Source organism: Ictidomys tridecemlineatus, chromosome 3 (genome assembly GCF_052094955.1).
Source record: "Ictidomys tridecemlineatus isolate mIctTri1 chromosome 3, mIctTri1.hap1, whole genome shotgun sequence".
Lineage (NCBI taxonomy): Eukaryota > Metazoa > Chordata > Mammalia > Rodentia > Sciuridae > Ictidomys > Ictidomys tridecemlineatus.
The window spans coordinates 129691966-129764054 of NC_135479.1; the positions used below are offsets into that span (position 1 = coordinate 129691966).

Consider the following 72089-nt stretch of genomic DNA (forward strand, 5'->3'; position numbering starts at 1 on the left):
GATAGAAATAGCCTCATGTCAGTTCAGCTCAAATTCTGCTGCCAAAAAAGTTATAAAAATCTTTAGGTTTGCAGAGTTTTTGCATGGTGGAATTGAGGGTAGGGATTGTGGACCTACTTCATGAGGCTTGTAGGAAGAGTAAATGAATAAAACATGCTTGTAATTTTATAAAGTTCTCTGAAAAATGTTTGATGCACAGTAAGATGATTTAAGTCTTAGTTAGGATGGGTGTTTAGAACCTTTTGAGGATCCCCTGGTCCCTGGTGGAGTCCTGCCTCCTTGGAAGACCCTACATGCTACCCCTTCTGCTGAGAGCCAGTTTCATCCCTTTCTTTCAGATCCTCAGTTGTGCTCTCTGACTCGTTATGCTCTGGCTTCCACAGAACCTTTCCCCCCGATTGGACCATTGCCCACCATGCTCTATTTCCTTGTTGAATTCCAGAAAGCTCTCCCTGCTCCAGGCCTGGCTTCTCAGAGTATGGTCACTATAATCCTCCCTGGGCCACACTGCAAGTGCTGGTTGATTTGCTTGGTTTTCCATGGGCCTCTCAGCTCTGTGTGAAGGAACCCTGAGATCTTTCTCCCCCTGGTATCTGGCTTACAGTATGTTCCCAGTTTGTATTTACTGGGGAAATCAATAAAGTACGTGCACTGATATTTATTGAGTATCTACACATCCCAGGTATAGTGCTAAGCCTGGTGCACGATCATTCCACACAGCATGGTGAGCTCCTGACCCCTCAGCAGCGCCTACCTGTCAGTCTCCCGTAGCTGCTGTTGGGTCACCTCCTTGCCTCTTGAAGATTTTGGCTCATGTCTCACTGTTTTCCCTACCAGCTCAGGCCCTTTCCATGTCCTGGGCCAGCCCCAGCCCCATGTTGGCTTCCCCAGTCCCCTCCTGTCCAGCTGTTGGCTCACTTCCATCTCCCTAGACACTAAACTCCAAATCCTGCTGTGACCCTATACCCTTGTTCTTCCCTCATGAAGACCCTTACCACTCTCCATGAAATGTCATTCTTCTATCCGTTGGTGCCCTCCAGCACCCACCCGCCACTCTCTGCAAAGCTCTTCATGCTGATTTTGTTTGCATTAAAAAAAAATTTAGTTGTAGATGGACACAATACCTTTACTTTATTTATTTTTATGCGATACTGAGGATCGAACCCAGGGCCTCATACATGCTAGGCAAGCGCTCTACCTCAAGCCACAACTCCAGCCCTGCATTGTTTTTTTTTTAAAGACTCTGCCATGCTTGTAAAAATCTAGTCATTTCATTTTAAAATCTAGATTTATGTCTTCCCTTGGGAGGGAAATATCAGATCTGAACTGAAGGTCTGCATTCCTGCCAGACATCAGGTGGCCTGAGTCTCCAGTTAGCCTAATTCCAACCACTGCCTGCTTTTCTCATCTCTGGTACTTGATGGCCTGAAGGCATCTGAGTACGTGACCTCTGTCTTGGGCTGAAAACTTTTCAAGGCAGGCAAAAATTGCTTCCATTGGTCACCTCAGAATTTTCTTAGTCATAAAATAGTATGGATAACGATGGCTATAGTTTATTAAGGGTTTACTATGCACTGGGCACTTTATGTAGAGCGTGGCTCTCCATCACTCTCAGGGATTCATATTATAATTCCTTTTTATTTTTAGATGAGAAAACCAGGGCTTGCAAAGGGTAAGTAATTTACTTACTGACACATAGCTGGCAAATAGCAAGACTTTGTGGGAGCATGTGCAAAGATTGCTCAAAGTACCAGAGAATTTGGATCTTTGTGCATATATTCCAGACAGGAAGGAGCACAGCTCCTGGGAGGGCGCTTGACATTTTTGACCAGCCATACCCACCTTTCACAGATAACCAAATCCTTCTTATGGTATAATAGACATGCTGGAAGAATTTTGAAGAGCCACATCTGGTATATAAAACTCTCTAATGATCTGAGTAGAATTGGGAATGGGGGTGAGTGGTTATAGGACCAGAATGATGCTCTAAGGAGGCTAAGAAGCAAAAAGAAAGAGACACAGCTCCAGAGGGAAAGGCAGAGGGGTGGGCAGAGACGCTGGGTTGAGAGACAGGAGAATAGTGGCCTGGGTCATCTGCATTTGCTTCCTGGGGCAGGAGGGTCAGGGCCTTCTGATCTTCCTAAGGCAGTGACATCTCTTGTGCAGGAATTTTAGGGGGGCATCTGGGGATGTCTCAGACTCTGAGATAGAGGGGCTATTAGTTGTGGCTTTGGGGACAGACATTCCTGCTGCCAATGTCTCCTTTTTCTTGGGTTCCTACCTGGCTTCCCCGGGGGCTTGTACCTCCCTCCCTTCTACCTCTGAAACAAACACTCCCCATATCCAGGTGGCTGCTTCAGCTTCTCTTGGGTGTGACACAAGGAGGCCCATCTGCCTGAGGCTTGATTCTGGGCATCTGGGACTCATCTTTTGTCTCCGTCTCTCTTGGTGACAGGTGGGATGGAGACTCAAGGTCTTTCTAGACTGGATGGCACCCAGGCAGCCAGACAGAGGAGCAGTCTGCCTTCCCGGACTTCTGTGAAAGCCTTTTTCATAGGTAGAAGGTGAGCCGTGTCCTCTGACACCTTCTCTCTCACAATTCTGGCCAGCATAGGATGATGTTTTAGAGGCTTAAGAGAAGAAAAACAGGATCTGATAGCGTAAATACTATTTGGGTTTAGCAATCAGTGTAGGAGGGAAATGCGTCAACACGCCTAGAAGTGTCTCCTTTGGAAATACTACCATGGGACAGTACTCTTCCTTGCTACATTTTCTATCAAGTTCCAGGTTTTCTACAAGAAGGAACAGGGTTACTTTTCTAAGACAAACATATTTATTCTTTTTGCAAAGTATTCTGAGTTAGGGGTGTAGCTTAGCGGTAGAGTGCTTGTCTAGCATGCATGAGGTCCTGGGTTTGATCCCCAGCACTAAAAAAAAAAAAAGTTATATCTGAAAACTTGCAATTGATAATAAAATGTGAATGTGTAGTTAAAAGTTTACTGTGCTACTTTCTGGAATGTCACCTGAGCCTTCAAATATGAAATAACACACTCCCCAGAGTCTCCCTGTCCTTCTTGCCCTCTTTATTCTTCTTCACGATATTGTTCACAACCTGTTATAATTTGTGCTTATTGAATTGTCCCTTGTCTTTTCTTTGTCGACCATTAGCATGTCACTGGCATGGGAACAAGGGCTCTGCCTTGTTTATTCCCAGCCTGGAGCAGGCCTGGCAGTGAGAAGGCCCAAGCTCAATGTATGTTTTTTGACTGAATGAATTTTCTGTTTGTTAGCAATTTCAGTTTTACTCGTAACACATTTCTGAGCTATTCATGCAATGAACTGTTATTGCTTATATGATCAGAAAAAAAAAACAGAAACGACATAATGGAGAGATATCTCAGTTGTAGCAATTGTGAATGAACTTCTTTTATAATGTAGCGAGCATTCTTTTAAGTCTCAAAAATACACAAGAAACTGCTGGCAGGTCACTGTTGAGCTGGGTGAGAGGACAGATGTGTAGGAGAAAGATTCCTCGTACAGAGCCACTATTCGTCTGCAGTCCTCAAAGGTAAACAGGATGGACCTGTGTAAATCTGCATCCCCAGAAGGCAGGCTGGGGAGCCCATGTGCTCTCTGTCTCTCCCTCTTGCCTGACTGTCCATCTTTTGGTTTTGGGTCAGGAGGTAGGAGATATGTTTGCCAACAGGCTTCCTGAAAGCCTCTCTGATTTAGACTTCCAAACCCTCGTGAGGGTGGGCATCAGAGGGAGGGTACCAGGCTTGGCCCTTGCTCCTTGGGAGGACAAGCTGGAGCTGGTCTGGATTCAGTTACTGAGGCATCTTGTTCTCCACCCTTTGGAGCCTGCTCCTCCAGGTGAGTCCACTAAGCCTTTGCTTGCTCCCTGTTCCTTCCCTCCTCCCTTTATCTAGGTTAACCAACATCCACAAAGTGTGTTTTCTATGCCTGGGAATACTACCTCTTTAAGTGACACTCAGGGTTATCTTCAAACCTTGGTTTATGTTGTCTGCCATCCTGGCAAACATCTTGATCCTTTGTGAAGCTTTCTGATCTCTGATAACAGCGTTTCCGATCACAGACTCTCTCAGATTGTAACAACTTCGCTGAGTGGGGGGTTTACTTAGTGACCCTTTCTCTGTGCCTACCATCAGCACCTCCTTTCTTTCTGCCTCTCCAGACTTCCAAACATTGTGTTGTTTCTTCTCACACAAGCAAGCTCACGTCAGTAGAAGCAGTGACCTCCCAACTGCACCAAGGGACACATATTTCTATATACAGATGCTCCTCAACTTGTAATTGGGGTTATGCCTCAATAAAACTATCATAAATTGAAAATGTCTTAAGTCAAAAATGCATTTAAGCTGGGCATGGTGGTGCATGCCTGTTATCCCAGCTGCTAGGGAGGCTGAGGCAGGAGGATTGCGAGTTCCAAGCCAGCCTCAGCAAAAGCGAGGTGCTAAGCAACTCAGTGAGACCCTGTCTTTAAATAAAATACAAAATAGGGCTGGGGATGTGGCTCAGTGGTCAAGTGTCCCTGAGTTCAATCCCCAGTACCAAAAAAAAAAATGCATTTAATATGCTTAACCTGCTGAACCTCATAGCTTAGAAACATTATTATCCACTGTAGAGCATTGGTTATTTTCTCCCTGTGATTGTGTGGCTGACTGAAGCTGTGGCTTGCTGCTACTACTCATGAGAGAGTATGGCATTGCATGTCACCAGCCCAGGAAAAGATCCAAATTCAGAATTCCAAGTATGGTTTCTTTTTTTTTTTTTTTAAATAGATGTGTGTGTGTGTCCGTGTCTGTGTGTGTGTCCATGTCTGTGTGTGTATATATGTATATTTAGCTATTGATGGACCTTTATCTTATTCATTTATTTATATGCGGTGCGGAGAATTGAACCCAGTGCCTCACACATGTGAGGCAAGTGCTCTACCACTGAGCCACAACCCCAGCCCGCCAAGTATGGTTTCTACTGACTCTGTCTGACTGTCACACCATCATAAAGTTGAAGAACCCTCTGTTGAAGCATTGTAAGTTGAGAACTGTCCACAGTTTTCTTTAGCTCTATTTCCTTTCATCTCCTTTGTGTGTTAGTTATGTCCTCCTCTTCATTTTTGATGATTTCCAAAGGCCTTCTGGAAATTTCTGTGATCTCTGGGAACTGGCAAACTTCAAGTTCCCACAACTTGGGTACCACTAAGATTTACATCCACATTTCATAGTCTGCTCCCACTGACTCTGGGATGGCCTCTTTTTGGTTTTCCCTCAGAATCATTCACACATAATGTTTATTTGAGAAGTGGACTTTATTGAAAAGATTGGATGTTTTCACATTGCAGCTGGGCAGTCAATTTTAGTACGAAGTTATTAGACATCTCTGCTTCTAAGTAGGCTGGAAACTCTCCCTGTTCCCTGTTCCCAGGCTCAGGCCTCTGCTAGGTGTTTTGTTTCCCTCCCTTTCCCTAGACAAGGTGAAGCCACCTCTTCTCACCTCTCCCAGGACAGAAGTAGATAAAGTCACTTTCATATTTTAAGCAGTTTACCTTGAAAAAAACCCAAAAAGTTGCAAAAAAATGAAGGCATTGGAAAACCTCACAATAATAAGAGAGCAAATGTGGGCCATCCTTGCAGACGCTCCCTCTCACAGGACCACAGGACACTCATGCCAGCCTTAGCACAACCGCCTGCAGCCTTTCCTACCCAAAAGACCTAGCCTTGTGTCTGCTCTCAGTCTTCTTTGCTTTAAATGGATCTTGGATGTGCAGAAGTTGAACAATGATGACCCTCATTTGTGACATACTCTCATCGTTGGTCCTTGATTGTTCTATTTACCTATTTGTAGAGTCATGTGTCTGCCTCTGGTCCATGGCATTATCAATTAACTGTGGGGAGCCACTCTGAATGACCCATGCCTTCCAGTCCTGAAGCAAGAGGCTCTGACCAATCACTACATTTCAAGGTGACTTGGACATTGTCCCAGCTCCAGAAGTAGAAGGCGTGTCTTCAGATGTAGGTGTCACCCCTGAGATTGAACTCCACTCACCTAGTCTTTTGTAATCCTGCTCCTTTGCCCTGTTTGGGATGGAATGTTCCATGGAAACTCCCTTTGCGTGTCACCTTCTCTTGCTCTGCCTTTGGGTGTGGCCTTCCTAGATGTCAGTCAATCAGCAGACTCAACCCTCTGAAACCTGACCCCTTGCCTCATTTAAATGGCTTTCCCCCAATAAGAGGGTGCAGCACATTCTCTCTCTCTCTCTCTCTCTCTCTCTCTCTCTCTCTCTCTCTCTCTCTTTCTCTCTCTCTCTTTCCACTGATCTCTAAGAACAGAGGAGCCAGCACAGGACCCAAAGAAAAAGGTATCTCTGTCTCTCGTGTGATTATTTCATGCAGCCAGGTTCACCTGCCCAGTTCACCTGGAGTGACCTTGAGTGTTAAGTCGTGGAACGCTACACTCATCTACCTCTGGGTTCCCACCATATTTCATTCCATGGCCTCCCTTCCTCCCCGCTCCTGACAGGTTCATCTTTCTTCATTTTATTTTTGAAATAAGAAATAGCATTACCTCAAATTCTGGGAGTAGCCAGTTTACTTTTCAAAAGAAACAATATGGAAGGGAAACTTTTCCTACCTGATACCAGAATGGAATAATGCTGCAACAACTTGCCTATCTAACCCAATTCAGGGTCATCTCTTCCCACTTATTTCAGTGTCCTCTTCCAGAATGCTAAAGTGACCAGGTGAGAGGGCTTGGATTCCCCTCAGAGAGGCCTGGAAACCAGAAAAATGGAAAGGCTGATAGGGCGACGGCATGGAAAGCCATCCTCAGAGCTGGTAGGTTTACTTGGGGATGAGGAATATAGCTCCAGAGATGCACAGCCACACTGCTGATCCCAGGGCTCTGTAGTGTCACTCTTCTAGTGCCCATTCTCACAAAGCTCATTACAAGGTCAGGACAGTATAGCTGTGAACAGAAGGATAGACTTTAAATTAGATAGGTATTTCTGTCCTGTGCATGGCCTCTGCCCTGAGCTTCTTGAGCTTTTTGTGGCTGGGACTCTCAGGGAACAGTTGGTACCTGGCCCTTGAGAATTTTATTCAGAAGGACTAGTGACAGTTCCAGAGGCTACAGAGGCCATAGGCAGCAGCCTGAACAGCAGCCTCTAAGCCCAGGTCCAGCAGAAGAAGATGGTGAGGAAGGCCAGGTCCACAGGGTGTCTACCCCTCAGGGCTGTCCAGAGAGTGGCATATATAATACCAAGGTCACCTGCAACATCCAGTAGCCAAACATGAACACTATCCAGACCTTGAACACATAGAGTGGGGCTAGTCAGGGACACAGACCTCGATGGTAAACACCAGAGCCAATGGGAAGACAGGGAGCAACAGCAGCCTGTGCACACAGGTCTCCAAGGCCTTCTGTGTTCCATGGGGGCCACCGTTTGGAGCAGCATCACAAATGAGGCCAAGGCTGTGACCACTCACTCCTGTTTCATGCTCTTCTGGGTCAGCCATGTCTAGCTCCTGAGCTCTACCAGGTCACCAAGTAAGAAAAGCCCCAACATGAAGGCATGCTGCCTTAAATTGTGGTTCAAGAAAGGCCACCAACAGTCTTCCAAGTTTATAAGGGAAAAATGGTTGAACCCAGGTAGGAAGAAGAACTCCACAAAGATGGAGACAAGAAGTCCCAGCCTTCACCATTTCTTCCCCATGTACCTGTTACCAACGCTCCTGGCCTCACTTATCCCTTGAGGAAAAGTGGGAGGAAGAGGAGCTGTTTGACCCCAACGGAGGGTTCAGGACACCATCACTTTATAGTAAAGTAGTAAGTGAACAGCCTGGGAAGCAGATGTCCAGGAGAGTGGCATGCTGTCACCAACTGTCTGCTCAGAAGTAGAATGGGAATTGTGAGTGATTGTTGCCACAAGGGGCATGTCACCTCTGAACTCTCAGAACAGTCCCAGTTCACCTGTCTCTGTTGCCAAATTTGGGTCAGACACAGGGATCATGTGGGCCCAGGTCTGTTTTCAGGTGGCTGACAAGGCAGAGCTCCAGGTGAGGGTGATACTTCTGATACTAGTTTGCTCCCTTCCTCAGTTTTGAGCTCTTATTCCTCCATTGAGTTCACACACTAAAAGAAAGCATGAAATACTTGTCCCAAAGGAAGTTCTCAGTAGATAGAATTCTCTTCATATACAGACTAAACAATTTAGTAAGCTTCTTATCTATTTTATTCCTAGGGACACTAGGATCAACTAGCCAATGCCATAGTTCTGCATGAATCACACTATTCTGATAATTGTCTTGATTGCTGTCCAATATTGTAGCCAGACCCATCTTAACATTGGCAGTTGAGTGCCACACACTTGGCTCCTGTCACTCTGAGATTCAATGGCTTCCATTACACTTATGTTTCTCAATTCAGTGAGTGCAGCAAGGTCCAGTCTACAGAGAAGAGCAATTGCAAAGTTCTTTACAGCTCCCCTCACAAATATCTCACAGTGTTGGTGAAATGTATGTCTTATGGACTCTACAAGTTGGGATAAGTCTTTAATGATAAATCCCCTCTACATTTCAATCTCCTTGAGCCTTTTAAATCCCATCTTCTCCATTAAACCAAGTCCTATCCAGCATTTCCAGTTAGCTCACTGTGGGCCACCTTTGATCCATGAGTCAGCCGACCAAACTGTTGGAGCCTTCTCTAACTCCCTATGTCACAACATTAAAGGCAGAATCATCTTAGTGTGCCCATATAAATATATTTGCTCTGATCCAACTTTAGGTATCTTTCACTATTATCTATATCCTTTTTTTTATTGGCAGGGGGGGCTGGGGATTGAACCCAGGGCCTTGTGCATGTGAGGCAAGCACTCTACCGACTGAACTATATTCCCCAGCCCTTATTTCACATTCTCAGTATCCATTCTCATATGTGTTCCCCAGTGTAAAATTTAAAAACTCAAGTAGTTCTTTTGGGCTATAGCACATTTCCTCTTGGGGTAACTTTGTACCTCATCTTTACCCCAGTCTAGTTGTAGATCTAGAAGTAGAGAGGGATCCTAGGGGTGGATCCTGAGGAGAATCAGCATGGCAACTGTCTCAGGAGGGCCATTGTAGTATCCTTAGGCAATGCAGGGTTTATCTCCTTAAATGGAGATAAGCGGGCCATTTCCATTGCCAGAGAAGACTCATTAAATTTAGGGAATCTATGTCCACAGCCTCATCAGTTCTCTCACACTTTATCATCTCAACTTACATCATCAACTTCTTTTCCAATCAATGCTTTAATTTTAAAGTAGATTCCCTGTGAGGTTAGGAGTTCAACTAGTGTTGTAACTCAGCTAGTTATGGGATGAAATTCTCTGTTTAGTTTTTGGCCTGGAACTACAAGAGATAAAGGTCTCCTTCAGGGCATATGAAAAAGCTCTTAGGTATGTATGCAGCTCTAGAGCTAGGTATTTGAATCCTTGAGCTCATTCTTTTCTTTCATCCCCCTTCTCAGAGACATCAGGAGCAAATAGCTAATCTCATATTCATTAGTTTTGCGAAAGTGTTTAAAAGTAGCACATACATAGTTTCACAACCCCTTGCTTCTTGGAAATGGTTGGTTAGGAGTCTATAGAGGAGATATTTTGCCTATTTCCGTTGTCATATCATGCCATGTACTACTACTGTTCTCTTGAATATTGATTGGAAATAGAGTCATCAATGTCTTTAAATATATAATCAGGTTAGAGATCTAGTTCCTCAAACTCCAGAACCCATACAGGAAATTTTTTTAAAATTCTGGTCCTTTAGAATCATCCTCAGTATGAAAATCTTTGTTAGTCAGAGTTCTTCAGAGGAAAAGAATTAACAGGAGGCAAATTAAATATACCGAGAAGTCTCATTATCTGCCACCTGCAAGCTGGGGACTCAGGAAAGCTGGTGGTTTCAGTCTAAGAACAGAAAAGAACAGAAAGAGGGCTGGAGTTGTAGCTCAGAGGTAAAGCACTTGCCTAGCATGTGTGAAGCACTGGATTTGATTCTCAGTACAACATGTAAATAAATAAAGTTTCACTGACAACGAAAAATAAAATAAAATAAAGTAAATTAAAAAAATATATATATATATAACAGAAAAATGATGTTGTAAGTTCCATATGAGGGCAAAAGAAGACAACATCCAGCTCAAATAGTCAAGCTGAGAGAAAATTCTTTCTTCACTTTTTTGTTTTAATTGGGTCCTGGGCAGAGTGGATGGTGCCCACCCATGTCAGGAAGAGCAATCTGCTTTACTCACTCCACCAACTCAAATGCCAGTATCATCCTCAAGCACCCTCACAGATATGCCCAGAGATCATTTTTAACATCTATCTGGGCACACCATGACCATATAAATGAATCATCTCAAGTCTCATTAGCCTTCATGTTAAATAGATCCTTTTGTAGAAGAGATGTCGGATGACTCCAGATATATCTGAGCATATCTCCTACCTTTCAGAAACTATTTTATTTTATAGATACAGAAGATTCAACATTCTGTAGTTGGATTCATACTATATATGCAATTTTTTATTCTTCTTCCTCCTGAACTCATTTAATTTCTCAAAATTCATGACCTATCAAATATAGTTTTCATTTAAATTGCAAATAGCTTTTCATTAAAATTACAAAATATATAATTTTCTATTCTAAATAGAAAAACCTATTTTTATGAGCATGATTGCAAGAGTCACATACATCCAGAGTACTCAATTACCTTTAGTGCCAACTTTCTCAATTCCAGCTTAATTGTTCATGATTTGCATCAAGCTGAAATTAATGTAGCTATATCACACTTTCCATCTGACAATAAAAGTACTTAAAACCTTTCTGGGCCTTTAATTAAATTTATCAGCACACATACATGTTGCTGCAATTCTAATCATCCTAAAAAAAAAAGCACAAATAATTATACCACTTACTATGTTCCAACATCCTGCTCTCAGCATTTAGCATATATGTGAACTCATTGAATTCTTCACAACAATTCACATGAACCCTTTTCCAGAAAAGGAAGCAGAAGGCAGTAACCAGCCCAAGGTCATTCATTAGTCAATGGAGACCTCACCTAGGCTGTCTCTGCTATCCTAGGCAAAGTTTTCGTCTGTGAATTTCTGCATCTTTCCCCATCTGTAAGAATATAGCCACAAATGTGGTGACTGTGTTTCAATCATAGTCTGCTCTCTTTTTTTCTCTGCTGAAAAATTCCTGAACCTATTTTAGAAGTGAACTTGCACTGTGCCTGAACACCTGGTGTCTTCTGGTGCAAGGATGTCCTGGAGCCTGGCAAACCCCCAGAGGTTGTGAATTCAATTTCGGTAGACTCCTTGGGGTGACACTCAGGCACATCTTTTGGGATTCTTGCCCCATAAAATGTCACACAGTCCAGGTTGGGCACAGTGGGGGTCAGCGTGTAGGCAGCTGGGAGGATTTATCAGACCTGCACGGTAAGGGTAATAAGGCTTGTTCTGCCTGTTTGGTGTGCAGTTGTTGTAACTAATAATGAGAGAGAGAGACAATAAACTGGCTTGGAACCCAGCAGAGGAAATAGAGTCTTTTGAGATCCTGGAGAGCTTCATCTCCCAAAGCAGCCTAGTTTAGATGCCAATACTCATGAGATCTGCATGGGTCTGGGGGCACTTTTGTGTAGACAGCAATGGTAAGGAGGTGCTATGGTTTGGATATATGTTCCCCAAAGGCCCTGTTGTTAAGGGCTTGGTCCCCAGGATGTTGCTATTGGGACATGGATATCTTAGTGTTGTAGGGACAAAAGAAAAAATTGGGTAACATTCCAGAAGGCACTAAAAGAAAACAATTTTCTTAAAAGAAAACAATTTTCTTAACAATTTATATTATAGTGAAGAGAATTATTAAATATAATGAAAACTAAAGGTGAGAGTAAACAAACAGATCTGTTAACCTCCTTTTTGTTTACATATTAAAACAATTCTTCACAGTTATTTACCCAATTTAAATTAAACCATTTAAATCACGTGAATAAAAAAAAAATATTTGGATCCATCTTTTCATGAGCGCTCATCATATATGATATATAGAAATATGTACATTGGACATACGTACATTCAAACATATAACACAAAACACAAGTGTGCACACATAATATAATACATACAACACATAACACAATAGTAAAGGCCTTATAACTTTTTACAGGTAAAATCTCTATTGCAATGTTTAAAAACTCTATAGTCAAAAAAAAAAAAAAAAATAGAACTGATCAGCAAAACATTAACCTAGGTCTGTATGAGCTCAAAAAAATAAAATAGAACTTCATGATATGGGAAAGGGCAATAATAAAATAGATATTGAAAAAAGCATCCTGGTTCTGTCGCAGATGTAAGGATAGCCAAATTGGAGTTTTGGATATCAGCTATTATGGATTTGAGCTAAATCATCTTCTTTTTGGTCTGTAGAAATCGCTTTAGTTAATCTCTCTGGAATCCAAATCGGCTGCTGTTCTCTCTGTGGAAACACAAAAACAGACCCCCGACTCCAGACAATTACTGGGTCAGGACCTTTCCATTGTCCTGTTAGAATATCTTTCCAAAGTACCTTAGGCTTATGTACATTTTTTGGACACATATGCCTTTCTGCAGCACTAAGTCCTAATGAATCCAAATTTAAAAAGTTTAGAGTAAAAAGGGTTATTTTAAGTTTATCTTTGGGGAATATATACCCCTTCCCAATTCCATCTTTTTGCTTTAATAAGTACATTTTAATAGTTTGATGAGCTCTTTCAACTATGCTTTGACCCTGTGGATTGTATGGGATTCCTGTTATATGAGTAATGCCAAATGATGAGCAAAATTGTTTAAAAGAAGTAGACGTATAACCAGGGGCATTATCTGTTTTTAACTGTTTTGGAATGCCCACAGTGGCAAAATTTTGTAAGCAATGAGCTATAACATCTTTAGTTTTTTCGCCGGCATGAAGGGAGCCCATCAAAAATCCAGAAGAAGTATCAATTGTAACATGCAAATATTTTAATTTTCCAAATTCTGGCAAGTGTGTGACGTCCATTTGCCAAATATGGTTAGGCATCAATCCTCTAGGATTGACTCCAAGATTAACTTGTGGTAAAAAGGTCACACAATTTTGACATTGTTTTATTATTTGTCTAGCTTGTTCCTTAGTTATTTTAAAACGCTTTTGTAAAGTATTAGCATTGACATGGAATCTTTCATGAAAATTTATAGCTTCTTCTAGTACAGAGAAAATATGTATGTCACGTGTAGTTTTATCTGCTAAATCATTGCCTAAACTAAGGGCTCCAGGCAATCCTGTATGTGCCCTGATATGTCCTATAAAGAATGGATCTTTTCTGTCCCAGATTAAACTTTGTATAGTGGAAAACAAAGAGAAAACAGTAGAAGAAGGGGAAATTCTACCAGCATCTTCAAGGGATACTATAGCATTAACTATATACTGGCTATCAGAAAATAAATTAAATACAGAATCTTTAAACATCACAAAAGTTTGTAATACTGCATTAAGCTCTACCTTTTGAGCTGATTGTTTGGGTACTAAAAATGTAAAAGTTTGATCAGGTGTAACTATTGCTGCTGTACCATTATTTGACCCATCAGTGAATATATTTGGAGCATTCATGATAGGTGTTTTTCTTGTCATTTTTGGAAAAATTACAGGATGCAATGACCAAAAAGACAATAAAGGATTAGATGGTAAGTGGTTATCAAATGAAACATTAGATTTGCACATTATTATTGCCCAAGTATTTAACTCATTAGCTAATTCATCAATTTGATTCATAGTATATGGAGTAATAATTTTATGGGGAGAAATTCCAAACACTGCCTTTGCTGTTTTTATTCCTTTGAGTATTAATTGTCCTACAGCCTCAGGATATCTAGTAAGAATAGTGTTAGGAGAATAAGATAAATGTATCCATAATAATGGACCTTCTTGCCAAAATACTCCTGTAGGAATATTTTTTGTTGGTAATACAATAAATAATAAAGGCAAACTTATATCAATTCTATCCAAATGCATATTTTCCATATATGTTTCAATGATTTTTAATGCCTTTCTTGCTTCAGGCGTTAACATTCGGGGTGAATTTGGATCTGATGGACCTTTTAGGATATCAAATAAAGGTCCCAATTCTCCTGTTGGAATACCTAGATAAGGCCTTATCCAATTTATGTCTCCTAATAACTTTTGAAAGTCATTAAGTGATTTGAGTTGATCTACTCGTATTTGAATTTTTGGTGGACGGACCATGGTTGAGGATAATAGAACTCCTAAATAATTAATTGGAAAATTTAATTGTACTTTATCTATTGCTATCTCTAGATTATAATTTTTTAATAAGTTTGTAAGTGTGGCATAACATTCTAGCAATGTGTTTTTAGCTTTGTGTGCCAATAACACATCATCCATATAGTGAAATATTTGTAGTTCAGGATTTTGATTTCTAAGTGGCTGGATTACTTTGTTAACATAAATTTGACACATAGTTGGGCTGTTAGCCATCCCTTGAGGGAGTACTTTCCATTCATATCTCTGATCAGGACCTTCATGATTTAGTGCAGGGATAGTAAATGCAAAACGTGGACTATCCTCAGGATGAATTGGAATTGAAAAAAAACAATCTTTAATATCTATAACTAAAACATACCAAGTTTTTGGCAAAGCAGACAATTGAGGAATCCCCGATTGAGCAGGTCCCATAATGACCATTTCATTGTTAATGGCTCTTAAATCTTGCAGTAATCTCCATTTACCAGATTTCTTTTTGATGACAAAAATGGGAGTATTATGGGGAGATACAGAAGGTTGTATATGTCCTTCCGCTAATTGTTGTTTGACCAGATCATGGGCTACTTGTGTCTTTTCTTTAGTCAAGGGCCACTGAGGAACCCATACTGGTCTTTCTGATTTCCATGTAATTTTTATTGTCTCAGTGGCCCTTTGTGAAAATCCAACCCATGTCTGTCTGTTCTTTGATCTATTTGTATTGGTGCTGCTATACATTGTTCTTGTCTTTCTAATCTTTTTCCTTTCCTAAAACCTTGTCTAGCCATAATAGTGGGTGCATTTTGATTGATATTATTTGTTAATGTCAAACCTAATTGATCTAAGACATCTCGTCCCCATAAATTTACGGGAAGATGATCCAATACATATGGCTGTATAGTTCCTTCACATCCTTCAGGATCCTTCCAATCTAATAGCATTGCACTTCTATCGGGATTAGTCGCCACTCCTAGGCCTCGAAGCGATTGAGTGGCTTGTTGTAATGGCCAATGTTTTGGCCATTCTTGACGAGAGATGATGCTAAGATCTGCACCTGTATCCAGTAGCCCATTAAATTCATGTCCTTGAATATTTAGTTTTAGCATGGGGCGAGAATCTAAATTTAAAGAAAGCATAGCCCAATCTACACCTGTGGAGCCTAATCCCTTGGAACCTCTTTCTACAACATGACTGGAAAATTTATCATGTAGGCTTGGTATTATTAGTAACTGTGCTATTCTATCTCCTGGTGAAATTACTGATATACCCTTTGGAGAACTGGCTATAATTTTTATTTCACCTTCATAATTGGAATCAATTACCCCAGGACATATCAAAAGTCCTTTTAGAGTAGAAGAGCTGCGTCCCAATAATAAGCCTACTGTTCCTTTGGGAAGAGGTCCTTTTACCCCTGTGGGAATGATTTGAACTCCCATCTCTGGAGTTAGTACTGATTTGGTGGAGGCGCAGATGTCCAACCCTGCGCTCCCTCTGGTTTGTCTGATGAGGGATCTGATGTGCTGGGCACTACCCTGATGGGGTTGCTGGGGTTGCTGGGTTCCTCCAGTGCTCCGTATATTTGTGGTTTGGGGCCCCGGAGCATTGGGGCCCCCTGTCCATTTTTTGGCAACGGAGCCCGATGCCTTTGTCCACGATATTGTGGATAAACACCTTGTCCTTGTTCGTTTTTTGATAATGGAGTAACCTCTATGGTGGTTTGAGGACGGTATTCATTAGCCCAATATAATGGAGTACCCTCTATGGTGGTTTGAGAACGGCATTCATTAGCCCAATGTCTCCCTCTACGGCATCGTGGGCAAATACCCGGTATTCTACTTGTTTGATACCTAGTTTTGTTAAACCCTCCTCCTATGGGGCAATTCCTTTTAAAATGTCCTGTTTGTTGACAATTGTAGCATGTTCTTGGCCTGGCATCTAAAGCCTGTTTTACTGCAGCTGCCACAATTTGCCCTTGTTCATTAATGTCTCTGGCATCTAAAACCTGTTTTACTGCAGCTGCCACAATTTGCCCTTGTTCATTAATGTCTCTGGCATCTAAAGCCTGTTTTACTGCAGCTGCCACAATTTGCCCTTGTTCATTAATGTCTCTGGCATCTAAAGCTTGTTTTACTGCAGCTGCCACAATTTGCCCTTGTTCATTAATGTCTCTACATAATTTAATATATGTGTTTAAATCTTCATGTTTCCATGGTCTAATGATATCTCTACACCAACGATTCGCTTGGTCATAAGCCAGTTGTTTTATAAATGGCATTGCTTGTTCTGTATTCCCAAAAACTCTGGTAGCTGTTTGAATAAGCCTATCTACAAATTCAGCGTAAGGTTCATTAGCTCCTTGTATTATCTTAGATAATTGACCTTGTAAACCTCCAGGTTCTTGTAAAGACTTCCATGCCCTAACTGCATCTACAGCAATTTGTAAATATACACCAGGATCATATGCAAGTTGTTGCTGCCGATCCTCATAAGGTCCCTTTCCTAACAACATATCTAGATTTCTCTGAGGATAACCAGCTGCTGCATTTCGACTAGCCGTCTCCTTGCAAAATTCCTCATTGGCAACCTTCCATAACAGGTATTGTCCTCCATTTAGCACAGCTTTACACAAACTAGCCCAATCTGCTGGCGTCATGCTTAAGTTGGTAATGGATTCGACCAAGCTTACAGTGAAGGGTGCTTGAGGACCATAGGTTGCTACAGCCTCTTTTAGCTCCTTCACTGATTTGAAATTTAAACCCTGGTAAGTTCGCTGCCCTCCTACCTCAAATACAGGGCATACTTGAGATCCTGTCTCAGGATCCAAACTATCAACTGCGGGGGTTGGGAGTCTCTTAGCATATGGAGGTGGTGCTGTTGATTGGACACTTATGCCCTCTGGTGATAGAGTGCTGTTAGTAGCAGTCTCCTGTAGAGGTGGCGCTGTTGGTTGAACACTTATGCCCTCTGGTGATAGAATGCTATTAGTAGCAGTCTCCTGTAGAGGCGGTGCTGTTGGTTGGACACTTACGCTCTCTAACAAAAGGGTCTTATTAGCAGTCACCTGTTTTAACTTTTCCCCTGATAGATTTTTCTGCTCTAAACTTCCTTCCTCTGTCTCACTATCTCGAAAGACCTTCTCTTTTACTTGAATCTTTTCCTCTTTCTGACTAGCTCGAGCTTTTACTTGAATCTTTTCCTCTGTCTGACTAACTTGAGAGACTTCCTCTTCTACTTGAATCAATATGTCTTCTTCTTCCTCTACCTCTGTCTGAACTGAAGGCTTTGGACTAAGCAAACTAGATACCAACGTCCACAATGACAATGTGCCAACTGGCAGAGTCCCTGGGTTGTTCTTTTCTATTCTTTTTAAATCTTCACCATAATGGTTCCATTGTGATATATCTAACAACTCCTCCTTAAAAAGCCATGGGCTATATTCTTGTATTACATCAACGTATGCCCTGACTGCTCTTGGTTTTACTGGGAAGCTTCCTTCCTCTAACAATTTACTTAACACTCTTTCGGTTTGTTTTTTACTAATTGCTGATCCCGTATTTCTACTATAATACAACCCAGCAAGATGACGCCAAACAAAACCGAGACAGAATCCAATAAAAAGGGAACCACACAAAATCATTATAACAGCCTTTCTATCCTCCTGACATATGCATCCGTCCTTTCTCCCTATCTGTTCCTCAAACGCAAATAGTTTTTCCCCAGATGTGAGTGGTTTTTCTTCCCTCTCACTCATCTCCAGGGACAGGCAAGTTAAAACAAAAATGAAGCAAAACAAAAGAGGAATCTTAGAATGGCCACCCATCCTCTCGCCCTGCCCTCAGGGGCGAGCAGTTTACTTACCCTCAGTCGCTCCCCGTGCGAGCCACCAAATGCCGAAGTCTGGCTTGGCACAAATCAGGAGCCACTTGTCAAAAAGAAACTAACTTTATTTTTAGAACTACAAACGCCAAACAAAACAGCTCCAGGGAAAAACCCTCAGAGCCCAACTGCCACCACCGGCTTCCACAAGCCTCTCTCCCCCACACCAGCCTCTTCCTCCCACAATCCTCCTCCTCTTGAGGCCGATTGGCTGGGTTGCGTGGGCAGAGCCAAAGAAGTCACCCAATGAGCAGCTCCGTGGAGGAGCCAATCAGCTAGATGTTGCTGGGGCAGCTGTGAGCCAATCATCAGCTGGCAGTCTGAAGGGCAGGGAAACAGCCCAATGAACATCACCGCAGAGGAGCCAATCAGCTAGATGTTGCTGGGGCAGTCTGAAGCTTGCTGGCAGCTGGAAGTTTGCTGGGGCCCCTTTGGCTGTGGCTCTCAACAGTAAGGAGGTGCTATGGTTTGGATATATGTTCCCCAAAGGCCCTGTTGTTAAGGGCTTGGTCCCCAGGATGTTGCTATTGGGACATGGATATCTTAGTGTTGTAGGGACAGATGAAACAAGGCACCCAAGATAGCAGGAAATGGTTTTATTTGGCTACAGCCAGGTTCAGAGGGCACAGTTTTTGCTGTAATCAATCAGTCTCCTGAACCCTGAGTTCAGGTAATTTCAGATTTTTAGACCCAGCATGTAAGGTGAGAGGCTCAGAAGTTCACAGTCTGTAGAAGTTCACATAAAAGCAGTTTTTTTCTTTCACTATTCTGGGCAACACCTGAGAAGGGGAGAGCGTCTTCTCCCCTTTCTTTCCTCCTCCTGCCATCTGTTATCATGGAGCCCAATTGGCAACTTCTCTTATCTTAGGAATGTAGACATCCTCTGTGAAGCCCAGCTCAAGGCCAGAGGCTTTATTTACACATTTCTACAAACTACTATGCTGGATACATGTTTGTGAAAAACTAGTAACTGGGGTGCCTAGCACCTGGAGTGCTGATTTCTTCCCGGCCAGTGGCCAAGTAAAACAGGGCAACACGAAAATAGAAAGTTTATCTACATTGATCTCTTTTGCAGAGACTCTTTTGCTGACAGTCCTAAAATCAACCATGGTGAATATTTCTGTGGAGAAAGGGGGTGTCACTATATTAGGAGATAGGGCCTTATGGGAGGTCCTTAGGTCATTGCCCTTGAAGAGGACTATTAGGCTCCAATCTCTTCCTCTTTCCTTCTTGGTTTGTGATGCAAGTTGTTTTTTTTCTGCCATACATTCCTGGTATGATGTGCCTCCTTTGCCAGAGGCCCAAAGTAATGGGTCAACCAGTCTTAAACTAGAACTTACAGAACTTGTGAGCCAAAATAAATCCTTTCTCTTTATAGGTTAATGATCTCAGGATTTTGTTATGGTAATGTGAAGCTGACTAATGCAGGGTGCCACTGATTGTCAGATCCTCCTGCACTGAGATGCAAGCACCTGGTACACAGAGTCTTCCTGCTCTGTGTCCTTGGCCCCTGTCCCAGTCACTGGGTCTTGGCTTCACTTTCTTGCTCCTTCTCTATACAATCTCTTATCTCTACTATAAGCAAGGCCTTCCTGGGACAGACATTGTCTTTGGGTTCTTGACAGCTAGTAAAGTAGATCCACAAACACAAAAAAGCCCCACAATACAGAGCAGGGGTGATAGGGACAGCAAACAAGGCCCATAGAGATCAAAGAGGGATAGACTCCCAGCTGAAGGAGTTAGGGGAGATCTCAAGTGATATTTGGACTGGGCTTTCAAGGTTTAGATATTGCAAGTGGGGGACCTGGGGTGGGAAATCACAAGAGAAGAATGTACAAGAGGAATGGTGGGTGGAGGGGGAAGCCAAACAGACAAGTTGGAGCAGTTTGGTGAGGACCCCAAAGCTCAGAGGTGAGAGATGGCCTGGGCAGGGGTTATAACACTTGAGCAGTTCCCAGGATGATGTCTGGCTTTCTTTGTTGACAATTCTATTTCTGTGTCTTCTTCTAGGCATGAGCATCAGGAGGACAGGAGTGTAAAGATTGTCTAATGGTATAAGGGACCTAGGGTGGAAAGAGAAGACCCACAATCAAAGTGAAGACGAGATTGGTGGGAGAAGGCATATATGTCTTGTCTTTTGGGATCAGGACAATAGCTAATCTGATGCTCAGAAACCAGGGCACTACCCAGGCTTCTCTCTTCCTTCAGCCCTCATAGTCAATAGATCACTGTGTCCAGCCAGTTATACCTCCTGCAGAGCTATTTGGAGTTTAACCCACCTTGGTTCTTTCCTGAGCCATGGCAGCATCTTCCTGATACCCCCCACCTCTCTGCCTCCCGGTTTTCCTTCCCACACAGCTGTCAGAGAAGTCTTTCTTGTATTTATTTGTGATTATAATATTTCTATGTTGAACATTCTTCAATTGAACATTGCTGCAGGCTGCAATCGGAATTTCTGTGACAAGGTAGACAAGGCTAATATTCCCCTACTCACCAATGTTTATGTTTCAGTTCAACTGGATTCTTTGTATTTTTCTAGAATATACTCATTGCCTAGGTATTTAAACGTTCTCTGCCTGCAAACTCTCCTCCCACCTTTTCTTCCTGGTAAACTTCTATCCAACACCACTTTATTATCCAGGGAAGTAACTTTTATAGTTCAGTTATACTTCGCACAGGTTTGTCATCATCTATATGGAAGGGCATTTAATAGGGAGAGAACTCATTGTCCAGCTATAGACACATGGTGAGTTGTCCATTCAGCTGAGGTCACATCCTTTTTAGGGAGGCCTCTCCCACACCTGAACAAGGCAGTGTTATAAGGGCCTTTCCATTTCTTCCAGTGGCTGGACTTCTCAATGGGCAGCCTTTGCTCTGTACAGTCTCTGCTTTGCCCAAAGACAAGGTCTGTCCCAGGAAGTGGCTTGCTCAGAATGGGGTAAGAGATTGTACAGGGAAGGAGCAAGAAAGCAAAACTGAAATGCAGGAATTGAGACAGGGGCCAAGGATACGGTGTAGGAATACCAGGTGCTTGCATCTCACTGCAGGAGGATCTGACAGTCACAGGCACCCTGTATTAGTCAGCTTCACATTGCTATAACAAAATGCCCGAGATAATTAACCTAGGACCCTGGAGAGCCTCACTCCAAAGAAAAGCTCAGTTTAGATACTAACAATTATGAGGTAGATACTAATACTAGCAATTATCTTCAGGTAGATAAAGCCCCTAACTTTAGCCGAACTTCTCTGACCCGAGAGCCTGCCGAGGGCCTACTCTACATCCGAGAGCTCACTCTCACGTGGAAAGATAATGCAGAGGTCTTTCCCCACAAGACAACACCTTCTGCACTGGCTGCTAGACTTCACAATCCACATCCTTGCATATTTTTACTGGGGATATGCTGGTCCAGTGAAAAAAGAAAAATACTATACCCCAAAGAGGCTATAAGATCTAGTCAACATATACCCCAATAAAGACTCTGGGCCATCCTCTGCCTTCACTCTTCTTTTGCTCCCTGATCAATCCTGGTCCTTCCCCATGTGCCCTGAGTGGTGTGCTAGGCAGTCCGTTTCAGAGGGATCTGTGAGCACAGCCTTTTTCTTCATGACAATCATTTCCACTCCTGTGGAATCATAGCAAGCCTCTGCAACAATCATAACCATACCTGATTAAAACAAATCCCAGGTCCATTTGTATGACAGATGCTGTGCTGGATGAGATTGCCTGTGAATCAGGCATTCCATAACCTCTGGGTAGCAGTGCTGGCTGAGGCCTTCGGGCTAAGAAAGCCAAACCCATACCTAGAAGAGCTGTCTATTCTGTGAGCATGCACTGCTGAACTTTTGGGACAGAGGGGCCCAATGTAATGAACTGATCGCTGTTTGGCCTCATCAGAGAATAGTGCCAGTGCAGGCAAAGATTTGGACTCTGTGCACACAGATTGGGCCTCAGGGCCGCAATAGCTAAAATGTCCTTGGTGAGTGTGAATCCATATAGAGCCTCGGTCTCTGTCACCATGGCCACTTTGTTCATCCGCCCATTGTGCTGGCACAAGGGTAGCCACTGATGAAGGCTGGCTGACCTTAACTGGCTGAGTTGTTATGTCCCTGTGGGGCCTCTTCCACTCGGGATGCGCTCTTGCACTCCTGGTACTGAGTGCTGCAGCTGGGTACTCCAGCCAGGAGCTGTGAGACAGAGTGGGTGTGACGTTGTTTCATGGAGGAGTGACACCTGCAAATGGAAAAGGGGAAAGCAGGATTGATCAGGGGAAGGATCAGATGGCAATGTATATATAACAACATCTCTGCTGGTCAAATGGGGTGGCCACAGAGCAGAGACTGGACTTATACCTCCATCTTGTTGGTTACTGACTGAGACTTCTTCAAGAATGGAGTGACCTTCACTGCAAAATTGGGTGGGTCATGGTGAAGAAAAAAAGGTGGAGACTGTCTCCTGACCACATTCCTCACAGCAAGTTTTTTCTTTGAAAGGATCAGCAGTACATCTTCCTTTTTGTGAGGGGCTCAGATGCCTCAAGAATGAGAACTTGGGTCACTTAAATGGACAACCTCTGAGTCCAGCAGATGATAGCTGCTGGGTAGTTTAGGGCTTTTCTTTTCTTTCTTTCTTTCTTTTTTTTTTTTTTTTTTGGTACCAGGGATTGAACCCAGGGGTGCTTAACCACTGAGCCATATACCCAACCCTTTTTTATTTTTATTTTTATTTTTATTTTTTGAGACAAGGTCTTGCTAAATTGCAGAGGCTTGCTATCCTCCTTACCGAACCAAGGAAGTTGCTGGAATTATAGGCATGCGCTACCATACCTGGCACAAGGGTAGTATAGAATGAAAACATAGAACAGGTAGATGGTGAGTCCCAGTGGTGGCTCCAAGACCCACTGGAGTGAATGAGGTCTACACTTCATGGGCCTTAATTTCTGTCTTCTAGAGAAGCCCCCAGAGACATGGGGAAGCTGCTCCTCAAATGTGTGTAAAGGGTGAGACTGTGGTAGACACAGAGCTGCAGCCCTCAGTTCTTCAAGAAATGACTGCTGCCCTGTCTCAGGGAGTGTGGTGAGTGACAGTCTAGGCATCGAGGTGGTTGTTCGAGGTTGGCATCAGCATTGGAGCTGGGGTGTATTCTTGCAGGGTGGCTCCAGCCAGTGCCTGGGCATGACAATGGTATGTGTAAGGCCTGGCTGTTTCTCTTAACCAGGGACATCTCTAGCAGGAAACTTTGGATATCTGTGTTCCAGAAATGGAGTGAGCAGAAGCTTTGCCACCTCCGCCTTGTGGTCTCACAACTCCCTGCTCCCAACCATCTTCCTCCCCTATTCTGTCTGCCCCTGCTCCTTGGAGAACTCTACCAGCACAGTCTGCAAGGCATACTGCCCCTGATCTCTGAGGACACCTGTCTTGACAGCAGGTGACTCATACCTGTTTGTGATTGGCCAGGTGAACCCACTAAATACCTAGTTCAGCCTGCAGGCCCCTGGGTAGGAGAGAGTTAAACAGGAGAAACCCAGGCACCGGCAGCCAGTTGATGTTTGTGAGTTTGTGATTCTCAGGCACAACTTCAGGACTCTGCAGTGGGGACCCTGCAGTGTGCACTCTCCCTGGGCCCAGCTCTTTCCTCACCAGATCTTCCTCCACTTTCCCCAGGGCTTAATGAAGAAGAGAGACTTCTAGATTAAGTTTCAAGGACTTCGAGGGATCACGGAGCCCAGCACCAACAAATGGAGCTACATTCAGGAGAGCAGATGGAGCTCAGGGGAGATGACAGCAGTTTCATACACTGCTGGGGAAGAAGCGGCCTCCCTGGTTCTGGAGGGGGCTTCAGTTGCTGAAACTGCTACAGAGGGAATGGGGAGGGGCCATTTTATCATAGACCTTTGTGGCCACAGAGAGGGGATTCAGGGGAGGGGAGAGAGCAAGAAATAAAACAGCCTCCCCAGCAAAGCACAGAGTCACAATTTCCCAATGAAAGGAACTAGGGTCGCTATGAATAACCTGCACTCCAGCTGTCCATTGTATTGTTTTGACATTTATTCGATTGGGGGAATCAGGTGAAACTGCCATATTTGTAGGCTAAAAAACCCTGATCATCTTGGTTTTCTGTTGCTATTACAGAATACTGGAGACTGGGAAACTTATAAAGGAAAGAAGTTTACTTATTAGGTTCATGGTTCTGGAGGTTGGGAAGTCCAAGATTGGGGAGCACAACTGGAGAGGGCCTTGTACAGCTTTATAATGTAGCAGAAGTGGGACGGGAAGAGAAGGCACATGCAGAGAGAAAAGAGGGACTGAACTCCTACCATAGCCACCTTATTCCCATGAGAAAGGTGTTAACCCTTGAATGAGGGCTCCACTCCTGTGACCAGACACCTCCCAATAGGCCTTACCCCCCCTAAACTGCTACAATGAGAACTTTAGGTTTCAACACATGAACTTTTAGGGTACACACTCAAACAATTGCCCTAAACATAAAGTTGAATTTAAGTTAGGGATACACACACACACACACACACACACACACACACACACACACATTCCCCCCCCCCCCACACAACTTATGTTCTCTATTTCTTGAGGTCCCTTAGCTACAGTTCCTGGAGCACCCCCTGCAGGCCAGCCACCAAACTGAAAATTTACTGAGCACCATTTAATTCTATTCTCCCAGCATCACAGTGTATGTACCATCATCATCATCTCTATTTTACAAATGAGGAAAGAGAGGCCTAGGGACACACAGCTAATGAGTGACAGAGGCGGGATGTCAACTTAAATTTGTTTGACTCCTGAATCCCTGTTCCTGATCCTTGCACACACTGCTCTCCTAAAGTGTTCTGCGTGGCATTCAGTGGGGTTGGAATAGGGATGGGAACTGGATGCTTGAGTTAGAGAACCATTCAGCAAGCTCTGAACTGAGGGGCCCCGGTGTGACTTAAAGGTCAGACATAGGTTTTGTGGGATTGTAGGACCCTCATCAGAAAAAGTAAATACCTAAGAAGTATTTTTGCACATTTTGCAATATATATCTTCATCTGAACATTTTGCCAAGGCCTCTCCTTCACCTAGAAGGGGTATGTGCAGGTGAGGGGTTCTGAGGCTTAATCTTCGTTATCAAAGTTCTGACGCCCAAAGGATCCAAGTTCTAATGGGGTGTGTGTGTGTGTGTGTGTGTGGGTGTGGGTGTGGGTGTGTGTGTGCGTGCGCACATGCGCAAAACCTTACCTCCTTGTCCATATGCTGGGCCGAGGCCACCACAGCTTCCTCTTGTAGCCATCGAGGGAGGCACTGTCCTGGAACTGTCCACAGAGAAGGCTCACCCTCTGAGTCCCCTTCAGTGACACTAGGGCCACTCCCTGTGGTGTTCCTCCTGGGCAGCTCTGGTCTGAGGAGAGAGGGTTGATGGCTGGTGAGGCTTCATCTGCATCCTGTGGCTTCCCCTTTCAAAGAGGAACTCACAGGAAAAGGAGGACACAGTATCTGGAGGATGTAATTCTACTGGTATTAAAGAGCAAACTTTTGTTCCCTTGGGAGCCACTGGTCCTAAAGAATCTTCAGAAGTGAAAACTAGCTATATGTTAAAACTAGAAACATATACAATCTAATTCAAGCTTAAAATCTTCAACTCAGATTTAAGACTAGAGAATTAAACTACTTGTAGGTTCTCCCGGGCTCTGTGCTGTAAGTTTGGAGGGGGAAGCCACCCGCTCTTGGAAAGCCATAGCCCACAGTCTCCCTTGTCACAGGTGTGAGCTCCTGGAATCCAGGTCTGGTCTTTGTCCATCTGATACCCTGTGGCCTATCACACTGAGGTTCTCACTTAGCGTTTCTAGAATGATTGAATAAATGATTAAGAAGGGTCCGAAAATGGGGGAGAAAGAAATGATGGGACAGAGAAGGAGAGACAGAGACTGACTATAGTTTATTTAAAAGAACTTCTAGTGTCTATTCCTCACAAGACTTTGGAACTCATGAAGAGAGGCCAGTATTGAGGTGAATAAATTGGTGCTCCTGGTTTCAGTAAATGACACTCTTGTGAAAAAGAAAGATGTGCAATTATCTGTAATATTGGGTAATGCACAAGGGCCTTCCTGGAGCAGGCCCAGCTTCCCAGTGCCCATGCATCCCTCTGAGGAGAAACACTGCTGCAGGGTCTCCTATCCTCTAACTGGCCCTGGAAAAGATATTGAGACCCCTGCTTGACTCTTGTTCCTTTGCAGGTAACATGTTTTTGTGTTAATTTATTTCTCTAGAATCTTTAACCATTTCTGTGTCCTCAGCATGTTGAATTTGGGTTATAATGAAGCAGATATACCTTGGTGGAATTATTTTCCATTTATTGTTCTGGGTTCTTGGATGAAGTCTAATGTTCTTCAGCTGTAGGAAATGTTTTGTTCTATATTTTGAAAATAAAATCTCCCCCATGGTTTCTGTTCCCATTTCTAGTACTACAGCTAGTCAGATTAGAGTCCTGGATGGGTCCTCAATAGCTTTTACCTTTCCTCTCACATTTTTTGTTTTGTTGCTTTTTAAGCCTCTTTTTAAATCTACCAACATTTCTATTGAAATTATTTTTCAGGATGATATTTTTAATTTCCAAGAGCTTTATTGTAATTACTAAATTTTCTTGTTTTAGAGCATTCTGCTCTCTTTTTATGTTTGTAATTCCTTCTCAAATTGCTCTGAAGATACTATATGTAAATTTTTAAGTTTTCTATTATTCTCTGAGTTCTTGTTGTTTTTTTCCCCCCTAAGGTCAGTTTTCCTGTTCATACATCCTTTTCCAAAGCATCATTAATTAATATTTTGCTATATTTGCTTTCTCCCCCCCAAATCCCTTTCCAGTTTTTTTAATCATTTGAAAGTAACTATAGATCATGATATTTTACTTCTAAATATAGTCAGCCCTGTTTTCCTAAGTTCTATATCTGCACATTCAACTACCCACAGATAGAAAAAATTAGAAAAATACTGAATATGTATTAAACATGTACAGATTTTTTTGATCATTATTTCCTAAGCAATATAGTACAATAACATACCATTGTCTATGTATTAGGTATCCTAAGTATTGAATCCAGGATTCAATCAAGATTCACTAATTAATTACAGATATTGGGTTTCTTTACTATCTTTGAACCTAGAACAGTACCCACCTCACTTCTGCTGGCACACCCCTTACTGATACTTTGGTGGTTTTCAGTGTGGCCTCTTTGAAGAGCTCAGGCCAATTATATGTAAAAAGTTCTCCACTCTTTATTACAAACCCAGGCAAAGACATTTCAAAGAAAGAAAACTTCAAATCAATATCTCTAATGAACATAGATGCAAAAATTCTCAATAAAATTCTGACAAATTGAATAAAAAATATATAAAAAAGAGAGCACCATGATCAACTGGGATTCATCCTACTTATGCAGGGTTGGTTCAACATACAGAAATAAATAAATGTAATTCATCATGTCAATAGACTCAAAGATAAGAATCATATAACCATCTCAATAGATGCATAAAAAGCATTTGACAAAATACAGCACCCCTTTATGTTCAAAACACCAGAAAAATTAGGGAGAACAGGAACATATCTCAAAACTGTAAAGGGTATCTACACTAAGCTCCAGGCCAACCTCATTCTAAATGGAGAAAAATTGAAGGCATTCATTCCCTCTAAAAACTAGAACAAGACAGGGATGCCCTCTTTCACCACTTTTATTTAACATAGTTCTTGAAACACTGGCCAGAGCAATCAGACAGCTGAAATAAATTAAAAGGATACACATAGGAAAAGAAGAATTCAAATTGGCACTATTTGCTGATGATATGATACTATACCTAGAACCCCAAAAAGTTTCACCAGAAAACTTCTAGAACTAGTAAATGAATTCAGGATATAAAATCAACACCCGTAATTCAAAAGCATTTCTGTATATCAATGACAAATCCTCTGAAAGGGAAATGAGAAAACTACTCCATTTACAATATCCTAAAAAAAAAACAACAACAACTTGGAAATCAACTTAACAAAAGAGGTGAAAGATCTATACAATAAAAACTACAGAACCCTAAAGAAAGAAATCCAAGAAGACCTTAGAAGATGGAAAGATCTACCTTGCTCTTGGATAGGCAGAATTAATATTACCAAAATGACCATACTACCAAAAGCACTATATAGATTTAATACAATTCAAATCAAAATCTCAATGGCATTCCTCATAGAAATAGAAAAAAGCAATCATGAAATTCATCTGGAAAAATAAGAGACCCAGAATAGCTAAAGTAATCCTTAGCAGGAAAAGTGGAGCAGGTGGCATCACAATACCAGACCTTAAACTATACTACAGAGCAATAGTAACAAAAACAGCATGGTATTGGCACCAAAATAGACTGGTAGACAGAATAGAGGACAGAATAGAGGACACAGAGACTAACCCACAAAATTACAATTGTCTTATATTAGACAAAGGCGCCAAAAACACACATTGGAGAAAAGATAGTCTCTTCAACAAATGTTGCTGGGAAAACTGGAAATTCATATGCAACAAAATGAAATTAGACCCATATCTCTCACCATGAACAAAACTCAACTCAAAGTGGATCAAGACCTAGGAATTAAACCAGAGACCCTGTCTCTTAATAGAAGAAAAAGTAGGCCCTAATTTTCATCAAGTTGGATTAGACCCCAACTTCTTTAATAAGACTCCTATAGCACAAGAATTAAAACCAAGAATCAACAAATGTGATGGAATAAAACTAAAAAGTTTCTTCTCAGCAAAAGAAACAATCATGAGGTGGAATAGAGAGCCTACACCTTGGGAGCAAATTTTTTTTTTAATTTTTTTTTTAGTTGTGGATGAACACAATATCTTTATTTTTATTTATTATTTTTTAATGTGGTGCTGAGGGTTGAACCCAGGGCCTCATGCGTGGGAGGCAAGCGCTCTACCACTGAGCTACAACCCAGCCCCAAGGGAGCAAATTTTTACCCCTCACACATTAGATAGAGTACTAATTTCTAGAGTATATAAAGAACTTGAGAAGCTAAACAAAAAACCAAATAGCCCATCAATAAATGGGCCAAGGACCTGAACAGACACTTCTCAGAAGAGGATATACAATCAATCAACAAATATATGAAAAAATGTTCATCATCTCTAGCAATTAGAGAAATGAAAATCAAATGTACTCTGAGATTTCATCTCACTTGAGTCAGAATGGCAGCTATTATGAAGACAAACAACAATAAGTGTTGGCGAGGATGTGGGGAAAAAGGTACACTTGTACTTTGCTGGTGGGATTGCAAATTGGTGCAGCCAATATGGAAAGCAGTATGGAGATTTCTTGGAAAACTGGGAATAGAACCATCATTTGACCCAGCTATCACTCTCCTTAGTCTATACCCAAAGGACTTAAAAATAGCATACTACAGGGACACAGCCACATCAATGTTTATAGCAGCAATTCACAGTAGCTAAACTGGAAACAACTTAGATGCCTTTCAGTAGATGAATGGATAAAAAAAAATGTGGCATATATACACAATGGAATATTACTCAACAATAAAAGAGAATAAAATCAAGGCATTTGCAGGTGAATTGATGGAGTTGGAGAAGATAATGCTCATTGAAGTTAGCCAATCCCCAAAAAACAAATGCTGAATGTTTTCTCTGATATAAGGAGACTGATTCATAGTGGAGTAGGGAGGGGGAGCATGGGAGGAATAGATGAACTCTAGAAATGGCAGAGGGGTGGGAGGGGTAGGGAGGGGAAGGGGGTTAGAAATGATGGTGGAATGAGATGGACATCATTATCCAAAGTACATGTATGAAGACACAAATTGGTGTGAATATACTTTATATTCAACTAGAGATATGAAAAATTGTGCTCTGTATGTTTAACATGAATTGTAATGCATTCCACTGCCATTTATTTAAAAAACTCAATAAAAATAAAATTTAAAAGAAAAGGAAAAGTTCTCCACTCTGGATTTATCTGACTGTGTGAAACAGCTTCAACATTTTTTTCAAGAACACTCCCTAGGTAATCTTGTGTATCTAGGATCCCATCCCAATCCGCAGCAGATATCTCTTCATGATTAGATTCAGCTTGTCACTCTCAGCAGTAATATTTTATGAGTAATGCTGGGTCCTCTTCAGGGCATCACATTCAGAGACAGGTTGTCTCCACTCCCTTCCCTAGGAATGTTGATTCTGACTGCCAGTCAAGTTGTTGCTTTGTCTATTCATTTTTTGCCTTGCAACTAAGACATCACCTTTGGGAGATATTTTTAAAACTATGTGAATATTATGGCTCCTTGTGAAGCTTTCTACCATAGACTTATCACCCATTTTCTTCAATCAGACCTTACCATTGCTGGTTGTAAAATGGTGATTTTTCAAATTTAACCACTCTCTCCATATTTATCAGCGCTATCTGGTTCTTCACGATGTTCTAAGTTCAACTTGAACTTTTCATGCCCTGCTCATTTAACCAGCCATTTCTCCAGGGACCTCTGGTTTTTTTTAGTAGTTTCCTGTATTTTGGGAGAGTACTTTCACAGGATAATAGATGACAGTTGTAGGTTGGCAGTCTCCCCTCCCTTCCTTTGGTTCTTTTGAAGAAGTTTTTCCATTGTTTTCTGGTTTGTGGTATTTATGATGAGAAGTTAGTGTCTTGTCATTGTTTCCTTTAAAATATTTTTATTCAGTGTTTCACATATGTCTGTTTTTAATATTTTTCTCTTTATCTGTGGTTTTGAGCATTTGAACTTTGTTGATCTGTGGGGTGATTTTTTTTTGTTATATTTGAAAATCCTTTAGCCATTATTTCTTCAAATACATTTTTTCCTGCCACCGTATCTCACTGTTCCTGCCGGGACTGTCAATTACCCTTGTGTCAGACTGACCAATATTGCTGTGCAACTTCCTTAGGCTCTGTTCATTTTTGCAATCCTTTTTTTTTTTTCTTCCTGTGATTTGCTTTGGATAGCTCTCTTGTCTTGCCTTGACACTGATTTTCTTCTTCCCTTGCAGTGTCCAAATTTTCCTTAAATTCTTTCCTTAAAAATTTTGACTTTAGTGTTGTCTTTTCCAATTCAAGAATTCTCATTTGGTCCTTTTTAAAAATAATTTCCATTTATCTATTCAGTGTCCCCATTCATTCATTCAATATGCTCAGCTTTTCTCTGTAAGTCCTTAAGTGTATTTATAATGGTTGTTTAAAGTCCTGTATCTGTTAATTCTAACATCTTTGGGTTATTTTTCCTCAACTTAGCATCATGTCAGGGTTTGTTTTTCTTAACTATGCCCTCGCCCCATGACTTACATATTGCTACTATTTCACTTGTTTAATGATTTTTGCTTGTATGTGGTACATTGTAGACGCTGTTTTGGGCAATTTGTTTTCCTTTAAAAGTTATTTAGGTTTGTTTTTTTAGCCAGAATCAATTTACTTTGAATCCGCTTGATTTGTTTCCTAGAAGATAGGATTGTTTTATGCATTGGTGATCTACATTATTCCTTATTTTAATTAGGAATAATCTTTGGAAAGAATAGCTCTATTCCTAAAATGAGGCCCTTCTGAGATCTCAGCTTAATTCCACATTGTTTGGCCACCCTGGCTATTTGGAACTGGTACTGTGAGAATTCCGCAATCTCTGCAGCTCACAGCTCCCCAGTACTATTCTCTATATTCTCTATCATGCTTTGTAGCTTCATCTGTTTATTTATTTTTTGGTACTAGGATTTGAACTCAGAGTCACACATCCTCAGTTCTTTTTATTTTAAGAAAGGATCTCCCTAGGTTGCCCAGGCTAGCCTCAAACTTGTGATCCTCCTGTCTTGGCCTCCTGAGTGGTGGGATCCCTGGTGTGCACCACATCAGACTTCATCTCTCCATTCTCAACTGAGAATTCAGTCAAAGACTTAAGTGGACTGCTTTGTAGATTTCTGGAACTCTTTCTCTGTGTAACTCTCTTTGTTAGTTCTCTGCCCCACAGATTTCAGCTCTCTCAGCAACCCTAAAAATCTGGTCTCTGCTTTCTCCATTCAGTGAGTCTGTTGTGCTCTGCTTGAGCTCCATCTCTCTGTACCGTGGTCTAGAAAGTGACCAGATGATAATGGCACTCACATAGGGTTCTCTTCTCAGGGATCATAGTTCTTGTACTAGCTCTTGTCCAATATCTGAAAAAAGTTTTTTTTATATATTTTGTCTAGGTTTATACTATTTATAGCAGCAGGGCTAGTCTAGTACTAACTACTCTGTTATGTACAGAACTAGTGGAAAAACTCAAAGACAAATACACTTTTTCATTAAGTTAATACATTTTTGAATTTTCTATTTCTTCCACTGGCTTTGGTGAATAGTCTCAGGAAGTTGTCCGATATATTCAAGCTGCAAACTATTTTGATGTAAAGCTGTTTATAATATCCTCTTTATCTCTTAAAGTTTATGGGATCTGTAGTGAATTCTCTTTCTCTTTTTTATTGCTGAAATTGGTATTTTGTGTATATGTGTCTTTTTCTTGATCAGTGTTACTAGGAATTTATTAATTTTTTTTTGTTGAACACATGGCTTTGTTGATTTTTTTCTTTTACTATTTCATTGATTTTTGCTTTTATTTTTATTTTCCATCTTCTCTCATTTAGCTGTTCTTTTACTAGTGTTTGAGTTGGAAACTTCAATTACTGGTTTTCAGCCCTTATTCTTTCCTAATATATGCAACCTAGGCTTTACATTAACCTCTAAATGTTTTAATTGTGTTATATTTGTTCTGATATGTTATATCTTCATTCTCATTCAGATAAAATATTTTATAATTTTTGATATATTTCTTCTTTGACTCATGGGTTATTTAGAAGTATATTGTTTGATTTCCAGGAAACTGAAAATATTCTAGTTATCTTTTTGCTATTGATATTTTTAGCTTATTTCCACTATAGTTAGAAAACATACTCTGAATTATTTAAATCTTTTGAAATTTGTACAATAAATAACCATAGTGTGTAACTATTGATCGTATCCTGTATTCAAAGAGAGTGCTAATAAAGTAAATTTGGGCACAAATGAATACTTTAAATATTAACTGTATCTCAGAAGATATTATTGATGTTAAGCATTTAGGGTGTGCTAATAATCTGTGAATACATAGGACAACTTTATACTTAAAAGTATACAGGCATCCCTCTGTATCCACAGGGCATCGAGCCATAACCGATCATCTTTTTTTTTTTTTTAAAACTGGTCATCTTTTTAATCTTTTATATTTGACCATCTGTGTCCTTATATTTAATGTGTCTCACAAGCAGAATTTTTTTTTTCATTCTGGGGATTGAATTAAGGAGCACTTGATCACTGAGCCACATCCCCAGCCCTATTTTGTATTTTACTTATTTATTTATTTAAAATAATTTTTCAGTTGTCAATGAACCTTTATTTTGTTTATTTATATGTGGTGCTAAGAATCGAACACAGTGTCTCACACATGCTAGGTAAGCGCTCTACCACTGAGCCACAACCCCAACGCTTATATTTTATTTAGAGATAGGGTCTCACTGAGTTGCTTAGCATCTTGCTTTTGCTGAGGCTAAGCTTTGAACTCGGGATCCTCCTGCCTTAACCTACGGAGCCGTTGGGATTACAGTTGTGCACCACCTTGCTTGGCCACAAACATCATTTTTGAAGCTAATTTGACAATATTAGTCTTTGATTTGCAATATTTAGTCCATTTACATTTAATGTTATTCCAGGTGGGGTTGAATTTATAACTACCCCCTAACCTTTTGTATTTTGTGCAATTCATCTGTTGTATATTCTATTTTTCTTTATTCCTTTATTTCTTTTAGAGTAATAAAATATTTTTGTAATTCCATATTCCTTCTATTAATTAGACAGTTGTGCTTTCTTTCACTATTCTTTTGGTTTTGTGCTAGAGAATATCACTTAAGTTGATGATTTAATTGACTTTGTATGTGATTTAAAATTTTTGAAAAAAAATTTATTTATTTTTTTTTTGGTTTTAGAGATTGAACAGCAGGGGTGCTTAACAACTGAGCCACATCCCCAGCCCTTTTATTTTCTGTTTGATACAGAGTCTTGCTAAGTTGCTTAGGACCTTGCTAAGTTGCTGAGGCTGGCTTTGAACTCAAAATCCTTCTGTGTCAGCCTCCCAAACTGTTGGGATTACAGGCATGTGCTACCACTCCTGACAAATTTTGGGATTTTTAAAAAACCTTTATAATAGTCCTACTAAGATATATATCTCAGAGGTATCCATGCTGGTCAATTTTTCTATGTGCATAAGTTCATTCAACATCTGGATTTAGGCCTATTTTATTTCCAGAAAGTTTTGTCAGATTAAATTTTTGTGTTTAAACACTTTTTTTAACCAGCTTTATAATTATATAATTTATATAGTAAACTTCACCAATCTTGTGTACATTTTGGTGAGTTTTGATAAGTAATGTACAATTGTATGATCATCAATACAATTGTTATTGGGTTATAGTTTTAAATATTAGCTTTGTTCCATTATTTGGTTTTACTTTTTAAACAACTCTAATTATATATAGTGGTTTTTGTGGTGGGGGAGGGTTGCCTATTTTTTTTAATAGCTATGGCCTTTTTCTCTGGCATTTCTACCTTTTTGCTTTTGTATTCTTGGATATGTCCCTTATTATACTTTTAGCTAAAGTTGAATTTATTCACCTTTAGGCATTTTGTAATTTAGCCTTTATTTCTAATATGGCTTAAATTATTTTTCTTTTACTTCTTTCCAGAGTTTGATTAACTCACTGCACATAAGGTTTTTGTTTTTTTGTGCATTTCATCCTGATGTTTTGAATTTTGTGTACTTTTGTATCTTCAAAGGTCTGTTTAGTAATATTTAATTCATGTTAGATACTGTGTCAAAATTTTCTTTGTTTTAGAGGAAAGTAAATTCATCAGTTGAAGATACTGCACTCTTAGTTTCTATTTTCTTTTATAGTGACTTTGTATAAGCTCTCCCTGTTATTTTTGTTTATTTTAAAGCCTATTTAATTTTCCTGGGCCCTCAATAACAGGTGCTTCTTTGTCGGAGGGAGTGTGTTTTGGAGTGGCTCACTGTGATTCTTAGTATGAGAATGTGCCATTCTCCTCGCAAAGTGTAAGTCTTCAATGAATCCATTATAAATAAATCTGTTGTGCTTTTGTGAGAGACAGAGGTTGGTGGCTTCTGATTCTGACTCTCTTTTGTTGTTTTAGGACTCCTACTGCCACCACTCTGTTCCCTACTTTTCTTTACATCTCACCCTCAAGCCATGCATCACCTAAGTTGCCTCCCTCTCCCCAGGAGTGGTATCGTTCCAAGATTGGGTCACCCAGCAGCTGGTGCTCTGACCCCTCAGATTTCAGGCCTATCTCAATATTTTTCTACTCATGATGAGAGCCCCTCTTTCTGGAGGGGGCCTTTTATTCAAGTTCTCTACTACTGGGACCCCCCCATGGCCCTCTCCCCTTTTCTATGCTCTGAATGGGTTCTGGAACCAGCTTTGCTGATATCTTAGGTTCGATTTCCTCTCTTACATATAAGTTAAAGTTGTACACCTATTGTTATGATGTAGATATGGATTATATGTGATTTAAGTTGTTCTCCTTTTTAATTCTTATGAGTTGTATAGCTTATATACAAGATCTGGATGTAGATAGCTATCATTTTTCCCAGGGGAATCCAATAGAGTATTTTTAAAAATATTGGTTTTATTTATTTTGGATGGTTTACTCAAATTTCTATATTTGAGAGTGTGGCACTGACAGCTATTAGGAGCCCTGTGTGTGGGGTGGGAGGTGGGGACTGGGCTTTTTTTGCTAGTGGTGGTGCAGGAACTGGCTCATCTGTGGGAGACCCACTCATTGCTCCAGAGTAGAGTTGTACATGATCCTCCCTGGAGAATCAATGCCTGTTTTTTCCCACACTGGAAGTGGAGGGAGGGGAGAATGGGATAATTTTTACTCTGCATACACTTTCAATCAGCTACCCTGTTTTCAACCCTGTGTATCTCTCTTCACTGTCCTATACCTGGTTTCTTAGAGACCTGAGTCTCCCTGATGCTCCACAGGGTTAAAATTTCCTTTCTGTATTTTTTTTTTTAAACTTCTGTGCCCGTGTTGTAACCCATAGCTTCTTCACCCTGTAACTTTAGCTATCATTTTTCTCATTCTTTTGTGGCTATAGTTTATCAATTTTCATTCTTACACTTTAATCTTAGTGAGGAAGTGGAAGGGAAAAGAAATAAACAGAGATGGTAAATCTGACATTTTTAATTGGAACTTTCTCCTCTTGGACTTTTGAGTGGTTAAAAGAAAATCATTCTCATTAGAAAAAGAAAGAAGGTGGCAGGTAGTTGAGGTGGCAGGAGCTGGATCTGACCCTGACTGCAGCTCTTGGGCTGGACAGCAGGCTGGTGTGGTTGTGCCTGAGAGCTGGGAGATCTGCCTGAGTCCACAGCAGGCCCCTGCCCCTGCGGGCTATTGCTGAGACCCCACTTCTGCCCCTGGGTCTGTTGAAAACATCTTAAATGTAACAAAAACATTGTTTTGTGTCACACTGAACATCTCTCCCTGTCATTAAATATGGTGTCTGAGGCTGCTTTCAACAGTCTTGAGAAGCACCATAGTTTATTTAACCAATTCCTTATGGGCTTCCTGTCCACCCTCCGTCCCATCAGAAAAAGTCAGCTCCCTTGTATATGTGGTTCTGGCTTCTCTCACTCCTCTTAATTAAACACCTATTAAAACCCTGGCACGCTTTAGTCATAAACTCACAGAATTATTAAGAAAAGGGACTCCAAACGCCCCAAGAAAATGCAAAAAGAGAAAAGAAAAAAAGAAAGGCACGACTGGACCCCAACACACGCTCCTTGTCCTGCAGTCACAGTCTTGGTTGAGCTGAGCCCTGTCCTCAGTGTTTGGCTTGGATGCTAGAGCATGAGTCCACCCTTCTGGGCCCCCGTGTTGAGTGGCAAGAGCCTGGGTCCACGGCCTTTCTCTGGAGCTAAGGCCAGAACTCTCCTGTAGCACTGGCGTCACTGATTGTCATCAGCTCCACGGAACCTGGATTCTTAATGGAGGAAAACACATGCCACGTGGTCCCAAGAATCCTGCCTTTGAGTTTCAGGTCAGTGAGCACTGTTCTCACGGATATGGCCTACTGCGAGTGTAGCGGAGATCACCTGTGTGACCTTGGGCCGACCATTTTCTCTCTCTGAATCTAAGTGGGGATACAGTGCCCTGATGGTGCCTATCTGACTGAGGGGTTTCCATGTGGTAAAAAACGTAAAATTTTTAGGGGCTGAGGCTGTAGCTCAGTGGTAGAGTGCTTGCCTCACATGTGTGAGACACTGGGTTCAATCCTCAGCACCACATAAAAATAAATAAAGATACTGTGTGTTCATCTACAACTAAATAAATATTTTTTTTAAAAAAGTAAAAATTTCTGTACAGTACCTGACAAAAATATGCCCCCCAACAATTACAACTTTGCTTCTTTTCTCCATTGACCTCATGGTCTCTGGACCTTTCCTACCTTGTCCCTGACCCATCTCTCTCTGGGTCTTGGGACGTGTCTAAAGCATGTTCACTCGCTGAATGCCATGGTCACACTCTACTCACAAGAAGCACAGATTCTTGCCTGCTTCTCCTGGTGATAGGATATCTAGGTATTATTTCCCAAGCATCCATGCTGGGTCTGGGGTATGCACCATATTTCTGTAGCTTCTCCACCTTTTTGCACCTTTGGATCCCCTTCCTCTGATCCAAATAGTAGAAAATATCTCCCCAATTTCTAAAGTTTGAGCAGTATACGAAAGACCTAAGCATAGGACACACAACCCCATTCGGCTAGGATTTAAATCTCTGTTCTGCCATTGATTAGCTGTTACCTTTCTGAAGTTATTTATTGCTTCTATATCCTAGTCTCTTCATGTATAAAATATGATAGAAATAATACCTACTTCACAAGACCGTGTGGACAAAATCAATATAGATGGTACTTTATACTTGGTAATGAATTGGCAATTGTTGTGGATAAAGACATACTCCCTAGAGCGCTTCTAAAGGATGCTATTATGCCAGCTGGGAAGCACTTCAAACCCTCAGCTCCCTATGGTAGCTCATAGATTCCACGTTGATTTAAACATCCAGCGACCAATAAATGCTCAAGACCCATCTATCTTCTTCATTCAGTGTATGAATATTTATTCAAGTCTACCACTTGCCAGGCCTTGTTTCATGCACTAGTCACACACCAACAAAGCAAAGAAAACCCATGCTCTCATGGAAGCCTGTGTTCCAGTGAGGGGACCAGGCAAGAAACATAATAACAAATTATAGCTTATTAGAAGCTGGTAAATATTACAAAATAATAGAGGAGGATAATGGAAATTGGCAATGTTGTGGGGAAGAGACTTGCAACTTTATGTGGAGTGGTCAGGGAAGGCCTCATTGAGGTCTTTAGAGTTAATATTTGAAAGAGATGAGGGAGTGAGCCACAAGGGAAAAAGGGAGGGTCAAGAAAGTGGTTTTTTTTTCTTTTTGTAGATTAGAGAACTGATAATATGATCATATGCATGCGTGAAAGACTCAATAAAGGGAAAACAGTGATGTAAGAGAGAAGACATTCCTGTGCAAAAGTCCTGAGGCAGGAGAAAACTTAAAATGTTTGAGAAACTTTGAGGAGGTCAAAGTGGCTGAAAAAAAATGGAAGGAATAAGAGTGGGAATAATAAGAGGTGAGATCAAAGGCAATGGGAGGCCAAATCTAAAGGGCCTTGCAGGCCACCAAAGTAACTTTGGTTTGTTTGGTTGTTGGTTACGAATTTACCCAAAGAAACTATTCCTTAACCCATATACTCAGGTTTTATAGTTCAGGAATAAAAGTCTGTGACCAAATTCCATGGAACTCAATCCAAAGAAATTCTTTACATTCCAAATTACTTTGCATTCTGTAAAATACCAGCCTTTTTTAAAAAAAAAAATCTCCTTAAAAATCTTACTTAAATCAAATCATAATTTCTATAAAAATCTGTATCTGCCTTTCTTTGTGGGTCAGCCACAGCAGACTTAACAGGGAGCTGCAACCCTTAGGGGGAAAATGCTCCAGCAGGGGCTGGGATTGGGGCTCAGCGGTAGAGTGCTCCCCTAGCACGGGCGGGACCCAGGTTTGACCCTCAGCACCACATAAAAAATGAAGGCATTGTGTTGTGTCCATCTACACCTAAAAAATAAATATTAAAAAAATGCTCCAGTAATATAAAATTGAAGACATCTGGCACGAGGCCCCACATCTGGAGTTTCCTCAAAGCCCTGGAAGCCAGGGCATCTGTTATCCTTAACACCTGACTGTAGTTTTTACTCTGATGTGAGGAACTATTGGAAGATTTTAAGCAGAGAAATGATTTATTTGACTTGTATTTGGAGGGGATCCCTCTGGCTGATGTGTTGGAGAATGGATTTGGAAGAGGCAAGGGTGAAAGCAAAAAAATAGGTTAGCTGTTCCTAACACAGTGAGGAGTTAGAGTGGCTTAGATCAGGACAGTACTAATGGAGGCAATAAGATTCTGAATATATTTTGAATGCAGAACAAAAACAGGGTATTCTAATGGATTGGATTTGGGGGATAAAAAAAAGCATCAAGGTCCAAAGTTTTTGGTCTGAGTGATGGAAAAATAGAATTGTCATTATTTGAAAATTATAGGTTAGGCAGATTTGGGTGGGTAAAATCAGGAATTTTTTGGGGGGGGAGGGCGGGGACAACTGAAATACAAATTTGGAGTCAAGGAAGAGTTTAAGATTGGAGATATAAATGTGGTATTGCCCAAATATAAAGGTATTTGGAGTCATAACATTGGATGCAATTGCCAAAGAGTTAGTATACAGAGATGTGAAGAGAACCCAGGGGTGCTCCCAGGTGAAGAAGTAGAAGATGAAGAACCAGCAAAGGAGGCTGAGGAGGAACAACCAGTGGCATCGGAGGAGGGCGGTGGATTGGTAGAGCATGTTTCCAGGAGGACCATGGTCAGCGGTGCCAGGTATGTTGATAGGTCCAGTAAGATGAGAATTGAGAATTGATGGATTTTGCATCATGGAAGTTGCTGATGGCCTTTTTCAGAGATATTTTAGTGTTGTGGTAGGAGCAAAGGCCTGATTGAAGTGGATTCAATAGAGAATTAGAGGAGAGGAATTGACCAATGAGCCCAAGCCATACTTTCAAATAGTTTTCTATGATAGGAAGCAGAGAAATGTGATGGTAGCTAGAGGGAAAGGGAGGGTCAAGAAAGCGATTTCTTTTTTCTTTTTGTAGATTAGAGAACTAATAATATGATTATATGCCCGTGTGAAAGACTCAGTAGAGAAGGATTCAGTAGAGGGGAAAACTTAGTGATGTAAGAGAGAGGAGGTAGAATCACTGGACAGATGTCCTTGTGCAGTGGGGGCTGGCTTTAGATCAGAGCAGAGATGATTAATCTGTAGTCAAAGAAATGGACAGAATATTCAGGGCAGATGCCTTCAGAGCAGACGGTGTGGTTGGAGATAGGAGCTCTGGATTGCTCTCTTTTGATGGATTGCATTTCCTCAGTAAAATAGGAAGCAGCATTACAAGTAATAGTCTTGATAGGAAAGGTGTTGGGGGGTCAAGGAGAAAATAGATGATAAATAGCCCTCTAGGACTACAGGAAGAGAGAAAGGTTTAGCGTGTTCAGCTAGCTGCCCACTGTATTTATAGTATGCTTGAGATTCATGGTCATGAATTTAGAATGAAAACATTGAGCAATTTTGTGCCTTTTTCTCCAGCCAGATTCAGGTGTGTGAGGACAGGTTTGGATTTAACCTGATTTGAGGTTTGGCTAAGAGTATACTATGAAGTATGGTAGAAGAGGGCAAAGGAATTAAGATTGGGATAAACAAAGCAATTGCATTAATTGGCTGAGAAACATAAATTTGGCAAGGAAGAGAGAGAGATCGAAGGACTAGGAAAAAGTGATTGAGGCAAGGGAACTTGTATCCTTGTGGCATTAAAACATTGCTGGACTTTGGGAAGTAGGGGAAGTGAGCTAGAGAAAGAATTTGAAAGCTGAAACCTGGGATGCATAACTGAGATTGTTGGCTTTTGTTATTGGTAAACGGGAATGTGCACAATGAATCAGGTACTGAGGATCCAGGATGTCGGGTTCCAGCCGACTCCTGTCATTCAGCAGGTGTGTGTGTGTGTGTTGTGTGTGTTGCTCGATTTTCTTATCATTATAGTAACAATATAAAATACCTCAAATATGCAAAATTCACAACTCTCATTTAGAAAAATGATTGGCCGTTCTCTGCTGAGAACTACTTGAGTTTTCAATATTTGATTTTTCTGTGTGGAAATGCAGAGACAGCTGTTGGAAATGTGGTATACATATGGAAGCAAAGTTGGAGATCTGTGAAATATAAAATGAAAAGGTGAAGCAATGCGAGTGGAAAAGATTGGAGAGACTGTGTATGGTGAGAGGGAAGCAAAGATGGGGCTATTGGGAAAACTCCCATTTCCAGGGTAGGAGGAACCAGAAGAGTTAGTGATAAGGAGGGCAGAAATGTGGGGGAAGGATTATGGAAATTCAGACAGGAAGAAATGCTCCATGAAAATGAGGAGAGTAGGGAAAGCGGATATTCGAAGCAAGTTCTTAAAACTGAAGATCTAGAGCACAGGGGAGGAATGAATGTAGGCAAAAAGAAACACAGCTTCTTTGGCGACAGAAAAGAAAACAGAGATCCTGAGTCAAGACAGGGTGGGTTAGGCAAGTCAGGATGCTCATATTGATTATGCTGATAGCCAAAGTGACAGTTTACCAAGAGCTATAATAGGTCTGTGCACAGTGAGCTTACCTCCTGGTTTTGCTCACTCTCTCCCTTTCCAAACTTGTTTTTCTCCTTAATGGCTCATCCTTTCCTTACCGTTTGCTAAGTGTGGTCACATTCTAGCTCTCTGTCCCATGGAACTCTCTTTTCTCTTTACCATGATTGTCATAGCCAAGAAATCCTATCTTAGGATAGGGGTGGCTTTCCTCTTTACCCTTTTAAGCATCAAAACTCTAATTATTTTTACTTCTTTGGAGGGGTATCAGTCAAATTGGTCACCACACTTCCCTGATGAAGTGGAGAATGCTAGCTGGTGACTGTTAAATTCAATTTGGCCTAAAGCTACTTTCATATGTAGTATACTATAACCTGACTTAACTTCTAATCAAATGGCAACCTAATCAGAGAGTGGATCTTATAACCATCAAAACTTGTCTAATCACTGCAGTGAACTTTCAGCCAGTCACAGACTGCAAACTGCTCAGCATATCCAAACAAGGCAAAGAAGAAGCTGTAACCAATCAGGTTGTTTCTATGTGTCACTTCAGTTTTCTGGGTAGATCTTTGTGAACCTTTACTGGTTCTGGGTGCTGCTTGATTCATGATTACTTCTTTGTGCAAATAAATTCTACTAGGCTTAATTTGACTCAAGTTTCTCTTTTAAGACATTAGTATCAGAAGTAGGATCTAAATTAAACCTTGGGTGATCGTCAGGAGCGCTGAGTGATTGAGTGAAGGTATTTGCCAGGGTGCATGTGTCCACTGATTTCCCACAGAAACTGGGATCATGGGTGAGTTTTCTCTCATATTTGAATTCTCCAGAGTTATGTTTTAACCTGTCCAACTTTATTTTTCAGTAATTTTTGTTGAATCTGATAATTAACTGGGTTGGATCCATTTATAAGCCTCAGGTATGGACCTTTAAAAATCAGCTCTTCCAAGCTGGGCATGGAGTGAACATTTGTTATCCAAATGGCTCAGGAGGCTGAGACAGAGGATTGTGAGCCAGCAAGGCTCTAAGTGACTTAGTGAGAACTTCTCTCAAAATGAAAAACAAAAAGGACTAGGGATGTGACTCAGTGGTTAAGCACCTCTGGATTCAATCCCTGGTACCAAAACAAAACAAACAAACAAACAAAAAGAGTTCCTCCAAATCTAAGGAGTCTGGTATTTCACTTTGTAAGATACCAAGAAACTTTATGAACAAAAATTATGAACCCAGAATTCGTGTATTTTTGAAAAAATGGGCTAACCTTACTAAGGATTATTCAGAATTATAGTGGTTGCTGTGGGAATTTTTAACCTAGATAAAATTGTTCACTTGTGAAATACATTAGAAAAGAAAGGATCCAAAATACTTCAAAAGCAATGGAATAGATTCTTTAATTGGTATGTAGAGGCATCAAAAAGATTAAATGGGCCAAAGATCGTCTCTTAAAGAGGTTTCTTATAGAAGACAAGTGAAAAAAATCTTAAAAGTCTTCTTCATAAATATTAGTAAAAAAAATTAGCCATCTGAACAGGAAATATTGTTTCATTGGATGGAAAAGCAATTTTGATTTCTTTAATAAATTAGTGAAGTTGTATTATTATACCCAGAATATAGCTAAAATTTTAGAATGAAAGCTACAAGGTCTGTTTCTGTCTATATGTTTATGTATGTCTTTGCACATGGTGTATGTGGTATTTTTCCATCTTCTTATAATATTATCAAATTAAATTGTGAAAGAGCTTTATTTAATTAATTGTCTTTAAGAAGTAATTATATAAGTGAAGCATTCTTTCAGGAAAATGAGAACTAACCCAAATGCTTTTCAAGTTCATATGACTTGAGTAAACTTTGGTAAATAAGACATTATGATTTGGATCTATAGAAAGTGGAGTGGAACTAGAAGTGAAAACTCATTTAGGAGACCTTGGGTCTCCCTGCTTGCACAGGGGTGCCTAGAAAGCTGTTTCCCTAGGATTTGTTTCATCCAGGCACTCAGAAGCCACTGTAGCCAAGATCCTACGAGGCTCAGCTATTGCTTGAGCTGGCAGCAGACCTTGGCATTGTGTAGCAAAGTGTAGTGGGGTTGCAATCCCTGTGGGCAGCCCCTGAGTGAGTGATGAGTGAAATTTGAGAAGGAAACTAAAGCTACAGTGCAGATCTGAGATTAAGAGATGCCAGTGATGAGGAGTGGACAGAGCCAGCCTAAGAGAGAGGCCACGGGCTGCAACTAGTTTGGCCATTGGTGCAGGGATGCCCAAGCCCTTTGGAATTCACATCACTGCCACAAGCCTCAGGTTCCAGACATGAAGTTATGGGACCTGTTTACCCACCTGGAGTTTGGTCTTGCTTTGGTCCCCCCTCTCCACTTCCTTCCTTCCTTCCTTCCTTCCTTCCTTCCTTCCTTCTTTCCTTCCTTCCTTCTTTCCTTCCTTCCTTCTTTCTTTTCTTTTTTTGGTGTGTGTGTGTGGGAGTACCAGGGATTGAACCCAGGGGCATTTAGCCACTGAGCCACATCCTCAGCTTAAAAAAAAAAATTTAATTTTGAGACAGGATCTCACTAAGTGGCTGTAGCTGGCTTCAAACTTTCCAGCTTCCTGCCTCAGCCACCCAAGCCCACTGGGATTATAGGCGTGTGCCACTGTGCCCAGCCCATCTCTTCTCTCTATGCCCCTATCTCTCCCTTTTGGAATGAAAACATGTATTCTGTGCTGTGATATATTGGAGATATATAACTTGTTTCTGTTCTTTACAGGGGATCACAGTCAAGCGTTTGGCCTTGAGTCTCAGAGAAGACTTCAACTTGGGTTTTTGGGCAGTGTTGGAACTGTTAAGATTATGGGGACTCTTGGAGATGGACTAAAAGCACTTTGCATTGTGAGACAGGTATGAACTTTTGAGGGCCAGTGTGGAATGTTATGGTTTGGATATGAGGCGTTACCCCCCAAACTCCTGTGTTAATGAAGGAAGTGAAGTTTTTAGATTATGAGAGCTGTAACCTAATCAGTGAATTAATCCATTTGATGGAATAATAATTTGGAAGGACTAGTGTACTAGTGTACTGGGTGATAATCAAAGGCAGATGGGGCGTGGCTGGAGGACATGGGTCACTGGGGGCATGTCTTTGGGGTTTATATTTTGTCCCTGTGCCTCACTCACTCTGTTTCCTGGCTCTCATGAGGTGAGCAGCTTTCTTTCATCATACCTTTCTACCATGATATTCTGCCTTACCTGAAGCCCAGAGCAATGGAGCTGGTTGATCATAGACCAAAACTTCTGAAACCATGAGCCAAAATAAAATCTCCTCCTCCAAGTTGTTCTTGTCAGGTATTTTGGTCACAGTGATAAAAAGCTGACTAACACTTAAGAATACTGTTTACTTTATTACAACAATAATGTCCTGAGAGTTTTCAACATGAAATAAAAATATAGATGCATGACTTTTCTACCTGTGTTTACTGGTAAAATAAGCTCATGTTATCTCTGTCTTACAAAATGTGTCAGCAAGAAAAATAACAAGATAATAGCAAGCTATTTAATGTTACATCTTATAAGCAATCCAAGCATATTTTTAAAAATAAATGAGTTAAATAGATGTACAACAAAATTCTCACATAAAAGATGAACTTCCATACCAAAAAGTTTTGACATTCTTATCATGAAGAATGCTAAATTACAACACAGAGACTAACCCACATAATTATAGTTATCTTATATTAGACAAAGGTGTCAAAACATACATTAGAGAAAAGATAGCTTCTTCAACAAATGGTGCTGGGAAAACTGGAAATCCATGTGCAACAAAATAAGATTAAACCCCTATCTTTACCATGCACAAAACTCAACTCAAAGTGGATCAAGGACCTAGGAATTAAACCTGAGACACTGTGTCTATTAGAAGAAAAAGTAGGTCCAAATCTCCATCATGTTGGATTTGGCCCCAACTTACTTAATAAGACTCCTATAGTGTAAGAATTAAAACCCAGAATTAATAAATGGGATGGATTCAAACTAAAAACCTTCTTCTCAGCAAAATAAACAATCTGTGAGGTGAATAGAGAGCCTACAATTTGGGAACACATTTTTACCACACACACATCACATATAGCATTAATCTCTTGGATGTATAAAGAACTCAAAAATCCTAACACACACACACAACACACACACACACACACACACACACACACACACACAGACAAAACCCAAATAACCCTATCAATACATGGGCCAAGGAACTGAACAGATACTTCTCAGAAGAAGATATACAATCAAATCAACAAATATATGAAAAAGTGTTCAACCTCTCTAGGGATTAGAGAAATGCAAATCAAAACTACTCTGATTTCATCTCACTCCAGTCAGAATGGCAGCTAATAAGAATACAAACAACAATAAGGGTTCGTGAGGATGTGAGGAAAAAGGCACACTCATACATCCCTGGTGGGATTGCAAATTGGTGCAGCCAATATGGAAAACAGTATGGAGAATCCTTGGAAAATTGGGAACTACCATAACCAGCTATCCTACTCCTTGGTCTATATCCAAAGGACTTAAAAACAGCATACTCCAGGGACACAGCCACATCAATGTTTATAGCAGCACAATTCACAATAGCTCAACTGTGGAGCCAACCTAGATGTCTGTCAGTAGACAAATGGATAAAGAAAATGTGGTATGTATACACAATGTGCTGGTAGCAGGCCTTTCCCAGGCCCCTGAGGCCCAGCACCCAGTTCTTTGTTATGCATGTCAAAGTGGCCAGCTCACTAGGCCATGTAAGCAGGCTTGCGGTTTTCCTGCTTGTCTGCCTGAGACATATGTGTTCTACAGGAATGCCAGGAACGTCTTGACCTTTTTCTGCTCTGGTGGACTCCCTGATAAGAGAAGTTTCAGTGTCTAACAATGGCAGATGTCGTAGCCGAATTTCTCCCCTCTCCCTCCCTTTTCTGAGTAATTTTCCACTCCTGCTGCTTGGGGGATATAAGGGGAGGATGTTAATAATAAAGAGAGACTCCTGGATGAAGAACCTTGGTGTCCTGTGTATCTCTTAACCTCATGGTCCCTCGCTGGACTCGGTTCCAGTTAGCAGGACGCGGCACAATGGAATATTCTTCAACATTAAAAGAGTAGAATTTAATGCTAGGTGAAATTAGCCAATCTCAAAAAACCAAATGCTGAATGTTTTCTCTGAGGTAAGGATGCTGATTCATAATGTGGTGGTGGTCGGGTATGGGAAAATTAGATGAACTCTAGATAGGGCAAGGGGAGGGAGGTGAAGGGAGGGGGCATGGGGCAGGAAAGATGGTGGACATCATTACAATAAATACATGTATGAAAACACAAGTGGTGTGACTCTACTTTGTGTACAACCAGAGATATGAAAAATTATGTGTAATATGAATTATGATGCATTCTTCCTTCATATATAACAAATTTAAAAAAAAAAGAATCATAGGCTTGGTGGATTCCAACATGGCGGCTGGTGCAAAGAGATCAAGTCTCTGACCTCTTTAGCTGTGTGGGCACAGGGAGTCGTAAACAATCTAAATTCTGTTTGCTAAGGATCACTAGGCAATGCTGAGCTGATGTGGATCTGGGGCGATCATTCTGGACCTCTCAGAACACACACTGAGCCCGGATCTGCTGAATTCAAGCTCCCGTTCGCCTGCTTCCCACAGACAAACAGCTGTGACTCAGCACTAATCCATCCGGCTGAAAAAACTGGTCAGCCCTTCTGATCCTACGGAGGTAAATGCCTACCGAGCCTTCATAGGTAGTGGCCACAGGTTTGAAACGGGGCTTGGGAGAGACAGTAAGGGCCCACCCTTTGCATTGGTCACCCGGCAAAGGGAAACGATGAACTGTCGCCATTTGCAAGAGATACCACCATGGCAGAGAACTGACGTCACCAGACTGCGGTGGAGGAGACAACTGCATTGAAACCTGCGGCTACAGGTGTGTAATCCCCTAGCCTTCCCTCTCCACACATCGGGGAAACCTTAAGGGCCCCTCCCAGCTCTCCCGTGAGCACGATAGCCAGACCGAGGGAATCAGACGTGGCGCGGGACCTGCGGTGCGGAACTCCCAGCTACCGCTCCCACCAGTGCTGACACCTGAGGTCTCTTGCACCAGCTACTGGGGGTATTGCTACCGGAGGGCAAGTAAAATTCGCTGAGGATTCTCAGCCCCAAGCTCTACAAACTTAGGGTCTGAGGGAATGGCAGACAGGGAGAGTGTGCCCAGTCGTTCATGAAAACAGGGCTCCCGGGAGCAGCAGACCTGGCATGTAGCCAGTATTGTGGTGAGCGGCACCCGTGAGAGGGGCCTGGCTAGAGGAAAAGTGGGGAAGTGACTAGACACAAGAGGAGGCCCTAGGCACTCAGGGTTGGAGACTCGCCCAGTCTGGGAGGAGGAGCTGCTGCACAGTGATTGGTTCCCGCGAATTGACAGGAGAAACTTGGCCTGGTGGGCACAGCACCACCTATTGGAAGAGAAGTTAATCAAACTCTAAGACTGCATTTATTAGTTTTTGGGGGTTTTTTTCCCTTTTTTTTGATTTGGGATTTTTCTTTCATTTTCATTTTTCTTTCTTGTTGTTTTTTAATTTTTTTTCAATTTTTTTTCAATTTTTTTCTTCTAATTTTAATTTTAATTTTTATTATTATTTAAAAAAATTTTTTTTTGTTTTTTATTTCCTATTTTTTTCTTCTTCTTTTGTCTTTTCATTTCTTTTCAATTTTCTTATTCCCCCTTCCTTGAATTCTACCTGCTTACTCTCATTCTCTTTAGTGACTTCTTCCCTTCCCTTCTAATACCTTTCCTCCCAAGCATCAAATAAATTTATAGGAGTAAACAGAAACAGTAACTCAACAGTCAAACAGAACAAGAAGTAACATGAGCAGCTTAAAAAAGCAAGGAAGAAAAGGAGTACAAACATTGCAGGACAGCCTAAATATTCAGGAGGACCTAGAGTCATCAGAAAAAATGGTCATATAAAGAACTCAAGGAACACCTTAGACAGATGGAATGGAACCTTAAAGAGGATACGAGACAGCAAATTTAAGCAGCGAAAAAACACATTGAGAATGAATTACATAAACAGATAAAAGAAGAAGTTAAGCATCTTTATCAGGAGATAGAGATTATAAAAAATAATCAAACAATAATTCTAGAAATGAAGGAAACGATAAACCAAATTAAAAACTCAATTGAGAATATCACTAACAGAGTGGAGCAAGTAGAAACCAGAACGTCAGATAATGAAGACAAAATATATCATCTTGAAAAGAGTCTAGCCAACTCAGAAAGGCTGGTAAAAAATCACGAGAAAAACATCCAAGAGTTATGGGATAACATAAAAAACCCAAACTTACGAGTCATTGGGATAGAAGAAGATACAGAGATTCAAACCAAGGGAATGAGTAACCTGCTGAATGAAATAAATACAGAAAACTTTCCAGAAATAAAAAAGGAAACAGATATACAAATTGAAGATGCATACAGGACACCGAGCACACAAAATCACAGTAGACCAACACCAAGACACATTGTTATGAAGATATCCAATATACAGAACAAAGAGAAAATATTAAAAGCTACAAGAGAAAAGAGGCAGATTACATTCAGGGGTAAACCAATAAGGTTAACAATGGATTTTTTATCACAGATGCTGAAAGCAAGAATGTCATGGAACAATGTATTTCAAACACTGAAAGACAATGGATGCCAACCAAGAATTCTGTATCCAGAAAAATTAAGCTTCAGGTATGACAACAAAATAAAAATCTTTCATGATAAAAAAAGTTAAAAGAATTAGCAGCCAGAAAACCAGCATTGCAAAGCATTTTGAGCAAAACACTACACGAGGAAGAAATGAAAAACAATAACCAAAACCATCAGTGGGAAGTGCCTCGGTAAAGACAGAGGGCGAGGGGAATGATAATCATGGAGCAACAAACTAAATTTTTTTAAAAAAGGATAAATAATCAAACATGGCTGGAAGTACAAACAATATATCAATAGTAACTCTAAATGTTAATGGCTTAAACTCTCCAATAAAGCAACATAGGCTGGTATCATGGATTAAAAAAACAAAACCAACAATATGCTGCCTCCAGGAGACACATCTGATTGGAAAAGACATACACAGGCTGAAGGTGAAAGGATGGGAAAAAATATACCATGCACATGGTCCTCGTAAGCAAGCAGGGGTGGCCATCCTCATATCGAATAAAATCGACTTCAAGATTAAGTTAATCAAAAGGGATAAGGAAGGACATTATATACTGTTAAAAGGAACCATTCACCAACAAGACATAACAATTATCAATATTTATGCACCAAATAATGGTGCTGCGACATTCATAAAACAAATTCTCCTCAAGTTCAAGAATCAAATAGACCACAACACAATAATTATGGGTGACTTCAACACACCTCTCTCACCATTGGACAGATCCTCCAAACAAAAGTTGAATAAAGAAACTATAGAACTCAATACCACAATCAATAACCTAGACTTAACTGACATATATAGAATATATCAACCATCATCAAATGGATATACTTTTTTCTCAGCAGCACATGGATCCTTCTCAAAAATAGACCATATATTATGCCATAGGGCAACCCCCAGTAAATATAAAGGGGTGGAGATAATACTATGCATTTTATCTGATCATAATGGAATGAAACTGGAAATCAATGATAAAAGAAGGAAGGAAAAATCCTACATCACATGGAAAATGAGCAATATGTTACTGAATCATCAATGGGTTACAGAATACATAAAGGAGGAGATAAAAAAATTCTTAGAGATAAATGAAAATACAGACACAACATATCGGAATCTATGGGACACAATGAAAGCAGTTTTAAGAGGGAAATTCATCGCCTGGAGGTCATTCCTCAAAAAAAGAAAAAACCAACAAATAAATGAGCTCACACTTCATCTCAAAGCCCTAGAAAAGGAAGAGCAAAACAACAGCAAATGTATCAGAAGGCAAGAAATAATTAAAATCAGAGCGGAAATCAATAAAACTGAAACAAAAGAAACTATTGAAAAAATTAACAAAACTAAAAGTTGGTTCTTTGAAAAAATAAATAAGATCAACAGACCTTTAGCCATGCTAATGAAGAGAAGAAGATAGAGAACTCAAATTACTAACATACGGGATGAAAAAGGCAATATCACAACAGATGCTACAGAAATACAGAAGACAATGAGAAATTATTTTGAAAACCTATATTCCAATAAAATAGAAGATAGTGAAGAGACTGATAAATTTCTTAAGTCATATGATTTGCCCAGACTGAGTCAGGAGGATACACACAATTTGAACAGACCAATATTAATGCATGAAATTGAAGAAGCACTCAAAAGACTTCCAACCAAGAAAAGCCCAGGACCGGATGTATATACAGCGGAGTTTTACAAAACCTTTAAAGAAGAATTAATACCAATACTTTTCAAGTTATTTCAGGAAATAGAAAAAGAGGGAGCTCTTCCAAATTCATTCTATGAGGCCAACATCACCCTGATTCCGAAACCAGACAAAGACACCTCAAAGAAAGAAAACTACAGACCAATATCTCTAATGAACCTAGATGCAAAAATCCTCAATAAAATTCTGGCGAATCGGATTAAAAAACATATCAAAAAAATTGTGCACCATGATCAAGTAGGATTTATTCCTGGGATGCAAGGCTGGTTCAATATACGGAAATCAATAAATGTTATTCACCACATCAATAGACTTAAAGAACCATATGATCATCTCGATAGATGCAGAAAAAGCATTTGACAATGTACAGCATCCCTTTATGTTCAAAACTCTAGGAAAACTAGGGATAACAGAAACATACCTCAACATTGTAAAAGCAATCTATGCTAAGCCTCAGGCTAGCATCATTCTGAATGGAGAAAAATTGAAGGCATTCCCTCTAAAATCTGGAACAAGACATGGATGCCCTCTCTCACCACTTCTGTTCAATATAGTTCTCGAAACACTGGCCAGAGCAATTAGACAGACGAAAGAAATTAAAGGCATAAAAATAGGAAAAGAAGAACTTAAATTATCACTATTTGCATAAGACATGATTCCATACCTAGAAGACCCAAAAGGGTCTACAAAGAAACTACTAGAACTAATAAATGAATTCAGCAAAGTGGCAGGATATAAAATCAACACGCATAAATCAAAGGCATTTCTGTATATCAGCGACAAAACTTCTGAAACGGAAATGAGGAAAAACACTTGATTCACAATATCCTCAAGAAAAATAAAACACTTGGGAATCAACCTAACAAAAAAGGTGAAAGATTTATATAATGAAAACTACAGAACTCTAAAGAGAGAAGTAGAAGAAGATCTTAGAAGATGGAAAAATATACCATGTTCATGGATAGGCAGAACTAACATTATCAAAATGGCGATATTACCAAAAGTTCTCTATAGGTTTAATGCAATGCCAATCAAAATCCCAACGGCATTTCTTGTAGAAATAGATAAAGCAATCATGAAATTCATATGGAAAAATAAAAGACCCAGAATAGCAAAAGCAATTCTAAGCAGGAAGTGTGAATCAGGCGGCATAGTGATACCAGATTTCAAACTATATTATAGAGCAATAGTGACAAAAACAGCATGGTACTGGTACCAAAACAGGCGGGTGGACCAATGGTATAGAATAGAGGACACAGAGACTAATCCACAAAGATACAACTATCTTATATTTGATAAAGGGGATAAAAGCATGCAATGGAGGAAGGATAGCATCTTCAACAAATGGTGGTTCCATTCCCAGCTTACCCAGGAATCTCCATACTGCTTTCCAAATTGGCCGCACCAATTTGCAGTCCTTGGCCTTCTCCACTGTTCTCTCAAGAAACTCATCATAGATGGATTCTTTAACAAAGGCCCAGGAACCAGCGCAGCAGCACTGGCCTGTGTTGGAGAAGAGGGCTTCATGATATTGGTCCACAGCATGAGCCATGGCAGCATCAGCCAACAAATGCTGGGGTTTTTCCCACCCAGCTCTAGGATGACTGTCTTGAGGTTGGAATTGCCAGCAGCCTTCCTGATCAGGTGACCCACCTTCATGGAGCCAGTGAAGGTGTCTTTGTCAATATCCATAGGCTGGGCAATGGCCGCTCCTGCTGTTAGGTCATAGCCCACCTCCTTCATGGGGGAGGCCAAGTACAGGGCAGAAAGGGGGTCTGCTCTGAAACCTTCATAACCACATTGTTGCCTGTGGCAAGTGCCAAGGTGAGCTTCCAGCCCTGCATGACCAAGGCAAAGTTCCATGGTACAATCTGGCCACAGACACCCACAAGCTTATGCTGCATGAAGCAGAGATGCTCACCATCCATGGGGATGATCTTGCCATGCCACTTGTCAGCCCAGCCAGCAAAGCAGCAGTCACCTTGATGACCTCATTCAGGTACAAGGCATAAGACTCTTGGAAATGTTTCCCATTGTCCAAGGTCTCCAGTCAGGCCAAGTGGACACAACCCCTCTCTACTAGGTAAGCCAGCCTGGCTCACAGGCACCCATCCAGCACCCCAGGGACCCCAGACGAAAAGCCTCATGGGCTTCTTTCACCGCCCTGTCCACAGCAGCCACATGAACAATGACCTCATCTGTGGTAGGGTTGACCGTGGAAGGTCTTCTTGCTGACTGTGTCTTGCCACTTGTTGTGGCTGCAGTGGATGTCTGGGATCAAGATTGAGCTTGAGAGGGCTGCTGCTAAGGAGTACGAGGCAATCCTGCCCTGGAGGCAAAGCACGCTGGGGTACCAGGAAGTGCAGCATGCTGATCACTCTGCAACAAGCCTGGGATCCAGTTCAGAATCAAGTCCAGGTTCAGATGAGATCTCTCCCAGGTCTGGTACTCAGCCCCTCCACACAGCAGACCCAGCCTCAATTACCACCTTTAATGCATATTTTCTGGTTATTCAGAAACTTTCCCATGCAGGAATGCTGATGCTATAATAGTAGCTAAAAAGTTGTTAGAAAATGTTTTCCTTATAGTGTATTTCTGGAAAATCTCCAGTGATAGATGTACTCATTTCATTGGCCACGTCATAAAAGAGTTAAGTATTATAAACACAATGGTATGAAGCAAAGCTAATCAAATAGATTGGATCCTCTTGGTCAGGGTATCACCAATTGATGACAATCAGATCTACTCTCACTGCAAAACATAGATTAACCCCTTATAAAATGGTTATTGGGAAGTTTATCACTTAATAATAGAACCTGTATGTGTCTTCCAATTCTTACAAACTCTTTTTTTTAAGAGAGAGAGATAGAATATTTTTATTTTTAATGTTTATTGTTTAGTTTTTGGTGGACACAACAACTTTGTTTGTATGTGGTGCTGAGGATCGAACCCAGGCCACACACATGCCAGGCGAGCGCGCTACCGCTTGAGCCACATCCCCAGCCCTCTTACAAACTCTTGAATGACTCAAGAGTGTAAGGCTTTAATGAATTATGCCAAAGTGGGTTTTCACTAGGTTATGAAAGCCGTTTGTGACCCACCAATTGATGACCTGTCATGATCAAGAACCCAGATATTGGAATTTTGGTGATTTTTTAAAAAAACAATGCCAGAGAAAGTCTTCCTTTGAACTCCATTGGAAGGGAGAATACCAAGTTTTTCTTTTCTTTTTTTTTTTTTCAAATTACATGCTGTTTAATGGTGAATTTGTGGTACATGAATTATATATCAATGAAGATTTTATTTCAATAAAAATAACAAAAAAAAAACAAAAAAAAAAAAAGGAGGAGAAAGTAGAGACCCAACAGCTTTCTTTCTGAGAGTTGGCCCCCAAGTGGCATATTCCAATTTCATTCACATCTCATTGATCACAATGTAGACACATGGGAAAGTCTACCAGTAAGGAGGATGTGAAAGGGAGTGTCTCATTGTGTGGCTCTTTGCCAAGAAAAAATGCAAGGTTTCTATGACTAAAGTGAAGGAGACAGTTTGCAGTCTCTAGCACAAATAATGGTATGCAATATGAAAACATTTTTAGACCAGGGGCCAAGATAACTGAGATTATGTCTTAGATCATTTCAAAGTAGACATGTGACCTTGAAACCATTGTACTTCAGAGGTCTCAGCTTTCTATAGTTCTCATTGTCCTATCTCCTCACTGTGTAGGGCACTCTGTTGTCACATACATAACAATAATTAACACAGATTGGGCCCTTGCTATGTGGGTGAAACTTATCTTATTTTACATGAATTATCTCATTAAATACTCTCAACTCCTCTGTGGAGTAGACACTATTATTAACTTTGATTTCTTTTTTTTTCTTTTTTTTTTTTTAAGGAAAAGACTCTATTTTTTATTGGCTTCATTTTAAATTTTAAAATCAGGTAACACTTTATTCCATAAAACAGAATCAGTTTTCCTATGAGCCAAGAAGTCATCAAAAATAATTCAATGAGTTAACATCAGAGTATTTATTTTGCTTACACAAAATAAGGACAAGGAATCTTCACTATTTCACCAGTTGAGAATGGCTGTTCTCCCTCCAATCCAGATTTCTCTTGGAGGACCAGATGTGTCAGCTTGGTTTGATTGACTTCATGTTGATTCCCCCTCTACACACCGGGAATATTGTCTCTGTTGAAAAACTGGCTTCACAAAGAAGATGGCAGCAGGAAAACTTCAGAATCTAAAGCTTAAAAATAAGTCTTGGGCAATGTGAGGTTATTTTCTGTCTCTGGGAGGGATCTGGTGTTTGAGGCCTGGGAACAGAGGCAAAGTCCCCAGCCGCTCATCCAGGAGATGTCACTCTCAGTAGCTTCTGGTGTCCTGACCTGTGCTCGCCCAGGATGATGGTGGGTAAGGAGCAGCAGGTCACAGGGGCCCCCTGACCCTCTGGGAGACAGCGCTCTCCCTGGGCAGACCCTGGGGCTGAGAGTCAGTGGCCAGGGGAGAAACATGTCAACGACTATCTCCGCTTGTGGTCCCTGAAGTCGTGGGGCAGGGATGCAGGAGGCAGCCAGTGTCACAAGATGTCCCTGTCCCCAGCCAGGCCGGGTACCTGGCTAAGTGAGGAGAAAGGTGCCTCCTCAGAGCCTGGTCTCCGCGGCTGGTCTCACTTCCTCCCCGGCACCGCCTGGAAAGGGAGGAACTGACACCCAGGGGAAGGCCGGGAAGTGAGGCCACTGTCACATTCAAATTCAGGGTGCAACAGTTCAGTCTGCCCCCCAACAGGCCCCATACTCAGCTCCTCTTCATGTGCCATGTCCCTTCTGAGAGTCACACCCTGCCCTTTATAGGCACAAGGACCCAGAAGTTCCAGGGATACACCCATGTTTAGGCCCTCGGATCAGGAAGTTCCTCTGTGTCCATGTTTAGGCCCCCAGATCCGGAAGTTCCAAAGGTGCACATCCATGTTTAGGCCCTAGGATCCGGAAGTTTCTCAGATGTCCATGTTTAGGCCCCCAGATCCAGAAGTTCCTTAGTTGCACATCCATGTTGAGACTCTAGGATCGGGAAGTTCCTCAGGTGTTCATGTTTAGGGCCCTGGATCAGGAAGTTCCTCAGGTGCATGACCATCTTTGGGCCCTCAGATCTGGAAGTGCCTCTGGCGTCCATGTTTAGGCTGCAGCATCCAGAAGTTCCTCAGGCGCATGTCCATGTTTAAACCCCTGGATCCAGAAGTGCTTCAGGCATCCATGTTTAGGCCCCTGGATCTGGAAGTTCCTCAGGCATCCATGATTAGGCTCTAGGATCTGGAAGTTCCTCAGACGCACGCCCATGTTTAAGCCCCAGGATCTGGAAGTTCGTCAGGTGCACGTCCATCTTTAAGCCCCCGGATCTGGAAGTTCTCAGTCCTCCATGTTTAGACTGTAGCATCCAGAAGTTCCTCAGGTTCACATGCATGTTTAGGTCCCTGGATCCAGAAGTTCCTTTGGTGCACGTCCATGTTGAGACTCTAGGATCTGGAAGATCCTCAGGTGTCCATGTTTAGGCCCCCGGGTCTGGAAGTTCCTCAGGTGCACATCCATGTTTAGGCTCTAGGATTATTAACTTTGATCTCTTTTGAATAACTTGTTGCTGCTGTGCATGCTTTGCTCTTAATTCAGACACCTCCTTCCAAAGGGACTCATTCCCACTTTTTAATTCTGAAAGTCTGGACTCAATTGTTTCCTGTTTTACTTGAACCTTCTGAGCACTACTTATAATTTTTGTTAAATCTTCCTGGCGCATTTTATTTTCTTCTGGTTTTGAAGATGAAACCTTCCTTTTAATGTTCTCCAACAAGTCATCCTGGCCTTGTTTGAAGTAAGGATGCTGAAATTCAACAGGACCATCTCTTTCTTGCTTTACTATTCCAGAGTCAGTATGTACTACTTTACGGAAACCATACATATTTAGTTGCCTTACAAAGCTTGCCATGTTATTGTGCTTGAAGTATTTTGGAAGAATTTCTTTTGCAAATCTTTGTTCATCCAAGACCAGAAAACTTTGGCCATTCCCCTGAAGCAGTCCGTTGTTAGGGTCTCCCTGTCCGGCGATGCGCTGTTCCCAACCAATGCATCAAATGTAAGGGTCTGGCGGAATGTCGGAGAAAGAGACCACACAAGAGACTGGCTCCATGCAATTGGCAAAAGGGGATTTATTGGGGATCCATTCCAGGGTGCTGGGGCCCCGTGCTCACTCAAGAAGGGAGAGCAGCCAGGAGCCCCAAGCAGAGGTTCAAACAGAGCTTAAGTACACTTTTTGGGGAGGGCTCCAAGTTTTTCTTTGTAGCAAAATTTCAGGATTTTGACTCTTTGATATACATCTCAACTCAGAAGGGTTCTTCCAAGTTCCTGAAACTATATACCTGTTGGAAATCTTAAAGTAAAACTGACCAGGAAGTTTTTCCCCAGAAGCAGATAACATCCTAGAACCAGAATCTTTTTCTAAGTTTGTGGATCAAAATCTCTCTATCATCCTGAAAGTCTTATCCCCCCTCGCATTGCTCCCCTATTTCCTGCTGTCCTAATACCTTCCCTTTCTTTGCAGGAAAATCTGTGTATGGCTTTAGCAAAGATCCATGCTCTAGAAAGAAACCAGAGCAATTGTTGGATTTACGGGCTAATACTCCAAAATACAAAAATATTCCACTAATGCCAGTGCCTCTCTATGTTCCCAGTGAGTTGCTCTAAGACTCCAAAAGAATGGCTATCTTTGATATTCTAGGCATCATCTGGCCGTGCATATTAGCCTGAATTTCTCCAAAAGCAAAATCTGAAATAAAAGCTTTCTGTAGGCAGTTTACTTAAGAATATTATCCTTGGGATCAAAAGTAAAGAAAAATAGAGCAAAGCAGGAAGAAAAGTGAGTTGGCTGTTGCTATGAGTGACTAGTGTTCAGACTAGAGGACTTTGCAATAAACCTCATCAAATGTATCTTAAAGATATCTGCTTGGGGAATGAAAAAGGAAGGCTATACATTGGCTTCTAACTTCATTGGCTTAAGCCTTAGACTTGAAGAATAGCTCCATGAGCTTTAAACCTCCCTGTAATTTTATTGGTGAACACCAATTTTATAGAGTGATGGGCTTTATTGTGGTATAATCATACATGCTTATAGCATAGCTTGATCAAATTAATCTCCCAATATCTCTCCTTCTACCACCCATCCTCTGATCCCTTTCCTATACTTTAAGAGTCTCACTTTTACATTCATGACATCCTCCCATTTTCTCCTTCTTCTAGCTCCTACATATGAGAGACACTTGTGAAGCTTATCTTTCTGAATCTGGCTTATTTCCAATTATGATACTTTCCAGTTTCATCCATTTTCATGCAAATTACACAAAATTTCATTTTTTTAAGGTTGAATAAAACTAGATTGTACATGTATATATACACCATATTTTCTCTGTCCATTCATCTGTTGACAGACACCTAGGCTGATTCCATAACTTAGATATTGTGAATTGTACTCTGATAAACGCGAGTATGCATGTATCACTATAATCAATAATTTTGTAACCTTCCTATATTTTGGCTTGCACATATATAAATGCAAAAGAGTATCAGGGATAGAACTAGAAGTATGTGTTACTGGGCCCAAGGCAAAGCACGATTAGATTGTACAGGCAACAACTGGTTGATATCTGTGCAAAAATGGTTGTCAAAAGCAATGACTTGAGAAAAAGAGGTGTGGCCAAGAGAAGTGGTCATGAGAGGAGTCCAAAACAGCCTACTTCTTGTATGATTCAGAGTTATTCTTTCCCTCTGTCAAGTCCAACCCACCACAGAGTTCCCAGCCAAATGGTGAGGAGCTATAATCTCTGCAAGAACTTAGTACAAGACTATTAATATAATAATCTATGATCCCTACCAGTGCAATTTGCCCCAAAGCTGAAAGCAGTATTTATCATCTCTTAACACCATTATAGATGTCCCTCTTTCTATCAGCCAGCACTTTGATTGCTTTGGGTTTGTTGCCTGGTGGAGAGATGTAGTCCTTTTCCGCCTCAGACTCAGAGCTTTAGCTGCCCTTCTTGGGCAGTGGTTGCTCTAATTGCCTGTTCACTGTTATTATAAGGCATGGAAGCTTTGAGTTTCAGTCTCAGTCTTTCAAATACCATGACACAGAGGTAACTAATCTAATCTCTTCATGTCAATCAGAGAGAAATGCCATCCTCTGCCAGAAATCTTTGCTGGTTGGCCCAGTGGTGCAGGATTCCCAAGGGTTCAGATAGGAGCTGTAGCTTCAAGTAGTGTTATCTGGTAGAAGTATTCTCTTCCTCTCACCTGCAGGTGCCATGTTTTCTAATAGAAGAGAGAAAAAGTTTGCAGGTTCAGAAAATTCAAAGTGTGTGAGTCATCGGGCATGATGGCTTCTTGCTTCCCATGTGGTCCAAATACCGAGGAAATCATCCCTTGGCTAGTGCATTTGTCCTAGGGTGTGGTTCCTACGTTGGTGTATTAATGAAACTTTAATAGCCTTGCCAACGTTTTCTTAGGCAGTTTGTTTTGAGGAGTGAAAAAATGTGATAAGATCAGTAAATCCTGTACTCCTCTGCTGAGAAAACAGCACTGGACCAGCTGGTAGAGGTCGGGATGTTTTTGGGTCCAGCTTCATTACCACAGAGGCAATATGGTCTCTAGCATATGGAACACAGTACTTGGAGTTTTTTTTTTTAAGAGAGAGTGAGAGAGGAGAGAGAGAGAATTTTTAATATTTATTTTTTAGTTCTCGGCGGACACAACATCTTTGTTGGTATGTGGTGCTGAGGATCGAACCCGGGCCGCACGCATGCCAGGCGAGCGCGCTACAGCTTGAGCCACATCCCCAGCCCGTTTGGAGTTTCTTAATTAAGAGTACTTTAATCCTATTTGGAAGCTGTGTTTGTTAGCTTTCTACTGTTATAACAAAATACCAGAGATAAGTAACTTAAAAGGAGGAAAGTTTTATTTTGAATCATGGTTTCAGAGGTTTCAGTCCATGGTCACTTGTCCCTATTGCCTCTGGGCTGGTGTTGAGGCAATATTTCACTGTGGGGAGCATGTGGCAGGGTACATGGTGCCAGGAAGCAAAGAGAGAGAGGGAGGCGCCAGGGTCCCCAAGTTCCCTTTAAGGGCATGCTCCCAATTATGTAACTTCCTTCCACTACACCCAATTTCCTGATGTTTCTACCACCTCCCAATAAAGCCACGGGCTGGCAACTAAGCCTTGAACACAAGAGACTTTGGGGGACACCCCAGATCTAAACTATACCAGTACCTCTCAGCTCCAAACCAAGCTTCCAGAAGGGAAAAATCTCCAGGCCCAGGAAGGAAGCAAAGGTATCGAGGGATTCAGAAAGACTGGAGGTCAGCAAGTTGAAAAGTATTCTCATCCAGGGAATATTCTTGGGGAAGGGAAGAACCCTAGCTTTTTTTTTTTTTTTTTTTAATGGAGGTCTAATGTAACATGCAATAAGTTCCACTGATATAAAGGGTACAGCCTGACAGTTTTTTCGCATGTGAAGCAACCCATGTGATCAACCCCCAGACCAAGAGCACATTTCTAGCACCCCCGAAGCCCTGTCCACTCCCCTCCCCATCAGCCCAGGGGTTCCTGCTATTCTTACTCCCAACATCATAGATTATTTTACTCATTTTTTATTTCCACATGTAGGTAGTTCGGATATATTAACTCTTTGGTGTCTGACTGCATTTGTTCATCATGGTGTTTGTGAGAGCCACCCACATTATTGGGTGTGTTAGATTATAACAGTGTTTAAACAAAAACAAAAATCAAACCCAAACAAAAATCCCCCATCTTGCTTCCTAGACTGTGTCCAGTGAACATGTGTCTGGTTATAAGCACGTCTACATAGCTACTGTCCGCCATGTAGATTTGTAAATTTATTTCCAGGCCATTAGGTACCATCACTTTCCTGGCTGTGTGATACTTCCTCGCATGGGCCCAGGAACCTCAGGTGAATAGTGACATCTCTGAACCATGGCGTAGGTGGGGCTGGGCAGGCCTTGAGACATTCTGTGCCACTGATGAGTTTGGAATTGGCAGAGGGAGCTTACTTTAGTGTCAAGACCCACCAGGTGGGTGGAAAGGAGAGGGGGACAGCTGGGACTAATGAGCTGGTCCTTTGGCCCCTGCCCAGGGTTTCAGCACCTACAGCTGCATGGGCTCCGCAGGTGATGCAGGGAAGTTTGCCATGAATTACTGAAGGACTATTGGCAGACTGCATGGAACCTAAGGTTGGGAAGCATTTGAGGACTGCAAAGGCAGGCACCAAGTTTCGTTCTCTTGTTTATTGTACAATATTCATTCTCTCTCTCTCTCTCTCTCTCTCTCTCTCTCTCTCTCTCTCTCTCTCTCTCTCTCCTTTCTCTCTCCTCTTCCTCCTTCTCTTTCTACCCTCTCCTTCCCCTTCCACTCCTCCTCCTCCTCCTGCCGAGATCTCCACTCCCTTCCTTTTCTTAGTGTTTTCTACTTTACCACACAGCCAACAAAATGTGGCTGTTTCAACCCCATTCTCTGAGATGCCCAGGTGACAGGCTTCACTGAGTCTCTTTCAGTCTCAAGAGAGGGAACCAATGGTAACATCCATCCCCATGCCTTGGATCCATTGGGGTGTAGGCAATGAGGATGAGAAGCAGCTTCATCTAGTCATGGTCCCAGGGTTATGGGAGAAAGCATCTCTTAGAAGAGGGCATGGTTAGGAGAAATGATGGTGATTTTGGTGCCTAGGCAAAGAAGAGCTGATAAGGGCCTGGCACTGAGAAAATTTTCCTGCTTCCTCAGGAGTCCCCCACTCCTTGAAGTTGACTATGCTCCAGCAAGAGCCTGAGGGCTTTCTCTGGACCTGGAATAGGATGGTGGAGGTTGTAGGGGAAGGACCAGTATCTGGATGGGAACTGGTTGACAAGACAGTGGAAATCTGCTGCGGTTCCATTGCTGGGAAGGGAGTGTTGGGCAAAAGGGAAGACCCAAGAAGGCAGATCTGAGCCTACGAGGGGACAGAGACTTTGGAGCCATAGAGACCAGGATTCAATTTTCAACTCTGTCATTTCGTAGGCATGAAACACTGGGCAATCATTTCATCACCAGACATCAATTTCCTTACCTTTAAATTGAGAAAATAAGGTAGGTGTTAAAATTATAGATAATGTTGCACGGATTGTGTTACTTTACAAGCTGGACATTCTTTTCAGTTCGATCTGCACAAATAGCTAGAGAGGTAGGGTGAGTGTCTGTCTGGGTCTCCTGGGTTGCATGAAGGTGCTGGATTGAAAGCATATGATCATGGTGGGGAGAATCCCAGGCAACATCTTCCTAGGTAATAGTGCAGGCCTGGTACGAGGCTTGAGTGCCTTCCAAGGGCCTTCTGATAATGTTTGAGACTTTGAATTAGATGATTGGCTCACAATGCAAAATGAAAACTCTACAACTGAGATTTGTAAAGGTTAGGTCATCTGCAATTCAACTAACTCATAGATAGTATCTTCATTATTTTCAAATTGAAACTCTATAAGAATTATATAGGTCATAGCATGTTAGCCTCAGAGTAGCTTTGTATTTGGTCTCTGCCACTTACTAGTTGAGTGGTTTTGTGCAACTCACTAAATCTTTCCATTCCTGCTTCCTCATCTGTAAAATGGGAGTAGTGATAGTGCCTATTTCAGAGGGTTATTGTAAAAACCTTACTATCTGTCACATAACAAGTCTGGTTATTATTATATTTACTATATGATGGGGGTGCATTCTAATGTACTTGATATTAACTATGGTAGGGCCTCTGGAAGTTGGGTGTGTTGGCACATGCCTGTAAATCTCAGCAAATCAGAAGGCTGAGGCAAGAGGATTACAAGTTTGAGGCTAGCCTGGGAAACTTAGTGAGACCCCGTTTCAAAATGAAAAATAAAAAGGAGTGAGGGCAAGCTCAATGGCAGAGTGCCCCCTTGGGTTGTTCAATCCTTAGTAAAGCAAAAAAAAAAAAGGAAGAAGAGGAGGGAGAAGGGGGAAAAGAGAAAAGAAGAAGGAGGAGGAGAAAGAGGAGGAAGAGGGGAAGGAGCAGAGGAGGGAGGAGAAGGAAAGGAGCAAGCCCAAGTCTCATAAAGGTCTTAAAACAGCTCTGCTGGGCTGGGGATGTGGCTCAAGCGGTAGCGTGCCCATCTGGCATGCGTGCAGCCTGGGTTCGAGCCTCAGCACCACATACAAAGATGTTGTGTCTGCCGAAAACTAAGAAATAAAATATTAAAATTCTAAAAAAATAAATAAATAAATAAAATAAAACAGCTCTGCTCATGTTTACATTACTTTATATTTTTATGTAAATAAGATATAGCTCATATTGTAAACCACAGATGTGTGACTGCATCGTCATAAAAATTAATGATTTTCTACAGGGTGACAATGTTTCCAGGGATATTTTGGAAATTTGTATGCCTCTTTCAGTTTGTTCATAATGAATATGGGCTACTGCTGGCATTTAGTGGGGCCAGACTGGCATAACAGAGATTCCTCCTGTGTCCTTCAGGACTTGTAAATATAGTGAAAAACCTATTTATGATAATCAGATTTTAAAATCTAAATGAACCCACTATTTAGTAGGTGAAAAATCCACTTATAAGTATTTGAGCCTCGGACTAATTCCACTGTACAAAAATATACAAAGGTTTTTGTTTGTTTTCTTACTAGTTTTATTTGCAAGGTTTGGTATGTACCAAATTTCTTAGGAAGAAACAACTACCTATATAAAGGAAAGATCGTTTGTTTTAGTTGGAACTTGACTGAGAGATCACCATTTTGAAAAACCACCAATGGCAATCCTGTTGGTTCAATCTGTGTGGATTGAAACTGTCCCCTTCAGGATAACTCTATGACAAAATGTCAAATATAGAGGAGAAGGGTGAACAACATTCAGTTGACTGTTAAAAACTTGGTTTTACCTGTAATCTCAATGGCTCTGGAAGCTGAGGCAGGAGGATTGCCAGTTCAAAGCCAGCCTCAGTAACTCAGTGTGAGACGCTGTCTCAAAATGAAATACAGAAAGGGTTGGGAATGTGACTCAGTGGTTTAGTGCCCCTGAGTTCAATTCCTGGTACCAAAATAAATTAACAAATAAATAAACTGAAAACTTTAAAAAAAAAAAACCTGGTTTTATATCTGCTCACGTATAAACAACTGTCCAAGATTTAATGCAATTCCAATCAAAATCCCAGTGGCATTCCTCATAGAAATAGAAAAAGCAATCATGAAATTCATCTGGGAAAAATAAGAATAGCTAAAGCAATCCTTAGCAGGAAGAGAAGAGCAGGTAGCATTGCTATACCAGACCTTAAACTATACTACAGAGCAATAGTAACAAAAATAGCATGGAACTGGCACCAAAAAAAGACTGATAGACCAATGGTACAGAATAAAGGACACAGAGACTAACGCACAAAATTACAATTATCTTACATTAGACAAAGTTGCTAAAAACATGCACTGGAGAAAAGATAGCATCTTCAACAAATGGTGCTGGGAAAACTGGAAATCCATATGCAACAAAATGAAATTAAACCCCTATCTCTCACCATGCACAAAACTTAACTCAAAATGGATTAAGGACCTAGGAATTAATCAAGAGACTCTGCCTCTAATAGAAGAAAAAGTTGGCCCTAATCTTCATCATATGGGATTAGGCCCCAACTTCTTTAATAGACTCCTAGAGAGCAAGAATTAAAACCAAGAATCAATAAATGAGATGGGATCAAACTATAAATTTCTTCTCAGCAAATGAAACAATCTGTGAGGTGAACAGAGAGCCTACATCCTGGGAACAAATTTTTACCCCTCACACATCAGATAGAGCACTAATCTCTAGGGTATATAAAGAACTCAAAAAGCTAAGCACCAAAAAAAAAAAAATAAAAATAAAAATAAATAACCCAATCAATAAATGGGCCAAGGACCCGAACTGACACTTCTCAGAAGAGGATATACAATCAATCAACAAATATATGAAAAAATGTTCATCATGTCTAGCAATTAGAGAAATGCAAATCAAAACCACTCTAAGATATCATTTCACTCCAGTCAGAATGGCAGCTATTATGAAGACAAACAATAAGTGTTGGCGAGGATGTGGGGGAAAAGGTATACTCATACATTGCTGGTGGGACTGCAAATGGAAAGCAGTATGGAGATTCCTTGGAAATCTGGGAATAGAACCATCATTTGACCCAGCTATCCTTCTCCTCAGTCTAGACCCAAAGGACTTAAAAACAGCATATTACAGGGACACAACCACATCAATGTTTTTAGCACCACAATTCACAGTATCTAAACTGTGGAGCCAACCTAAATGCCCTTCAGTGGATGAATGGATAAAAAAAATGTGGCACATATACATAATGGAATTTTACTCAGCAATAAGAGAATAGAATCATTTGCAGGTAAATGGGTGGTGTTGGAGAAGATAATGCTAAGTGAAGTTAGCCAATCTCAAAAAAACAAATGCTGAATGTTTTCTCTGATACAAGGAGGCTGACTCATATTGGGAGAGGGAGGGGGAGCATGGGAGGAATAGATGAATTCTAGATAGGTAAGAGGGGAGGGAGGGAAAGGGAGGGAGCAGGGGATTAGTAAAGATGGTGGAATGTGATAGACATAATTATCCAAAGCACATGTATGAAGACAAGAATTGGGTGTTGACATACTTTATATACCAACAGAGATATGAAAAAAATTGTGGTATATATGTGTAATAAGAATTGTAATGCATTCTGTTGTCCTTTTTAAAAAATCAACAACAAAAAAAACTGTCCACATGTCCACTGTGGGCTTATTTAATAAACAGTGACCCTATCAAGATAAAGGGAAAGTTTTACAAAGAAATGTGTTTGTAAAGTTGACAGCATACCATAGAGTTCTGAGATTTAAAGAGAAGTTTGGAAATTAGAATTGTGAGTGATTGTTAAAAACAAAAACAAAAACTATTCTGAGAAGAAGGTATAGTTGTTAATTTCTTTCAGAATGATATAAATGATTGCAGACTATCTTAAGCAGCCTAATACTGTAGAAAAAAAAAAACTCCTCAAATTGCAGGGAATGATAGGTTATTAGAATGATCAGGAAAAAAAATCTTAGGATTTAAAAAAATTTCTATTAGGATGATCAGAAACATTTTTTCTTCCATTGAATTCTGATTGTACTGTTCTAGGAAAAATTGATGAGATGGTGAAAGCTGTTGAATGTCAGCTGTGTAATAAGATCCGTGGAGCGACTCTTCATTACTAATGGATGAGAGCCCCTGGTGGGAGAAGGAAGCTTTCCTGCCTTTATGGATAAGGTTAAGCTTTCCTGCCTTTACTCTACATTGTATACAATCAGAGAAAAGAAAAGTTGTGCTGCAATTGTGTACAATGAATCAAAATGCATTCTGCTGTCATATATACTTAGTTAAAATTATGGCATTTGAAAAAAGCCACAGTGGAAATTTATTTTCAAAATTACTGACAATGTACACAAAGGTGTTGACAGACTTCAAAACCCTAGAAACTTATTTCATAGAAATAATAATTCCATTTTCTAATGTTATTATGTTGTCTGTGTCACAGATTGAGTCTCAACTAAAATTTGTTGGCAACATGAGTTTGTAGATCATTAAAAAATTAGCACCAGATGTTTAGGCACAATGCAAAGAAAAGCATTTTGTGAAAATTATGCATTATTTTATTTATTTTGGATACTTTGCTATGATTTAGCATTTTCACTGTTACTCTGGTACAGTCCCAGGTGATTCATCTTTAAGGGCCTAACTCCTCAAAGTCCTCTTTCATTCTCCTATTTTACAGTTTCTTCTTCCAAGCTAGCCTCTAGTCTCCCCCACCTGATGAAACAAATGATAAAGTTTGTTTATCATTATTAACCGTGAAATAAATAGCGTTCAAAAGGCAAGCATAAAACCAAGTGCAAGAAATAAAACCAAGAATTAATTAATGGGATGGATTCAAACAACAATCAGTGTTGGCAAGGATGTGGGGGAAAAGGTACACTCATACATTGCTGGTGTGACTGCAAATTGGTGCAACCAATATGGAAAGCGGTATGGAGATTCCTTAGAAAACTTGGAATGGAACCACCATTTGACCCAGTTATCCCACCTCAGTCCATATCCAAAAGATTTAAAATCAGCCTACTAGAGGCTGGGGTTATGGCTCAGTGGTAGAGTGCTCGCCTCACATGTGCAAGGCCCTGGGTTCGATCCTCAGCATCACATAAAAATAAATAAAATAAAGTTATAAAAAAATCAGCATACTATAGTAATGCAGCTACATCAATGTTTATAACAGCTCAATTCACAATAGCTAAACTGTGGAAGCAACCTAGATGCCCTTCAATTGATGAATGGGAAAATAAACTATGATACACACACACACACACACACACACACACACACACTCACACACACATACACAATGGAATATTACTCAGCATTAAAAGAGAGTAAAATTATGGCATTTGCAAGTAAATGGATGGAGTTGGAGAATATCATGCTAAGCAAAGTAAGCCAATCTCCCAAATCCAAAAACCAATTGTTCTCTCTGATAAGTGGATGCTGATCTGTAATGGGGGAGGGCATGGGAAAAATGGAGGTACATTGATTGGGCAAAGGGGAGGGAGGGAAGGAGAGAGAGCGAGGAAGGAAAGATAGTGGAATGTGATGACCATTATTACCCTAGGTACAGGTATAACTGAACCTATGGTGTGACTCTACATTGTATACAATCAGAGAAAGGAAAAGTTGTGCTGCAATTGTGTACAATGAATCAAAATGCATTCTGCTGTCATATATACTTAGTTAAAATAAATAATTTTTTTAAAGGCAAGCATGTCAACTGTTCAGTTGCATTTTTGTGTTATTAATTAAAAAAAACTTTTCTAGGAAGTCTGTACTATTAAAATTAAAAGGCACAAAGGTAAAAATATTGAAATATATTGTACGTAACTATTGATATATCCAAATGAGCCAGTCCCAATTGAGTTACTGCCAAGCCTGTTCTCTTTGTCCTCCATTTTGTTCCCAGTACCTGTCCTGCACTAATACTTACAATAACACTGCCTGGGATTTTCCTGCAAGCACACTGTATATTTAATCAAGCACCTTCCTAGCAAACTGGGAGACCCACATAGGCACCCACCCTCTCTCTCCATCCATGCACAACACACACACACAAAGAAAAACACCAGACATTGGTCAGCTGTTTTGTTTTGTTTGTTTGGGTACTGGGGATTGAATTCAGGGACACTCGACCACTTAACCATATCCTCAGCCCTATTTTGTATTTCTTTTAGTAACAGGTCTCACTGAGTTGCTTAGTGCCTTGCTTTTGCTGAGTCTGGCTTTCAACTCTATCCTCGTGCTTCAGCCTCCCAAGCTGCTAGGATTACAGACATGCACCATCATGCCTGGCAATGTCCAGTCTTTAAAACACCATGAGCCAGACATGTCCCAAACATTATCTGTAATCTGAACACTTTCCTGTAGGATAAATGTTATCACACCTCAGTTTGAGGTTCAGATTTGAGAACTGATGTGAGTCAAGGGACCAAAGTGAATCTTATTGTATTAGAATATGTTATCTTGGAGGTTTACTAAATATTATCTTCAAGGTCTAAGTACCAGAATGCATACCTTGAATGAACATTAATATTTTGAGACAGGAAATATAATTTCTGGGGTATTTCATCATCACTTTGTTCTGTGTCACACAGAGGGAATTTTTTTGGACACTACTCTTATCAACGCTATTCTGAGAATATTACTCTCTTAATTTTCCTCTTTGATAGTCTGTAATTTGCTTAGCATGTTATTCCTGTTTCTATTTCTTCTTATCATATAATAGTGAGCTCAGTATGTTATTATATAACACTACTTTTAATTTTGATCTTATCCATAGCTGCTATCTTTCATTCTTCTGTATTTTTCTAAGAAGACACTTCCAATATTAACACTTTGAAGTCCAAACTGTATCTCATCTATTTGGAAGACTGAGGCAGGAGGATCACAAGTCTGAGGGCAGCCTCAGCAACTTGTCAAAAGACTCTGCCTTGAAATTTAAAAATGAAACAGGCTGGGGATGTGGTTCAATGGTAAAGTATCCATGGGTTCAATCCCATGACACACACACACACACACACACACACACACACACACACACAAATCCAAACTGATTCACATAACCATTTAACTATTCTAGTCAAGTTGTGCTAGGTGATTTACAAGAGGAAACATTATTTTATTATGAATCATTTTATTTCTTCTTTTATTACAATTAGGATATGAAAGGCAACAGTCTCTGACCTGAGAGCTGGCCTTATAGCAAAGCTGTGATGTTCTCCTGTTGCATGTAAACCAGTTCACAGAACGCCAATATCAGATAAGGCTACTCTGTGTCGGGGGTGGCTCTAGGGAAGCACAAGAATACTCTCCAAGGATGTCTGAACATAGACAAAACATGTGCATTCTCCACCAAAGAGATGGCCATATTCTCCTGTCCTGGATCATAGGAATGACTGCTACTTTTTTACAATTGTCACTTCAGCCTCTCTCTAAACTTCCATTCTTCTAGATAAAATGCATTCCAATACCCAAGCATAGAACTACTTCCACAGTCCAGTCCATGAAGCACTGCTTCCATGAACCTTTTCAGAGTTCCTTAATAAAAAACCTAAGTCCTGTGATTAGACCCTCTACGGAGATGCTCTGCATTTCCCCATGGTGTGCATTCTCTTTCCTATCAATGAATAGTGAACTTGTCAGTTACACGTGTTTTCCTGAGGGTCTTTGGCTGTGAGTCAGAGAAAAGTGATGTTTTTTCATTTATGCATGTAGGTAGATTATATTATCTATGAATTCCACTTCAAGATAATAAATGGACCTTCAGAGCCTTTTTATTAAAAAGGGAGTATTGCGTTTAGTAGGATCACTGATAAAAACTTTCTGATAATGACTTCACCTATGAGTACATTGTGGTGTGTTGCTGTGTTCACATGCAAAGTTCACAGGCAAATGTAGGTTGTGTATGGAGATATCATCTAAATGATTAGTTAGTGCCATTCCCACTCACAAAACTGCTCCAAACTAAATTCATAGTGAACTATTCTACTTTGCAGCTTAAGAAAAATGACTGGCAAGGGCCTCCTGCAAATTGATCTTGTCCTCTGGCCTTGATCCCTTTTGTCATATTGGGCACTGTTATTTGGACATTAAATTCTGTTATTTCCATTTAGGACACTCATGTATCCCCATCATTTGCTTCTCAGATGTGTGCTTTCCTTCTGTCAGCACATCTGGTCTCTCAACCATCCTGCCAGAACTGACTGTTAAATTAAATAAGTAGTCAAAAGTGTTTTTATGTGGAATGAAATTGCCACCCTTTCCTACTCTTCAAAACTTAGCTGCTAAAAAGAGGGAAAGGGCACTTAGGGAATTTTCAGGAGCCCCAATGATTAAGATAAATAATGTTTTATAAATCTAAAAAAAAGTTCAGCAGCTTGTGTAGGCATTGTTTGCCACTCCTGCATATCTTCCAGTGGTGCGTGGTGGGAGGGCAGTTTGTGGAAGAACTTTTGCTTTTAATAGTGTGTGGGAGATGGTTTTGGTCACTAGAGCTAAAAATCAGTATATGATTTAATAAGTTTACTGTTTATTTTCTATCCAACTATTTCCCTGCCTCAGGTTCTGGCAAGCTGGGAACTTTTTATTGTTCTCTGATGCCTCCCAAGAGCTTAGAAGAAAATAAATTTATTGCACGCATTATAGACTTAAAAAAAAAACCCATCTATCAATTGACATTCCTTCATCTATCCTCCTTCCTCCACGTGGAATACGGGAACCTCCCAGCCCAAATGACCAGGCTACTGTGGAAAAAGGAATTACCTGTTGGGGCCCCACCGCAGAATGCAGAACGCAGAACGCAGAACGCAGACTTCCCCTCTCTGGGACTCAGCACCGCGTTGGAAGCCGGTGCAGCAGAACAGGCTAGTACACCTTGTCGAGGCCTTGTGCCCGGGGCAGGAATGGAGATGTCGGGGATGCAGTGCGATCAGAACTACAAAGATGGTATGCGTTCCTCCGTTTACCCGCCTGCTCGGCGCGCTCCAACCAACTTGAGCTCCCTCTTCAAGGGCTCTGCGCCACCAAATCCCTCACCGCCTTGCGGGAGGTGGAGCCAGAAACCTACCCCCCTTTTATATTTTTATTTGTAGATGGACACAAATTTTATTTATTTATTTTTATATGGTTCTGAGGATTGAACCCAGTGCCTCATACGCTTGAAGCAAGCGCTCTACCACTGAGCCACAACCCCAGCCCCAGAAGCCCCTTTTTAACAGGAAGGTGGCAGAGGAAGAGCGTAGGGACATAGCCAGGGTCAGCCTGGCAGAACTGAGTTCTTTCCAACTTCATGCTTTAATTACAAATTTGAAAAAAACAAAAACAAGCACATTACCGGTATCTTTTCTTTTTACATGATAGAACAATCAAGAGTAGGGGGTGAAATA

The 72089-nt window shown here is 40.9% G+C and overlaps 1 long non-coding RNA gene and 1 pseudogene across 1 annotated transcript; one reads left to right on the forward strand and one right to left on the reverse strand.

The window, feature by feature from the left end:
* Positions 1 to 1797: 1797 nt before the first annotated feature.
* LOC144375868 (uncharacterized) lies at positions 1798 to 26521 on the forward strand. Its single transcript, XR_013435721.1, has 3 exons — positions 1798 to 1913; positions 2456 to 2564; positions 23859 to 26521. It is a non-coding gene; the product is annotated as an uncharacterized LOC144375868 (long non-coding RNA).
* A 14378-nt stretch (positions 26522 to 40899) lies between these two features.
* Positions 40900 to 56328, reverse strand: LOC144375730 (aldehyde dehydrogenase X, mitochondrial-like; annotated as a pseudogene).
* Positions 56329 to 72089: the final 15761 nt, after the last annotated feature.